Here is a 54,054-nt window from a genome sequence, read left to right as displayed (position 1 = left end):
GAAGGTTTGACTCTTTCTTCACTACTGGTCATTATGTAACTGGGCAGCCTGGGGTCCAGCTGCTTGCCACCATGTACAAGCATAACACAGAAGTTCGTGGGGAAAGAAGGAGGTTCTTATTAACAGGGTTCCCACTTTGAGGGGGCTGGAGCTTTCTACCTTTGAGCCAACCTCATCTGCAAAGCACAGAAAACCAGCCACCCCCCAGGACCAGAACAGTGTCTAAACACCTTGCCCCATATTATTTGTCATTTTGGAGCTCATGGCAGCTACACAAATGGGTCTCCAGCCTCAGGCTTTCTCTCTCCCTCTCTCTCTTTCTCTCTCTGGTGTGCACATTGAGTTCTAGAGTCATCATCATCATGCAGCTTCCCGTTTCTCCTGGGGCCTGGGACACACTGCCAGATCACTCTAGATGGCTGTGTAGAAGCTCCGTTAATCGGGCTCCAGTGCCCAAGGTTGCCTGCATTCTGGGGTTGAGGAGTATTCCCAGCTAATGCCTCCATGTGCTGTTCTCAGCCTCCATGCACTGAAGCAGTCCAGGCCCATGTGCCTGTATAGGGCCATAGCATCCCAAAGGCTGGCACCCATCAAGGCATGTCCGAGCAAGGGACTCTGCCTCTGCAAGCTGGCTCCCATCCATGTGAGGCCTAAGCCTCAAGTGGGACTGGTGTCTGCTTGTCCCATGAGTGCTCCCCAACTTGGGGTACGAGGCAAAAAAGAGAGAGGCTTCTGAACACATTCTGTTTTAAAGTCCATTCCCAAAATCCCATGTGCTGTGGGAATGTCCAGCTTTTCAACCACGTGAGCCAAGGTCAGCTATGTTTGTTCCAGTTGTCTTAGCTCTTCTTCTGACCACCATTTTGCATAATGTGGCAAGGTTTCCAGTTACATGTAAAGCACCAGGTATCAGCCCAGGGCAGGACAGCCGGCCCCTGCTGCAGCTTGCTAACCTCCACCATACATGTGTGTTTTGACCTTTTCAGCCCCGTGCAGCCTCAGTACAAGCTCCTTCTGGCTGGGTCATGAGCTGCTCAGCTTCTGGGGACACACACTGACTGTTTACTGTTGCCTTAGGCAGCAGCCTCCTGTTGTAGCTTTGAATCTGCTGCCACAGCATTTCTCCCCAACTTTTAGTGGGGATGGTGCAGGCTCTGGCAAGTCAGGGTTTCTTCCAGATTGAGATCTCACCAGTTCCCAGATATCTGACCTGACCACCTATTACAACTGTTTGTAACTCACAGGACAGAATAGCAGCTCTAAAACTCAATTTGGCTAGTGCATTCAGCCCACACACTTCTTTTTTTTCACTGGCACTGTCCTTGGTGTAAATTATATTTCTATAATAGTTAGAAATTAAACATCACCACTAACAGAAAAATGATTATGTGCTCTCCTTTCAACATCAAAACACTTTACCAATTGTAAATGTTGCATCCACTTCCAGTCAAGATGGCAGCATGAGTTAACATGGTTTGCCCCCTTGCACAACTACATGAAATTACAACTAAACTATAGAACAACCATCATTCAGAACCACCAGAGACAGAACTGAATGGAAGTCCTACAACTACAGAATTAAAGAAGCTACATCATGACTGGTAGTGAGGCAGAGACATAGAATAGGCTGGTCCTTCACCCACTTGTGGCAGATAAAAATAGAGAGGAATGTCTCAGGAGCAAAGGGTCCAAGCCACACACCAGGACCTCCAGCCAAAAGTTCCAGTTTCAGGAAGCAAAGTGCCCACACTCCTGGTTCTAAAAACCAGCAGGGATTTAGGCTGTGGAATAAAGAAACTATTAGACTCCCTGGAAGATCCTCTTAAAGGGCCCATGCACAAAGTTACCCACACTCACTCCCTCCGAACTAGAGCATGGAGGCAGCAGATTGAAAGGAATCAGGGACACAGAGGGTGGAACTGAATTGTCTGGCACCAGGGTGAGAGCTGGCATGCAGCTTTCTCCCAGACAGAAGTGCTGGCAGAGGTCATTGTTCTTTTCCTGAGTCCTCCCTGCACAGAGCCACAGAGCAGGCAGGTAGTTGCCATATCTGAGATTCCATCAATCTTGTTCACACTGTTTGCCCTACCTTGGTGATTCCTTGAGGCCCTACCCACCTAACTTGCTGGTCAACCTGAGCTGTTTCCACTGGATTTTCTGTATGAATGGCTTATCTTGGCTCATGCTTCAGATTGTCCTAAATTATCTCAAAGGCAGCATCAGGCTTCAGTGAGCCCTGTACCTCTTATATCTCTCATTAAGATGCCCCAGGCCTGACACTAGACATAACTAGCCTTGTTTAACAGTTTAGCCTCACCTGGCCACCTTTAAGCCCAGCACAAGTAGTAGCCATCTGCAAGTCACTTTGTTGCTTATGCTGCATGAGCCTGGACAAAACACAAGCAGTTACTGATCTTGGATGGGCCAACAGCAATCAAGGTACAACTACAACAGGAGGTGGCATACAGCCCACACAGTAGGCACAGCTCAACTACTCAGAATGGGTAATAGGAGAGGCTTTTCTACTGGATCCTACAGGACACCTCCTATATTATACCACTTTACCAAGCCTGGGAGACATAGCAGCTCTACCTAATACACAGAAACAAACACAGAGAGGCTGACAAAATGAAAAGACAAAGCATGACCCAAATGAAAGAACAGAACAAAACTCCAGAAAAAGAACTAAACAAAATGGAGACTTCCAGCCAAGATGGAGTTATAGGTAGATACACTGTGCCTCCTTGCACAACCAAAAGAAATCAAAAGCAAATTTAAAAACAAAAAACAACCAGAACTTCCAGAAAATCAAACTGTATGGAAGTCCAACAACCAATAAGTTAAACAAAAAACATTCATTCAGACTGGTAGAAGAGGCAGAGATGGGCAGCTGGCATGAAAAGGACTTGCAGCAAGGTGGCAGCTGGAGGACTAGGTGGGCAAAGCGGCAGCTGGTGAACCCAGGCAGACAAGGTGGCAGCTGGCAGACTGGATGGTTCCCCATTTGAGTGCATATAAACCAGAAGGAACAACTGTGGAGCGAGACAGACTGTGCAACCCAGGGTTCAAGTGTGGGAAAAGAAAGACTCAAAAACTCTGGGGGTAGAAATCTGCGGTGGTTATGGCAGTAGGAGAAACTCCCAGTCTCACAGGAGAGTTCACTGGAGAGACCCACAGGCTTCCAGAATTTACACGAACCATACATCCAAGAATCATCACCAGAAGGGCCTAGTTTGCTTGTGGGTAGCAGAGGACAGGACTGAAAGCCAGCTGAGAGCTGAACAAGTGGCATTGTTCCCCGTTCAACCCCTTCCCCACATACAGTGCCACAACCCAGCAAAGTGGGTTGCCCCACCCTGGCAAATACCTAAGGCTCTGCCCCTTATCACATAATAGGCACACCAAGACAAAAATATTTGGCCCAAATAAAAGAACAGATCAAAACTCCAGAAAAATGAGGAGATAGACAACTTATCAGATGCAGAATTCAAAACACTGGTAATCAGGATGTTCACAGAAATGGTTAAGTATGGTCACAAAATAGAGGAAAAAGAAGGCTATGCAAGGTAAAATAAAGGAAAATATACAGGGAACCAACAGTGAAGGGAAGGAAACCAGGACTTAAATCAATGATTTGGACCAGAAGGAATAAATAAATATTCAACCAGAACAGAATGAAGAAACAACAGTTAAAGAGAAAAAAATGAGAGGCTTAGGAACCTCTGGGACAACTTGAAACATTCCAACATCTGAATCATAGGGGTGCCAGAAGGAGAAAGGAAAAACAAGAAATTGTAAACTTACTTGAAAAAAATAATGAAGAACTTCCCCAGCCTGGCAAAAGAAATAGGCTTCCTTGAAATACAGGAAGTTCAGAGAGTCCCAAAGAAGTTGAACCCAAGGCAACACACACCCTGGCACATCATAATAACATTAACCAAGATTAAAGATAAGGAGAGAATCTTAAAAGCAGCAAGAGAAGAGGAGACATTTACCTACAAAAAAGTTCCCATAAGACTATCAGCTGATTTCTCAAAAGAAACCTTGTAGGCAAGAAGGGGCTGGAAAGAAGTATTCAAATTCACAAAAAGCAGGGACCTACATCCAAGATTACTCTATCCAGCAAAGCTATCATTTAAAATGGAAGGGCATATAAAATGCTTCCCAGAAAAGGTCAAATTAAAGGAGTTCATCATCACAAAGCCCTTATTATATAAAAGGTTATAGAACTTATCTGAGAAAAAGAAGATGATCAAAAATATGAACATTAAAATGACAACAAATTCACAACTAGCAACAATTGAACCTAAAAAAAAAACAACTAGAATAGGAACAGAATAACAGAAATGAAGATCACATGGAGGGTTATCAGTGAGAGGGGAAGGGGAGATAATGGGGGGAAAGGTACAGAGAATAAGAAGCATAACTGGTAGCTACAAAATAGTCAGGGGAGGTTAAGAATAGTCCAGGAAATGAAGAAACCAAAGAACTTACATGTACAATCCATGGACATGAACTAAGGCAAGGGAATGCTGATGGGTGGGGAATGCAGGGTGGAGTGGAATAACTGGGAAAAAAATTGGGACAACAGTAATAGCATAATAAACAAAATATACTTTAAAAATTTTTAAAAATGGAGACAAGCAAGCTACTAGAATCAGTTCAAAACAATGGTTATGAGGATACAGCGAATTTAGTGAGAACTTCAGCAGCATAAAAAAGGGCATGGAATCCATAAAAATGAATCAGTCAAGCCCTGGCTGGTGTGGCTCAGTGGATTGAGTGCCAGCCTGAGAATCAAAGGGTCACTGGTTCGATTCCCAGTCAGGGCACATACCTGGGTTGTAGGCCAGATCCCCAGTAGAGGTGCGTGAGAGGCAACCACACAGTGATGTTTCTCTCCCTCTCTTTCTCCCTCCCTCCCCCCAGTCTAAAAATAAATAAATAAAATTTTAAAAAGAAGAAAGGATCAGTCAGGAATGAAGGATACACTGATTAAAATAAAGAACAATTTGCAGGGAATCAACAGTAGAGTTGATGAAGCTGAGAATCAAATCAATGATTAGCAATATACAGAAGCAAAAAACACCCAAGCAAAACAGCAAGAAGAAAAAAGACTACAAACAAAGATGAGGATTTTGTAAGGATCCTCTGGTGCAACTTTAAGCATACCAACATTTGCATCATAAGGTTGACAGAAGAAGAGAGAGAGAAATTGAAAACCCATACAAAAAAAAATGACAGAAAACTTCCCTATCTTGGTAAAGGAAATAGATATTCAATTCCTAAAAGCACAGAGAATCAAGCAAGTTGAACTCAAAGAGGCCCACACGAAGACACATCACAATTAAAATGCCAAAGATTAAAGACAAAGAGAGAATCTTAAAAGCAGCAAGAGAAAAGCAGTTTATTGCCTACAAAGAAGCTCACATAACACTGTTAGGTGATTTCTCAAAATAAACTTTTAGAGGAGATCCAAGATGGCAGAGGAGTAAGTGGAAGCTACACTAACCTCCTCCCAGGATCAATCTGGAATTACAACTAAATTATAGAGAAATCATCCTGAATAACCAACTGAACACCAGCTGGAGAGAAGCCTTATAACTATGTACAGACATAAGAAACCACTTCACCACAACAAGACATGTAGGGAGTGCAGAAGATGCGCAAGAGGGCTCCCTGGGCTCCCAAGGGAGGCCGCTGAAGTTCTGAAGGGATATTTCAGTGGCTAGAGGTGTTCTCTCTCAGAAGTGTGTGGTCTAAACCCCAAACTAGGCTCCCCAGCCTACACAACCACAGCTGGAAAGAAACCCAGATAACATCCAGCTTTGAAAAGCAGCAGGGCTTCTGTCTACCAGAGAGTAATGGCTGGAGATTCAGAGAGCCCTTTAAGAGGCTCTTAAAGGGCCACCACCCAAAATTTTACTTGTAGCCACTTACCCTGGACTCTGGCAGAAGGAGGGCAGAGTGGACTAGAGATGCTTGAGGAGAATCTAGATTGGTGACTGTGGGGAGAGAACTGAAGGAACAGCCACCAGGACATCTGTGTTGTGTCATTTACCAGACTACAGAAGCTGTCTTTCTTAGGCAGAGCACTCCTCTCCAAGTGGATCAGCTTGAGGTGAAGCAACAGCCCCACCTGCAGGAATTACTATGTCCCATCCTGTATGTTAAGCCAGGCTGTTGATTACAGCTTGAGGGTATATCACTGATCAGTTTAACAACTATGGAGAAAATACAAAGAAGCAGCCAAAGTGGGAAGACAAACAGAGAATGAAATGAAAGAACAAGAGAATTCTCCAGAATTACTAGATGAAATGGAGACAAGGAATTTATCAGACAGAGAGTTTAGAGTAATGATCATAAGAATATTAAACTGCATGAAAAGAGACATAGAAACCATAAAAAAGGACCAGTCAGAAACAATGCAATGTCTGAAATAAATAATACACTGGAAGGAATAAACAGTAGGCTAGAAGAAGCAGAAGACTGAATCAGTGATTTGGAAGACAAGCTAAAAACAAAAGAACGTCCAAGAAAAGCAGCATAAAGAAAAAGGAATTTTAAAAATGAAGATAGCTTAAGAAATATTTTGGTCAACATGAAGCGAAAAACATCTGCATCATGGGAATACCAGGAGAAGACAGAGAGCAAGGTATCAAGAACCTATCTGATGAAAAACTTCCCTAATCTGGTGATGGAAAAAGACACTCAAGCCCAGGAAGCTCAGAGAATCCCAAACAAGTTGAACCCAAAGATGCCTACACTGAGACACATCACAGATAAAATGATAAGGCTTAAAGACAAGGAGAGTATTCTAAAAGCCCAAGAGAAAAGCAGGTAGTTACATCCAAGGGAGCACCAATTAGACTGTCATCTGATTTCTCAACAGAAATATTTCAGGCCAGAAGAGAGTGGTGTGAAATATTCAAGGTGATGAAAAGCAAGAACCTACAACTGAGGCTACTTTACCCAGCAAGACTATTATTTAAAATCAAAGGAGAAATAAGGAGCTTCAAAACAAGAAAAAAACTAAAGGAGTTTGTTAATACCAAACCAGTACTGCAACACATGTTAAAGGGCTTGCTTAAAACAGATGGAAGAGAAGGAAGAGGAGGAGGAGGAGGAAAAAGAGGAGAAGGAGGGGAAGGAGAAGAAGAAACACCAGAGAAAAATAGTCCAACAATAAAATAGCACTGAATTTGTATCTATCAATAATCACCTTACATGTAAAAAACTATAATGCTGGGGAGGAAGATGGCGACTTTACTCTAGGCAGCGTTTTTCTCGGCTTCTGTGAAGAGGGGGGAAACTTGCGGATCGGTGGAGAGACAGAGCAAGAGGGCTGAGTTGCCGAATCACTTTTGAAAGCAGGACATCAGAAATTACTGCACTCACTGGAAAACCAGACGGTAAGCAGTCTGATACAGGACAAAAGGGGCCCAGGGATCAGCACGGGGTCTGGGGGTGTGCAGACCCCAGGCCCACCAGTGCTCCGGGCTCTGCCCCAGGGCTCCCGGGAGAGGGAAGCCGCTGCTCCCTCCCTCCCCCAAATACAGGGGTGAGAAACTTCAGGGGAGAATGGGTTGCTAGAAGGAACAGATTGGCCAGTTGGACTGAGAAAAAATCGCCCAGGGAATATGAACAGCCACCCAGAGACTGAGGAGAAGTGAGAGCCTCTAGCCGACAGGACCAGGGGCATCTCTAGCCTGGCGGAAGTGCAGATCAGTGGAGAGCACAAGCCGGCCGCGCTCGGCTCGCGCCCCAGAGGGAGGCCAGAATCGCGCGCTGCGATCCCGGAATCTCGCCTTGCGATCCCGGGAGGGACTGTGCTGGGTGCACAAATGCAGTGGTGGCTCTGAGATTTCCAGCCAGCCCAACCAGGGGAGGCGGTAAAGGCGCCAACACCCAGTCGGAGTGAGGTACAGCGGGAACACGGAGCTGGAAACGGCTGGGCTCGTGGACCGTCGTTGGGAAGACTGACTCTCGCGAGCCAGTGTGTGCGGGGCACCCAGGGTACCTGACGGACTTGTTGAGATCGGGTTGTGAGATAGAGAAGCATTTCAAAGGCCCCTCAGCAGCTGAAGCCAGCAAGAGCAGAAATACTGGTCTGGCCAGTTAGAAACCAACAAGAGGTGTTTTTTTGTTTGTTTGTTTGTTTGGTTCCTTTTTTTGTTTGTTTTCTCTGGCTGTTGTTGGTTGATTGATATTATCTTGTGTTTTATGTGACTTTTTTTTTCAATTCTTATTATTTTTATCTCGCAATCCCTTGTTTCTCTTCCTTTCAACCTAATATTATTCCTTCCACTCCAAATTTATCTCTCCTGCACTACATCTTCTGCTTTTCTTTCCTTTTTGTTTTAATCTTGCAAGTTACTGTAAATTTGTATTATCTTTTTCTCACTTTTCCGACATTTTTTATTTTAATAATATTTTGGTATTCTTTTTCTTTCTGTATAATCTTCTTTGCTTGGCTGGTTATACTGTCATTTGATAGGTTCCCCCTGGTATCTCAGTCACAAGGTGTTGATAAGTTACTATCCTTCATCTGTGTTCCATTAACACACCTCTCAAGGTTCTACACTCTTTATTCTTGTTATCTAGACCTCATCGATTCTGCCACAAGACTGTCACTTTACTATTACTGCTAGTAAGACCTAGTCTATACAATTGTAAATGCTTCTCAATGCCCCTACCTGATCTCAGCCCACTTTGCAATTTTCTGAACTATACTATTGTGGGGGTTGTCTCTATTCTTGAACTCACTACTCCTATATACTAATCTTTACTCCAACCCTACCTTAGAAGCTGACCTCCCACAGCCTCACAGCTTTCTAGATCCAACTAACAATCCTCTAGGCCCCAATAAGAGTCTTACCTTCTTTCCATCCTTTCTAAAACGTGGGTAGTGGGGTGGAGGATCACAGTTAACACTATAAGGAGCCAAAGGATAACCCATCTCTTCTCTACTGGCTGCCAAAGTAAATATCATAGTATACTGTCTTGCTGTTTTAAACCATTTTGCCTTACTCCTCCAACTGATCCCAAAAAAGAGTAGGGGGAAGCTGTGAACACCAGGATACACAAAGGAGATTGCACCACTGAAACACACAAATATTCTACCACAGAAGTTCACACCATAATTACAGGGAATCAGAACAGTTCAAATTAACAATCAAGAAGAAAAAAGAAGAAACCCACGAACAATGAGAAAACAAAGAAACAACGCCCAATTGAAGGGAAACGAGGAAGCCTCAGAAAAAATGCTAAATGAAATAGAGGCAGCTAAACTATCAGATAGTGAGTTCAAAACAATGATTACCAGGAAGATCAATGAACGCACAATGAGCTTTCAGAAATTAGAGGGAAACTACATCAATTTCACTGCAAACTATATAAACATGAAAAAGGAAATAGAAACTCTCAACAAAGGTCAAGAGGAAATGAAGAATACAATTTCTGAACTGAAGAACACAGTAGAAGGAATGAAAAGCAGGATTGATGAAGCAGAAGATCAGATTAGCGAGCTGGAGGACAAAGTAGAAAACAGCATCCAGAAAGAGCAAGAAAAGGAAAAGAGGCTCAGAAAGAATGAGGAGGGATTAAGAGAAATGCAAGACAATATGAAACGTAATAATATCCGTATAATAGGGATACCAGAAGGAGAAGAAGAAGAGCAAGGGATCAAAAACCTAGTTGAACAAATAATGAAGGAGAACTTCCCTAATTTGACTAGAGAAAAAGTCACACAAATCCAGGAAATACAGAGAGTCCCAATCAAGAGGAACCCAAAGAGACCCACCCCAAGGCACATCATAATTAAAATGACAAAATTTCAAGACAAAGAGAGAATCTTAAAGGTAGCAAGGGAGAAGAAGGAAGTAACATACAAGGGAGCCCCAATAAGGCTAACAGCTGACTTCTCAATGGAAACACTTCAAGCCAGAAGAGAATGGCAAGAAATACTCCAGGTAATGAGAACCAGAGGTCTGCAACCAAGGCTACTATATCCAGCAAGGCTCTCGATCAAGATAGAAGGCCAAATAAGAAGCTTCCCAGACAAAAGAAGTCTAAAAAGAATACACCTCGACCAAACCAGCTCTGTAAGAGATTCTAAAAGGACTGCTTTAAGGAGGAGAGAAGAAAGAGGGGGGGGGGGGGACACACGTACATAAAAGACAATGAATAAGTACCTATCAATAATAACCTTAAACATAAATGGATTAAATGCTCCAATGAAAAGACATAGAATAGCTGAATGGATAAGAAAAAATGACCCACATATCTGCTGTCTACAAGAGACCCACCTCAGGATAAAAGACCTACACAGGCTGAAAGTGAAGGGCTAGAAACAAATCTTCCAAGCAAATGGACAGGAAAAAAAAGCCGGGATAGCAATACTCATATCAGACAAAATAGACTTCCAAAAAAGGTCCATAAAGAGAGACCCAGAAGGTCACTTCATAATACTTAAGGGAAGAATCCATCAAGAAGACGTAAATATTGTAAATATATATGCACCCAACATAGGAGCACCGAAATACATAAAGAAAATCTTAGAGGACTTCAAGAAAGATATGGACAACAACACAATTATAGTGGGAGATTTTAACACCCCACTGTCAAAAATGGACAGATCTTCTAAAAAATATATCAACAAAGATATTGTGGCATTGAACAATACCCTTGATAAAATGGACTTTACTGATATATACAGAACCCTCCATCCAAAAGAAGCTAAATATACATTCTTTTCAAATGTACACGGAACATTCTCAAACATAGGCCACATGATAGGACACAAAACAAGCCTCAAGAATTTAAAGAAAATTGAAATCATACCAAGCATTTTCTCAGATCACAAGGGACTGAAGCTAGAAACCAACCCGAAGGAAAAAAAACAAAAACACTCAAAATCATGGAGATTAAATAGCATGCTATTAAACAATGAATGGGTCAAGAATGATATTAGGGAAGAAATCAAAAAGTTTCTGGAAACAAATGAAAACGAACTCACAACAACCCAAAACTTATGGGACACAGCCAAGGCAGTCCTGAGAGGGAAGTTCATAGCGATACAGGCGCACCTAAAAAGGTTAGAAACATTCCAAACAAACAACCTAACCCTACGTCTACAAGAACTCGAGGAACAACAACAAGGGCAGCCCAGAGCAAGCAGAAGGAAGGAAATAACCAAGATCAGAGCAGAATTAAATGACATAGAGAATAAAAGCACAATTCTAAGGATCAATGAATCCAAGAGCTGGTTCTTTGAAAAGATAAACAAAATCACAAGCCTTTAAGCAGACTCATCAAGAAAAAAAGAGAGAAGACCCAAATAAACAATCAGAAATGAAAGAGGAAAGACTACAACAGATACCACAGAAATACAAAGGATTGTAAGAAATTACTACAAAGAGCTGTATGCCAAGAAATATGAAAACCTAGATGAAATGGACAACTTTCTAGAAAAATATAATCTTCCAAAACTCAATGAAAAAGCAGAAAGTCTGAACAGACCAATAACAACAAAAGAAATTGAAGCAGTAATCAAAAAACTCCAAACACACAAAAGCCCTGGACCAGATGGTTTCACAGGAGAATTCTACAAAGCATTTAAGGAAGAGCTAACCCACTATCCTTCACAGACTATTCCAAAAAATCCAAAAAGATGGGAATCTCCCAAACTCTTTTTATGAGGCCAGCATCATCCTAATTCCAAAACCAAATAAAGACACAACACAGAAAGAAAACTTCAGGCCAATATCACTGATGAACACTGACGCTAAAATCCTCAACAAAATACTGGCAAACCGCATCCAACAATACATTAAAAAGATTATACACCATGACCAAGTGGGATTCATTCCAGGGATGCAAGGATGGTTCAATATTCGCAAGTCAGTAAATGTAATACATCACATAAACAAAAGCAAAGACAAAAACCACATGATCATATCAATTGATGCAGAAAAAAGCATTTGATAAGGTACAGCACCCATTCATGATAAAAACACTCGGCAAAGTGGGAATAGAGGGAGCATTCCTCAACATAATAAAGGCCATATATGAGAGACCTTCAGCCAACATCATTCTCAATGGACAAAAAATTAAAACCTTTTCCATTAAGATCAGGAACAAGACAAGGCTGTCCACTTTCACCACTTCTATTCAATATAGTACTGGAAGTTTTAGCCACAGCAATCAGACAAGAAAAAAGAAATAAAAGGCATTCAAATCGGAAAGGAGGAAACAAAACTGTCACTGTTTGCAGATGACATGATAGTATACATAGAAAATCCTATAGACTCTACCAAAAAAACTGCTTGACCTAATAAATGAATTTGGCAAAACAGTGGGATACAAAGTCAATATCCAGAAATCAAAGGCATCTCTGTACACCAACAATGAAACAGCAGAAGCAGAGATCAACGAAAAAATCCCATTTGAAATAGCAAAAAGAAAAATAAAATATCTAGGAATAAACCTAACCAAAGAGGTAAAAAGCCTGTATTCAGAAAACTACATAACACTGAGGAAAGAAATCAAGGAAGACACAAACAAATGGAAACATATACTGTGTTCATGGATTGGAAGAATTAATATCATCAAAATGTCCATACTACCCAAAGCAATTTACACATTCAATGCAATTCCTATTAAAGTACCAATGGCATATTTCACAGACATAGAACAAACACTTCAAAAATTTATATGGAATTATAAATGACCCCGAATAGCTGCTGCAATTTTGAGAAAGAAGAGTGAAGTAGGAGGGATCACAATACCCGACACTAAACTATATTACAAGGCTACTGTAATCAAAACAGCCTGGTACTGGCATAAAAACAGGCACATAGACCAATGGAACAGAACAGAGCGCCCAGAAATAAGCCCAAGTCTCTATGGTCAATTAATATTTGACAAAGGAGGCAGCAACATAAAATGGAATAAAAATAGCCTCTTCAACAAACAGTGTTGGGAGAACTGGACAGCCACGTGCAAAAAAATGAAACTTGAGCACCAACTTACACCACATACAAAAATAAATTCAAGGTGGATAAAAGACTTAAATATAAAAGGTGACACCATTAAAGTCCTAGAGGAGAACGTAGGTAGGAAAATCTGAGATATTTCACGAAGAAACTTTTTTATTGACGTGTCCCCTAGAGCAAGAGACATAAAGGAAAGAATAAACAAATGGGACCTCATCAAAATTAAAAGCTTCTGCACAGCTAAAGAAAACAGTATCAAAATTAAAAGAGAACCAACTGTATGGGAAAACATATTTGCCCATGATACCTCACACAAGGGTCTAATCTCCAAAATATATAGAGAACTTACACGACTGCACTCTAAGAAGACAAGGAATCCAATTAAAAAGTGGGCAAAGGACTTGAACAGACACTTCTCCAAGGACGACATACAGAAAATCCAAAGACACATGAAACGATGTTCAATATCGCTAGCTATCAGAGAGATGCAAATTAAAATCACAATGAGATACCACTTCACACCAGACAGAATGGCCATCATAAACAAAGCAACAAACAACAAGTGTTGGAGAGGTTGTGGAGAAAAGGGGACCCTAGTGCACTGCTGGTGGGACTGCAGACTGGTACAACCACTATGGAAAGCAGTATGGAACTTCCTCAGAAAACTGAAAATGGATCTACCTTTTGACCCTGCAATTCCACTGCTGGGACTCTATCCTAAGAATACTAAAACACCAATTCAAAAGAACCTATGCATCCCAATGTTCATAGCAGCACAATTTACAATAGCTAGATGCTGGAAGCAACCAAGATGCCCATCAGTAAATGAATGGATCAAAAAACTATGGTACATTTACACAATGGAATTCTATGCAGCAGAAAGAAAGAAGGAGCTCCTACCCTTTGCAACAGCGTGGATGGAGCTGGAAAACATTATGCTAAGCGAAACAAGCCAGGCAGTGAAAGACAAATACCATATGATCTCACCTTTAACAGGAACCTAAATAACAAAACAAAAAAACAAGCAAAATATAACCAAAGACACTGAAATAGAGGACAGGCTGATGGTGACCGGAGGGGAGAGAAGAAGGAATTTAAGGGGACAGTGGGAAGGGTTCACAGGAACGAACTTAAAGGACACATGGTCATAGACTAAGGGGAGGGTGGTAATGGGAGGGAAGTGGGGAGGGTGGGAGGGGGGGACTGGATTGGGAGTAAAAAGGAGAAAACTGTATTTGAACAATGATTAAAAAATAATAATAAAAAAACAGCTCTGACAAAAAGCTGTAAATTTTCACAGCAAAAAACAAAACAAAACAAAACTATAATGCTCCAATCAAAGACATAGGGTAGCTGAATGGATAAGAAAACAGGACACATTATATGCTCCCTCCAAGAGATTCATTTTAGATCAAAGATAACACACTGACTAAAAATAAAGGGAATAAAAGATATTTCATGTAAATGGAAAGGCAAAAGAAGCTGGGGCAGCATTACTTACATCTGACAAAATAGATTTTAAAACCGAGGATCTAGTAAGAGACATAGAAGAACACTACATAACGATAAAGGGAACAATCCAACCAGAGTTTCTAACCCTAGTAAACATTTACACACCCAACATAGGAGCATCTAAATATGTGATGCAAATTTTGATGGACATAAAGGGAGAGATCAACAGAAATACAATCATAGTCAGGAATTTTAACATCCCACTGACTTCAATGAATAGATCTTCCAGACAAATAATCAACAAGGAGACAGCAGGCTTAAATGACAAACTTCATCAAGTGGATTTAATTGATATCTTCAGAGCATTTAATCCCAAAGAAGCATAATATACATTTCAAGTGCAGTTGGAAGGTTTTCTAGGATGGACCACATGTTATCATGCAAAACAAATCTTAATAAATTTAAAAAGATTGCAATCATGTCAAGCATCTCCTCTGACCACAGAAAAGCGCTATGAAACTAGAAATCAATCACAGGGAGAAATACTAAAACACATGCAAAGACATGGAATCTAAATAACAAGTTATTAAACAATAAATGGATTAACAACCAGATCAAGAAGGAAATCAACAGATACATTGTAACAAATAAAAATGAGGACACAACAATCCAAAATCTGGGAGACACACAGAAAGCAACCCTAAGGGAAATTCATAACCATACAAGCCTACCCCAAGAACCAAAAAAAGCTCAAATAAACAATCTAACTTCATACTTAAAGAAACTTGAAAAAGAACAACAAACAAAGCCCAAAGTGAGCAGAAAGAAGGAAATAATAAAGATTATAGCAGAAATAAACAAAATAGAGTCTTAAGAAAGTGATACGAAATATCAATGAATTCAAGAGCTGGTTCTTTGAAACGATAGGAAGATTTGGGGAGTTCTGGCCAAGATGGAGGCATAGGTAGACACACTGTGCCTCTTCACACAACCAAAATAAGGACAACAGCAATTTAGAAACAAAATAACAACCAGAACTGACAGAAAATTGAATTGTATGGAAGTCGGACAACCAAGAAATTAAAAGACACATTCGTCCAGACCGGTAGGAAAGATGGAGCTGGGCAGCTGGGCAGAGAGGGGTCTCAGAACAAAAATCAGTGGCACCAGGTGCATAAGGCACCCCAGGCATGCAAGACTGCAGTGGGCAGACCCTGGGCACGCAGGCAGTGGCTGGCAGACCCCAGGAGCACGGTGGCAATGGGCAGACCCAGCAAGGGGGCAATTGTAAAGCGAGGTACTGTATGCAAGGAGGCTGGCTGACCTGGTGGTCCAACATTCAAGTGCAGATAAACCAGGAGAAATTGGGGAGCGAGACAGACAAAGCAACCCAGGGGCAAAGGATACAGAGCCTCAGAGCACTGATTGAAAACACCTGTGGGGGTTAAGGTGCTGGAAGAGACTCCCAGCCTCACAGGAGAGTTCGTTGGAGAGACCCATGGAGTCCTAGAACATGCACAAGCCCACCCACATGGGAATTAGCACCAGAAAGGCCCAATTTGCTTGGGGGAAGCAGCAAAAGGGACTGAAATCCAACAGAGAGCGGAGTAAGTGCCATTGTTCCCTCTTGGACCCTGCCCCCACATAAACGTCACAACCCAGCAACTGGGTTGCCCCACCCTGGTGAACACCTAAGGCTCCCTCCTCATACGTAACAGGTGCGACAAGACAAAAAAATATATATGGCTGAAACAGATAAACATCTCAAAGCTCCACAGCAAATACAACTAAGCAACCAAGAGATAGCCAACCTATCAGATATACAGTTCAAAGGATGCTCACAGAATTGGTTGAACTTGGTTGCAAATTAGATGAAAAAATAAAGGCTACACTAAGTGAAATGAAGGAAAATGCACAGGGAACCAATAGTAATGGGAAGAAAACTAGGACTCAAATCAATAGAGTGGACCAGAAGGAAGAAACAACCAACCAAACAGAAAAGAATGAAGAAATAAGAATTCAAAAAAATTGAGGAGAGGCTTAAGAACCTCCAGGACATCTTTAAATGTTCCAACATCCAAATTATAGGGGTACCATAAGGGGAAGAGGAAGAGGAAGAGCAACAAGTGGAAAACTTATTTGAACAAATAATAGAGGAAAACTTCCCCAATCTGGCAAAGGAAATAGACTTCCAGGAAGTCCAGGAAGCTCAGAGAGTCCCAAAGAAGTTGGACCCAAGAAGGAACACACCAAGGCACATCATAATTACATTAGCCAAGGTAAAAATGAAGGAGAGAATCCTAGAAGCAGCAAGAGAGAAGTGGACAGTCACCTACAAAGGAGTTCCCATCAGACTGTCAGCTGATTTCTCAAAAGAGACCTTACAGGCAAGAATGGGCTGGAAAGAACTATTCAAAATCATGAAAGGCAAGGACCTACATCCAAGAATACTCTATCCAGCCAAGCTTTCATTTAGAATGAAAGGGCAGATAAAGTGCTTCTCAGATAAGGTCAAGTTAAAGGAGTTCATCATCACCAAGCCCTTATTATATGAAATGCTAAAGGGACTTATCTAAGAAAAATAAGATAAAAACATGTATAGTCAAATGACAGCAAACTCACAATTATTAACAACCACACCTAAAACAAAAACAAAAGCAAACTAAGCAAACAACTAGAACAGGAACAGAACCACAGAAATAGAGATCACATGGAGGGTTAGCAACAGGGGAGTGGGAGGAGAAGAGAGGGGGAAAAGGTACAGAGAATAAGTAGCATAGATGGTAGGTAGAAATAGACAGGGGGAGGGTACGAATAGTATGAGAAATGTAGAAGCTAAAGAACTTATGACACATGGACATGAACTAAAGGGGGGGAATGTGAGTGGGAGAGGGTGTGCAGGGTGGAGGGGAATGAAGGGGGAAAAATGAGGGGGGAAAATACCTAAAAAAGAAAAGGTATTTTTTAAAATATACTTTTTAAAATAATATAGTTCAGATTGATAAACTTTTTATTTTTTAAAATATACTTTTGAAAAGTATATTTTAAGAAAAGTTCAGATTGATAAATTTTTAAACAGACTCATCAAGATAAAAGAGAAAGGACTCATCAAGAAAAAAGAGAGAAGATCCAAATGAATAAAATCAGAAATGAAAGAAGAGAAATAACAACTTATACCAAAGAAATACAAAGGATTGTAAGAAAATATTATGAACTATATGCCAACAACTGGACAACCTGGACAAAATAAAGTCCTAGAAACATACAATCTTCCAAAATTAAATCAGAATGAATCAGAAAATCTGAAATTTAACTTATAATTTTAAAAAACTCCTAACACAAAAGCCCTGAACTGGATGTCTTCACAGGTGAATTTTACCAAATATTCTGAGACTAACACCCATCCTTCTCAAACTATTTTATAAATTTCAAGAGGAAGGAAGGTTCTCAAATTCATTTTACAAGGCCAGCATTATCCTAATTCTAAAACTATATAAAGACACTACAAAGAAAGAAAATTATAGGCCAATATCCCTAATCAACACAGATGCTAAAATCCTCAACAAAATATTAGCAAACCAATGCAGCAATGCATCCAAAAGATCATACACCATGATCAAGTAGGATTTATTCCGGAAATGCAAGGTTGGTGCAACATTTTCAAATCAATAACTGTGATTCACCACATAAACAAAATAAAGGGGAAAAAAAAAACACATGATCCTATCAGTAGATACAGAAAAAGCACTCAATAAAATCCGTCACGGATTTATGATAAAAACTCTCAGCAAAGTGGGATTAGAGGGAACATACCTAAACACAATAAAGACCATATATGACAAACCACTACCAGCATCATATTCTACTAGCAAAAACTGTAAGTGTTACCTTTAAGATCTGGAAAAAGACAGGGATGTCCTCTTTCACCTCTCTTATTCAACACAGAACTGGATGTCCTAGCCATAGCAATCAGACAAGAAGAAATAAAAGGCATCCAAGTTGGAAAGGAAGTGGTAATACTGTCATTATTTCCAGATGACATGATACTATACGTAGAGAACCTCAAAGATTCTACAAAAAAAAAAAACTACTAGAACTATCAATGAACTCAGCAAATTAGCAGGATACAAAATTAATATCCAGAAATCAGTTGCATTTTTATATGCCAACAATGAACTAACAGAACAGGATATTAAGAAAACAATCCCGTTCACAAATGCTGCAAAAATAATAAAATACCTAGGAATAAAACTAACCAAAGATGTAAAAGATCTGTACTCGGAAAATTATAAGACAGTGAAGAAAGAAACTGAAGATACAAATAAGTGGAAGCACATATCATGTTCATGGATATGAAGAATTAACATCATTAAAAAGCCCCTATTACCCAAAGCAATCTATAGACGCAACACTATTCCTAACAAGATTCCAATGAAGTATTTTGTAAAACTAGAAAAAATATTTCTAAATTTTATATGGAACCACAAAAGGTCCTATACAGCAACAGTGATCCTGGGGAAAAAAGAACAAAGTTGGAAGAATCCTACTACCTGATATCGAACTATATCATAAGGCCATAGTAATCAAAACAGCATGGTACTGGAATAAAAAGACACATAGATCAATGGAGCAGAATAGAAAGCCCAGAAATAAACCTACATTTCATAGTCAATTAATATTCAACACAGGAAGCAAGCATATACAATGGGCTAAAGATAGTTTATTCAATAAATGGTGTTGAGAAAATTGGACAGAAACATGCAGAAAAATGAAATGTAGACCACCTTCTTACACCACACAGAAGAATAAATTCAAATGGACCTAAGACTGAAATGTTAGACCTGAAACAATAAAAATCATAGAAGAAAACATAGGCAGCAGAATTTTGGACACTGCTCATAACAATATTTGATTGCATATATCTCCCCTGGCAAAGGAAACAAGAGAAAAAAATAAACAAATGGAATTACATCAAACTAAAAATGTTTTGCACAGCAAAGGAGACCATCAATAAAATATAAAGACAACCCACAGAATGGGAGAACATATTCGCCAGTACATCTGATAAGGTGTTAATATCTAAAATTTATAAAGAACTTACAAAACTCAATCCCCAAAAAACAAGCAATCCAATTAAGAAAGGGCAAAGGGCCTAATAGATACTTCTCCAAAGAGGACATACAGATGGCCAACAGACATATGAAAAGATGCTCAATGTCACTAATCATCATATAAATTTTATATAGAAATGTAAATTAAAACCACAATGAGATATCATCACACATGTCAGAATGCCTATCATCAGTAAATCATCAAACAAATGCTGGCAAGGATGTGGAGAAAGGTGGGAATGCAGATTGGTGTAGCCACTGTGGAAAACAGTGGAGATACCTCAAAATATTAAAAATGGATCTGCCTCTTGACCCAGCAATCCCACTTCTGGGAATATATCCAAAGGAATCCAAAACACTAATTTGAAAGAACATAAGCACCTCTATGTTCATTGCAGCATTATTTACAGATGCTGAGATATGAACGCAGCCCAAGTTTCCATCAGTAGATGAGTGGATAAAAAAAATGATGGGACATTTACACAATGGAATTCTACTTGGCCATAAAAAAGAAGAAAATGTTACCCTTTGCTACAATATGGATCGAACTGGAGAACATTATGCTAAGTGAAATAAGTGAGTCAAAGAAAGACAAATACCATATGATTTCACTCATATGTGGAATCTAATAACAAAGTGAACTAACAAGCAAAATAGAGATAGACTCATAGATAGAGAGCAGGATGAGAGCTATTTCAGGGGTAGGTGAGGGGGTGGAGGGATTGAGCAAAAAGGAAAAAGGACTCACAGACATGGACAGCAGTGTAGTGATTGCTGGGACTGGGGGGTTTAAGGGGACATTTAGAATCAAAGGACAGATAAAGAGCTTCCCAGACAAGATAAAGCCAAATGAATACATCACCACCAAACCAGCATTATGTGAATGATAAAGGATCCTCTTTAAGAAGATAAAGAATATGAACAATAAAATGGCAACTAATACATATCTATCACCAACTGAATCTGAAAAACAAAATAAGCAAGCATAACAGAAACAGAATCATATATACAGAGAAAATTTTAATGGTTGCCAGATGGGAGGTGGGTTGAGGGGGGATGAGCCAAAAAGGTGAAGGGGTTAAGAAGTACATATTGGTAGCTACAGAATAGTCATGGGGATGTAAAATATAGCATAGGAAATAGAATAGCCAGAGAACATATATGCAGGACCCATTAACATGGACAACAGTGTGAAAATTGCATGGGGACTTGGTGGAGGGAGGCAAAGGGGAAAAAATTCAGACAACTATAACAGCATAATCAATAAAATATAATTTTTAAAAAATTACTTATCCTTCAAAGAGGATAGATAATTCGTCTAAGTTAGTTGCAAGTATCAAAGCCAGAATTCAGTGTACAGTCTGACTCCAGAGCTCAAGCTATTAACCATTAGGAAATATTATATCCCCTGCAAAATTAAGATCTGTCTAAAACTGACCTAGTACTAGACAGGACTAAACTCAGAAACAATATTGGTGCATTATACAGATTTGTTCCAAAGTAACTAATTTAGCATTGTACAAGTAAATATATACAGTAAAGCTATTAGGAAATATATATTAATGTCCAGAATTAAATAAACTTAATATTTTCCTTTCATTATAGTTGTATGTGTATATTTTGGTAATCTATTTTAAAAATATATTCTTCCTGGCCATTATACTTTGAAAAAGAATGTAAGAAATTTTTCAAGGAAATTCAGGGATTACTACCACAATCAATTCCTAGATAAGTTAGAATGTACACTCCTAAAAAATCAAGGACCATACCTATTTTGTTCATCATTATATATTCATGTCTAGCATACAAGTGCTTAATTTAGATATAAAATGTATAATTAGTATTTTCTTACATATTTACATAACTCTTACGTATATATTATACATGTATATATATACATCCTTCCACCAGTCATCCCCTTCTTGATAACCCATAATGCTAATCTTGTGTAAATTATTAAAGCAACCTTCTAATTGGTGTTATCTTTGTCTCCCTTATCTTTTCTCAGCTGCCAGAATAATCCTTTTTTAAAGAGCCAGATATTTCACTGCTTTGCTCAGAATCCCACAAGGTCTTCCCATGTCAGAGGAGTCTTACTGTGGCTTAGAAAGCCTGTGTCCTCCCCATTCCCTGCTATACCTCTGACCTCCCACCATTCCACTCTCCTTACCATTCCTCAAATATTCCAGGTACAACCCCCCTTTTAAGGCCTTTACATTCTGTATCCTCTGGAAAGTTCTGCCCCATGTTATCTGCATGGCTCTCATCTACTTACACCTTTGCCCAATGTCTTCTCAATGAGTTCTACACAAACCACTTTAATATATAAAGTTGCAAATCTACCACCACTGTATTACCCCAGCTTTTCTTATTCCATAGGATTTTATCATACATAATTTAATAAGGCTTGTTAATCATGTCTTTAAAGACTTGGGCATCCCAAGTGTAGAACGGTGTCTAGCATAGAAATACCTGAATGAATGAATCTTTTTATATCCCAAACAGCAGGTGCTCAGCATATATTTATTGAGTATAGATCATGAAATTACATTTATCATGGATTAGGATGCTTAACCAGAGCATGGAGCCTATTTAGATATCAGCTTTGTAACTACAATTATTAGATATACACAACAAAATTGTAGCAGTAGTTAGTTACCTCTGGAAAGATAATGTTCATTGCATCAGTGGTCAAGGGGAACTTCAGCTTTATTTGCAATACTACATTTTTCCCTAAAAGATGTATCACTCATGTCATTAAAATGAGTGCAGATTTAAAAACAAAAGTAAGAGGTTTTGAAAAGAAGCAAGCGACAAGAAAAGGGAGTAGGCTTTTTCAATCTGAAGAAAGGCAAAGGGAGGACAATTCTAAAGGTAGATTAAGAAATGGGTTTAAATACAGTATGAAACTGCTTACTACTAAAATAAAAATGGAATACTCTGAGGTAATAAATTAACATTTCAAAATGCTGGATTTTTTAAATGACATGATCCTGTCCAAGTGTGAGAGCTAAACCCAAGATCTATCATTGTTCATTTCAATCTTTTTTGATTCTGCAATGCCTAAAAATTCTTAAAGATAGGGAGATGGGACAATGAAACTTTAACACTGAAATGTTCGTTTAAGCCCTGATCGGTGTAGCTCAGTGGATTGAGTGCTGGCCTGCAAACCAAAGGGTTAGACTGATTTCATTCCTGGTCAGGGAACATGCCTACGTTGCAGGGCACTTGAGAGGGAACCACACATTAATGTTTCTCTCCCTCTTTTTCTCCCTTCCTTCCTGTCTCAAAATTAATAAAAAGCATCTTTAATAAAAAAGAATTCTACTATAACACCTTTTCCCTCAATGATGGGAAATTGAAGGGGCATGAATCAAAACAAAAATGTTTGAAAATCCCAATGTTTTTATTAGTATCACTACTACTATTTTAACTGGCTTGCTGCCTTCTCAAGTCTAAGATATCCACTATTGCTTTATTAGATTGTGCATAAATTGCAATAATTCTGCTTGTTTTCAAGGCCACAATTTAAAAAATTAGTTTCAGTGAAAAATATTCACTTCAGAAAATGTATAAATATGGTTGTTAAGCTTCAATTAACATAAATATACCAATTTGATGACTAATCTGTTAACTAGAAAAGTATTTGTTTTAGATATTTGTGAGTTTTTTTCCATGTACTGATAGGACTTTTCACAATTTTTTTTTTAGATAGGGCTACAGGGCTTTTCCAAAAAGGTGTATGAAAGGTACTTTTCCAGTATGTTAGAACAAAGCCTAGAGCATCTCTGCAGACTTCACACAGCAAGTTCATTATGTGAGTTTAAAAATATGTTCAAGTATTTTCTCCATTTAATGTTCAGTGGTATCTAGTTAGCATTTACAAAATAATCGAGCCAGTGGTTTTCAAAGGGCAAAATGGATATATGATCTTTGCAACTATTTCTCCAAATACTATATAACACTTTGAACAAACATGCCACTGAAGAAATTTAACATTCAACTTGCTCATTTAATCTCCAGAAGTGAGTCTAATTGTACTGTAAAAGTTCTATCAACAGAAACATGGAAAATTCTGCATTCTCCCAAACATGTCATCATTAGGTAAAAACTCATGTAGGCAAAATAGTATTTATGCTTCCATTTTATTGTTTTTAAGAATTAAACTGCCACCTCAGTAGTCTTAAGAGCAATATAATGAAACATACATACATTTAATTTAGACTGTGTCCATTATAGTTTCAAAGGCTTCCCTGAAATACGGCTGGAATTCACATCTTTTTTCTTCAAAAAAAGAAACACTAACAGTAATTTTGTTATCCTTATACCCACCCACCCTCGTTCAAATAACTGGATGAATTCAAGTCTAACACATTTAAAAATTGTGTCTGCTACAACACATTCATCTGATTTGCCTCCTTGCATAACTTGTATTTCTTAAACCTAACTGAAAATAAATCTTTTTTTTAAAAGCCTACAAGAATTCTCTTAATACGTGGAATTTTATCATGATACTAGTTGTTATGTCCAATACATAGGCTAAGTGGTTTCATAACCACATTCAACTCAAGCAAATTTCAATAAAAACAGGAGAGTTCTTCATAAATAGTTGAGCTCTAAAATGAATTTGGCTATTCTCTTATTACATGAAACAAAGTATGGTATTGGATTTCCAATACCACTTTGTAACAGTTCCTATATATTTGCATGAAAGGGAATCAAGTTTGCACCAGTCTGAGTACCTACAGTAATATGTATGATAGAAGCACTCACCACCAACTTTTCACACTATTTCACTTTCATGCTTCTAATAACAAAAATTTCTTACCGGAAATATTACATTAACACTGGACTCTCAAATTGATAGCTGTGAAAAATCATTTTTAAAAGTGTATTAGTTATTTTTGACTGGTCAAGGTTGAAATGGCCATTTATATTATTTCTAACTTCAGCTCTAGGTTCATAGATGACTTTGCATCCGATTATTCAAGATGAGAAACTGTTTTGCCTGTACCTGACATAATTAAATGGTAAATTAGCAATCAGTTCACCCTTTGTCAAAAAGAAATGTTCTAAATTTATACACTACAAACTATTCAAGAAAGGATATCTGCATACTACACATTTCATGTTTATATTATGCACCATTTTAGGGGGGAGGAAATACTTCACAGGGGTTTATTCAGAGGATATATAGTAACATCCTATGAATAATGAATTGTACATGAATCCTGTAGAAACTGAGTGGTCATCTTAGGTGGACTATAACAAGCCCCTATAATGCAAAAGCTGACTCTAAAGGCACCTTATAAAGCACTGAAATTCACAATTTAGTCATTACTTTTCTCTTCTCCAATACAAAATCATCTGGTAATCTTCACTGCTGACTCCATGTTAAAATATCCCAAGTTTTAGACTGCTTAACCAACAAAAGAAAAAGGAAATCATTAATAGTTTTAAAATTTCAAGTTAAAGAACCCTTATCACACAGTAATGAAACCTGAGCAATGCAAGTTTGTGACTACAAGAATGTCCTTCATTAATACAGTATTCAGATTCCTCCATGGCATTCAAATTGTAACTTAACACCCAACAAACAAGACCCCACTTAAGCACAGGATCAAACTGTCATGAAATGAGGAATACATAAAGCCTATTAAGCTCTAAATATTTAGTTTAAGACAATGAGCAGAATAGAACTCACTTTATCTAAAGAACACCATTTAAACAGTTCTATGAAACGTTACTAAGATTACTAAGTGTGGTGAATCACGTGATTCCAACCATTCATTAAAAAGCATTAATGAGTAACAGCATCCCTCAAGAACCTGAAGTCTGTAGAGCCTATTATTTTTGGCCTTATCTTCCCAAATAATTAGTAATGCCTTATATATTACAAACGTAAATATATCTCAGTACTGGAATTTCATTGTATTTTTGGTGCTCCTGAGGCTGCCTACAAATGAAAAGGCATCCAAGTGAAGTGCATTATATACTTTATACCTCAAAATTTCAGTGCCTAAAATGTGTAAATTTTCTACCATTTAACAGTCTGCCTTACAGTAAATTCTAGTAGATTTTTACTTTTAGGATTTTATTGTAACTTCGGGAAATTAGTGGTAAAACATATGGTTTTAAAAAACAGTATGTGGCTGCACTTAAATTCACATAAAAATAGCATTTTTACAACCATATTGAAATTTAATCCTTTTACACAGGTTAACAAAATGTATCACAAGAAAAATGAAACTGGGTTTAACAAAAGCAGTGTTCTTGAAAATGGAACAATAAAAATTTTTTTCTAATTTTTTACAAATGATCACCTCAATTTACCACACTAGGGGAACAAAGTTGTTAAAATATAGCTGTGCTCTCCTGAGCCACTTATCTGCACTACAGTATAGCACTTGAAATCAATCCTAAAGTGGAGATTTAAAACATTTTAAGAGACAAGACCCTAAGTGTTTTAGAGCCACCTCAATAAGAGGTGTTTTTCCTTCCCAAAACAGTCAGCGCTTAATTAAAAGATGAACTATACATAATTTTTCCCACGTCTTCAGTTGAAAATACTATTATCATTGGTAATATGGTCTATATCTTGTCTGATCGGGATGATGTGGTCCAGGAAGTGGGGTCTGAGAAGGCGGACCCTGCATTCGTGGAGGAGGCGGTGGCCCTCTTGGTGCAGGCCATATACCAGGACTCATTCCCCCTGGTTGTGTAAATGGAGGGCTCAGAGTTCCTTGATCTTCAGTGAACTGGGGTAAAGAGTTAGGATTATAATGGTGAGGAGGGGGTGCAGTTACAGGTGGACCACCATGTTGAGGTGGTGGAGGTCCTGGAGGAGGATGATTCATATAAGGTGGCATCTGGGCAATAATATGTCCAGGGGGTGGGGTTATTGGTGGTGGAGCAGAGGTCATTGGTGGAGGTGGAGCTTGGCTATAAACCAAGTGAGGAGTACCTGCAGCCTGGGGAGGATGTGGCATTGGATGGCTTATTGGTGGTGGTGGAGGAGGGGGTGGTGCATAATGTTGCTGTGGAGGCATAATATGATGAGGGTGCGATACCACTGGTTGACCCTGATATTCAGGATGATGGTGAGCAGGTGCTGGGGCAGGAGGTGGTGGTTCTCTAGCACCTGAATTTGAGTCATCCTGAATAGGGACAGTTATTAAATTGCTGTGTTTTCTTGTTGAAATACGAAAGGTTTCCTGACTGACCGATCGAGGTGGAGGTGGAGCCATGGGCAATTCTGCTGGAGGAGCACGAATATCCTCATGTGGCTGATTATAGTGCTCATGTGACACATGTTGCAAAGGAGGTGGTGGCATCATGATGTGCTGCTTTGGCGGAATATGGCTCATATGGTGCTTGTCTGGCGGCATTATAAAACGATCAGGGATTTCAGTTGGTGGTGGGGCAATAGGAGGATGAACATTTTCAAGTGAAGCACGGGTAACAGGTTTTCCAGCTCTCATATGGCGGTGGTTGATGTGAGCCTGTAAGTCTCTCTGAGACAAATATGTTCTCTTGCACCCTTGAACAATGCTACACATGAAGAGAGAACCCCGTGTACACTGCTCAATTCGCTGCACAGGATCACTACAGCTAAATTAGAAAAAGAAAAAATGAATTTACTAAAACAGACTTTAAAAATAATGCACTTAATTTCAAAGATATGCTTATTTTTAAAACTTGTTATGCAAAATACTGTAAAAGTTCACAGTTAAAAATTATACTGTAAGTGAACCTTTAATCTTTCCCATTTTGTTCACTATTAAGCATCAGTATTTCTAACAACTTCAGAACTCTTAATACAAGAAAAAACTGAAAGTGTATGAAACAATGTTTTAAGACCTTATTCTTCCCCAGACCTAGAATTTATCGGATTTTCTCAAACAATTCTATGCTTTGAGTCCATTTGCAAAAACAACAAACACCAGGAAGTGCAAACCAAATGTCACAATCATACCATTCAAACTGGTATGGTATTTGAGCAACAAGCATTTGCTGAGCAAATACTAAGTGAAAGAACACTAAGTGGAAGATGTTGCAAGGACTACTAAAACAAGATCATCCTAATGTCAGGGTTCTCAATATTAAAAAATACAAAATTTAAATTCAAACCCTGGCTACCAAGAGTCTTTTAAGGAAGGGATCTTTCTGGATGGTCAAATTTACTACTATAAAGTATTATACACTCCAGCCTTTCTAAATTGTAAGCACTAATTTTAACTCAGTATTTTAATGACTCAGGGTCAAAATTACTATTCTTCATTCTCTATATTTAGTCTTCTCTTGCCTTTATAATAGTCTTCTAAAACAGTGGATAGAGAACTAAACTAGGAATCAAAGAACTGGGACTTAGTAGTAGCTATGTAATTTTGGAGAGGCCATTTAATCTGTTTCTTCATCTATAGAATGGGTTAAAAAATGTACTCTACCTAACTGTTTTTATCTCTACTTCACTTGAAGAGTATCCTTAAATCAATGGAACAACAAAAATAACACTATTTAATCACTAAACACTATATATGTATAACTACAAGCTGCTATCATTGAATATGTATGTCAAGTCATTCAACACTATATTAAATGGCTCTATATTCTTTTTTTTAAATTTTTATTTTTTAATCCTCACCCAAGGATAGGCTCATTGATTTTACGGAGCAGGAAAAGGAGGGAGAGAAAAATCAATGTAAGAAACATCCATCGGTTGCTCCTCGCGTGCATCCCAAGCTGGGGCAATCAGGGCATGTGCCCTGACCTGGAATGGAACCCACAACCTTTTGGTTACGGGATAATGCTCCGACCAACTGAGCCACTCTGGCCAGTGTGGCTCTATATTCTTGACTCTTGAGTTGTGTCTGTATTTCCATCCTTGCTGTAAGGCTAGCACTCCTTCTTGAAACTAATAGGCTTCTCTTTAATAGCCATTTGACACACTTCTCATTTTTAGCTTCTTTTCACTATAAGCTCAAGAGTATCTCCACAGTAACAGGAAGTGAGGCGCTTGCTGTGAGATAATACTTAAAAGCAGTAGTATATAACAGTTACATTAACTTGGATTGCCATTTCTTCACTTTCTGATATGGGTCTGATAATGCTGATAGGCCTACGCTCTAAGTAGCACTGATGTGCTTATGGAGTTACATTTACTACCTTGAAAATTAAATTCCCTTTTAAATATTAACACCAGAACATTTACATCAAAAGGAAAAGCTTTTAATATACTCTACCAGTGTTTCACAACATCTAAACATCCTTTACCTCAATGAAGCTATCAATTTACTACGTAATTTTACGTGAATGTAACCATGTTGAAAAATTAGGCATTACAGAAAATTAGGCAAAAGAGAATATGCACTTATAATTTCATAATTCTTCTAAATTGTAACTGTAGAAAAGAAATATTCTTTATACTCATACTACAGATTTTTCAATCTGTGACTTTAAAGAGCTAATAAAAGTATGCCTAGACAATCAGTTTGTACTGGTTTGTCAACGAATCATCCTTTCTCTCTCAGTGATGCCAATCTTCCTACACCATAAAAGGAAATCATCCCTTACAATTGTCCAAGGCTTTGCTATCAACCAAAAGAACAATTCTTGGGATAGCTTCTGACACATGTTAGAAGGAACCTAGGACAAGGAAGCTTTTCTCAAAGCTTTCCTCCAGCCTTCTACCAAGGGCTCTACATTGACATAAAAATTCCTAATTTAATCTGGATCCTTCAAGACCATTCCAATATAAATGAATATGAACCAATGTGTCTAGATCTTCATAACTTGCCTGAGTCTATGCCACCATGGTGTTCTAAGATATGCTCAAGATATAATAATCGGATTTGGAGGTAATAAGTAAAAGCTTACACTTACATAGACTACTTACTATATACTATGTAATATATATATATGTGTATATATATATATATATATATACACACACACATTCTATATATAATAATATAGTATTAATTCAAATAATAACCCAATGAGGTAGATGCTATTAGTTCCATTTTACAGATGAAGGAACAGCCTACAGGATCTGGCAGAAGTAATGCCTGCTTGAGTGTGGTTGGAGGGCAATAATACGGGTGTACTAATTTACAGTTTTAATTTAAACATTTTACCTAAAATGTCATATGGTATGCTTGAGTGTGATAGTTATGTTACAGAATTATATGCTTATGATTTTGTAATAAAAAGTGGGCATTATTTGTGCCAGACCCTATATATCAACACAGCTAATACATGGCAGAAAAGGGATTTGAAACCCTAATTCCAAAGTCTTTGCCCTCAATTACTATCCAAACTACCTCTCTAGTATCCCATCAAAACAAGAAAATAACCATTTCTGGCTTTTAACAAATTTTGTGATGACAAATATATTTTGTCAATTTGGCTGATCTGAATCAACTGATAACAGCTACCTAGCCCTATCCTGAGAAGGTTACGGCCAACTCTGGGCTCACACAGAAAGAGTAGTCATGCCTACACATTTGATATGCTGCCACTGGTATACATCACCTCCGACCTTTAACCAAGATTATAAATCTATAACACAGACTTTATTATTCAAAACTTTAATGATGATCTTACCCTGGACACATCTTGTCTCCCTTTTTTTCATGTAAAATAGCACAGTCATAGCAAAACACGTGCTTGCATGGAATCTGTGAACAGACATATTATAATTATGCATATTAGAACAAATTAAAGCATTTCCAAAACACTAACAGTAAAGATAGTAACCTAGACATAGAAGGCACAAGAAAACTGTTTTTTAAAATGAACATTTAGTAAGTACTAATTGTATAAAAGTAACAGCCTTTTTCAGACTTTGGCCCTTTACCTAATAAATGTATATATGCACATTCACTTATACTTTCTGAAGGTATTAACCCTATGAATTTCATCCATGGTCCCCACTGGTTAAAAGCTCCTGAAAAAGAATTCTGTAACCATGTTTTATCTCTTATTCTGTCCCTCCTGAAACTATGCCAAAGCAGTAAGATAACAAATGTCTCCTCCATTCAACGTAAGTAGTATTTTCCCCTGGTAGCCTTATGGTAATAAACTTATAAAAATCTAAAAATAAATCAGGATACAGGAAAGTGATGTTAGGCCATTTTATAGTTCACAGTCCATTACTGTTATTTAGCTATGTAATACAGCAAAGCAACAGTCACAGTCAATGCCCTCTATCATACAAACATATTACTGAATTTAATTTTCTTCACACACAAATGTAAAAATACCTTTTTAAAATGGAGGATATGTCAAAAATACTATAAAATTACAGTTAGGGTTGTAATTTTTTTAATGATTACAATTCTCAAAAATAAAAATGTTATTAATTCAGTTTTACATTAAAAATTATAGCCTTCAAAAATGAATAACTGATTTTATTTTATTAATCAAGAAAAAAAAGTTTTTCCTTAATAAACAGAATAAATATAAACAAACAGGTATTCAACAGTCCAAAGAAATTTAGTTTCAAAAGTTAGTTTCCATAATACTTTACAAGCAATTCAAGTTTGTCAAGCCAATTATATTAAATGTGTATCATCCCAAAATTTCCCTTAGCTATTTCACATTTATTTTAAATGTCATGAACTTAGACATTAAACAATGATAAACCTATCTACTCAAATTTCAGAATCCTACTTCTACAAAAATGTTTACATTTACAGAAATAGAATTTAATTTAATTATACTTACCATTCGCCCGTAAATCTTAATAGGCAATCCGCATTTGTCACAGAAATGAACTGGTGTATCATCCTTTTCACCAAGGATATTTATCTGTTAAAATGATATCATTAAAGTTTCCTTTTCAAGCATTTCTAAAATTCCTACCTATAATTTACACAATTAATCTATATTTTATAAAAGTTGTTAAAAACAATTAGAAATAAAAGTTTCTTGGTATACTCACATATTTCACACCATTGGCTGTGCTGACAGTTTTTGTTTCTTTGTTCTTAAACAGTATCAATGGTTATTGATTTTACTGAACTTTATTAAAAACTGCTTCAAATTATTTTTGGAAGTGGCAAAAATAGGGCATGAGCTGTATGTGCTGAAAGACAGCTATAATAAAAGTTCATGCCGCTCTTTATGTATCCTGCATTTTTCTAATAAAATATTTAAAATATCTTATTGTTCTAATAAAAGCTTTTATTTTATTTATACCTGAAAGTCCCAAAAAAGGTGTCCAGGAAATCTTCGCTGACTTCCAAACAGTTCACCCCCCTTACAGTCATACCGTTCTTCTTCATTATAATCAAATCCTTCTGAGAAAAGAAAGGGTTATCTATTAACTTCCCATATCTCACATTTCACTTTGGAAGTACATGTACATGGTAAAATAGGCCTGTTGCCTGATGTTTTTTCAAAATTCTTGTATGAACAAGATAACCGAGACAAGTTTAAATTTCAGCTAGATATTATCCTGGTGATTGTGTAGTCCAACTCTCTTACTTCATAACTGAGAACACTGCAGTAAGGAGACCAGCACTCAATGCAGCGAAGGTAAATGGAAGAGCTAGTAACAGACCTCAGATCTCACTTCCATTCAAGGCTCTCATTACTGACCCAACTATCTCTAGTATAAAACTTTACTAATTACCCTCATCGTGCTTACTACACAAATTTTAAAGGTACCGACCATCATTTAATTTATCTACAAAAGTGGTAAGCCAAAAGAATGTAATGAAACAAAAAATTCTGCAAATCTTCTTTTTGTAACTTAGTAAACTGTGTATCTTCTTTTTCAGCTTTAAACCAAGCCTCATTTTAGAAACATCAACACATTGATACTTCATCCCTCCAATTAAACCACTCCTTTGTTAATCATCCGAACAGATGAAGCCATATATATCTACTTCCATATCATATATATTTACAAGTGTCCTCCCCTTTTACTGCATATACCAGTATCAGTAAACTTAAAATATGAAGATTAAATGAGCTCTTTTCTCCGACCGAACAAAAAGGTTGATGGTAATCCTCTCATCCCATACAACAGAACCAATAAAACAATAAATAGTCTGATGGGGATTCTAGGTAGAATCCAATTAACTAAAGTAAAGCTAAAAAGGCAAATCTGTCCCTTCAAAGTACCAGGTTTCTCATGACTCTTTTGGTCCTGGAACTGGTAAAGGAGAGTAGCACACAAGTTTTAACGTTACCCACATGGCTAAGTTACAGCACCTGGGTACAACACACAAACACTAACCAGTACAAAACAGACAGATGGATGAACACAAGGACATATACACACACACACAAACACACACACACAGCAATGCGAGAATTTTTTAAAGCTTATAGTCACTCTAGTGTATTGCTATCTAATTATCTCCAATCAAATGTAGAGTTCAAAGAGTATTCTTGTGAGTTACACCTGAGTGACTGTAGGCTCTTTTATGACCCATTTACACCTTATAAAAGCTGGTATCGCCCTGGCTGGCATAGCTCAGTGGACTGAGTGCAGCCTGCGAACCAAAGTGTCGCAAGTTCGATTCCCAGTCAGGGTACATGCCTGGGTTGCAGGCCATGACCCCCAGCAACCGCACATTGATGTTTCTCTCACTCTCTATCTCCCTCCCTTCCCTCTCTAAAAAAAAATAAAATAAATAAAATCTTTAAAAAAAAAAGCTGGTATCATCTAAAATTCAAAATAAGAAAATCAATTTTTCTCATTTACCTAAAACTCAAAAAATTATTGAGCAGAGCAATAGCCAAGGAAATTAAGAGCTCATTATAATTTTTTGGAGTAGTTCAACCTGCACTGCCATCTTTCATTAAACCGTATATATGTAGGTATCTGTACAGGTACCTCATCGGCACCTAAAACCTGCTATTTTGAACAATGCCTAAGGGGAAAAAAATCAATAATTTTACCCCAAATAGGTAAATCTAATGTATTCAAATATTACCTTCAGCCTCAGTTTGCTCTATTAATAGAGAGGCTGGTAACAGAAGTTCCCCCTAGAAAGGACTGTGCGGTAGGGGTAGGGGGGAGATGAAAAGATGCCTGAAGGAAAAGGGTAGAAGGGGGATTTTAGCTTTTTTGCATTACTTGGATTATTACAATATATGTACATTACTGTGTAGTTTCAAAAAAATTATTTAGAAAACAAAAAGGCAAAAAGGCCCTCCTCACTGCTAGTGCAGCCACAGCCCTAAGCTGCAACTACAATTTATAACATTTGACTTTAAATACTTGTTTAGATGGGGAGAGAAATCCTATAATGAAGGAAACTGTAATTTAAGGTATAATTAAAAGTTTGATTCTTAAAAAGGAATACAGACAGATTACTAGGACAGATCAAAATACTCATAGAACTTTAATATATGATAACCGCGTGATTCCTATTCAACAAGGAAAGACAGATTATTCAATGGTTGAGACAAATAGCAAGCTGTTTTACAGAAAAAGTAGGTAAAGCCAGCTACACTTTTTTTTTAAATAACAGAATGTTCCAAAGCAGGGGTCAGCAAACTTTCTATAAAATGTCAGATAATTAAGTACTCATGCAATTACTCAACCATGCCTTCACAGTGTGAAAGCAGCCATAAATAATACTTAAATGAATGGGCATGGCTATGTTCAAATAAAACTTTATTGGGCCCACAGGCCAGTTTGTTGACCCTATATAAAGGTAAAAGAGGAAAACTTTTATACTCACGAAATATGGTAAAGGCCTTTCTAAGAATGTCATAAAACCTAGAAGTCATAACAGAAAAGACTGGCTGTCTGCTACTTAGACTCTTCCAGTTTCTCTACAACAAAAATTTTATACATAACATTTGTCTGTTTGAGACAAATGGGGAATATATACAATATAAGACAAAGGGCCAATTTTATTAATTTACAAAGAACTTATAAAAATCAAGATAAAGGCAACAGGAAAAAATGGGAAAAGTATAAAAACAGGTAGGTCATAGGCAAAAGAAATGGCCAATAATATGAAAAGACATACAACCTCACTCATAATTAAAGAAATGTATATGAAAAATTTTTTTGAAAGGTTAATAGTCTGTACCAATATTGGTGTGTGGGAGTATAATCTGATGTACTGTTTTTGAAGAGCCATTTGACAATATTCGTATAAGTCTAAACATGCACAGTATCCACTGAGTTCTAAAATGTCCAAACCATGCAAAGTTTAAATTCTACAAAGTATACATATTAAGGTGTATGTACAAGGATATTAATGCAACACTGTTGTTAACAGTAAAAAAATTGCACAAACTTGTTAAACAAGTTATGGTAATGTCAATACATGAAATACGTAAACCTAATTTCTTAAATGAGGTATATCTGTATGTGCTGAGAAGGCAAAATCTCAAATGCATTTTATAAGAAAAAAGGGAAGTTACACATGAAAAAACTAAGAAAGTCACACCCTCGCAGGTGGAGCTCAGTGGATTGAGTGCTGGCCTGCAAAACCTAAGGTCACAGGCTCAATTCCTAGTCAAGGCACTCAAGAGACAAACAAATAATGTATCTCTCACACACTGATGTTTCTTTCCCTCTCTTTCTCCCTCCCTTCCCAGCTCTCTAAAACAAAATTAAATTAAAATAAAATAAAATAAAATAAAATAATCATCACAGATCATCAATTGGAGGAGAAGAGTGGTACGGGAGAGAGGGGAAATTTTACTTTTAATATCGTGCTTTCTGTAATACTGTTTAGATTTAACAATAGACAGTGTTACTTTCAACAAAAGAAAACTGAACCAAAATACAGGGTGGGGCAAAAGCAGGTTTACAGTTTTGAGTATGCAAGACACAGAGTTTACTCTTGTATTATTATTTACTAATTATTGTATTATTTTCCATACAAAGAACTGTAAATCTACTTCCCCCCCACCCTGTACTTATAAAGGGACAGAAAAGTACAGCATACTACAACGAGACATCAATTAAGACTGAAGAATGAAGAGTGCGTAAGATTTTTAAAAGATAGCTGTAAGCAAGTAAAATCATGTGGATTATTTGGTGGAATCAGATACAACAAAAAGACTTCTGGACCTGTTAGTTTAGACAAATTACCTTCATCACCAGGTGGAGCCTTTGCAGGCATTCTGTTTATAGTCCTCTGAGTGCGCGGTGCAGCTTTGGCTTTGTTCCCTTGTTTAGAGATGAGCTTTATAGGAATTCTTCTTCGAACATCAAGACCACCCAATGATCCAGAACTATTAGTGCCTTGTAACTCATTGTCTATGTTAGGAAAAAAAAAGTTGTAATGTCTTTTAGTTTTTCTTTTGATCATAATTCTGCCACAGGTATTAAAACAATATACCCAACATTATCAAGGGTTGAATATCTGAGTTCTGATAATAAAAATGTACTATGTTACAAGTTTAAGTGCTAATTTTCTCTAAGAATAAAGCCTTAACGAAATGCTTTTTGAGACATGGAATCTTTCAAAAAGTTGACAAAAGCTATAGAACTCACCCTAAAAAAGTAGACAATAAAATTTTTCATATATCTGACATGGGTTTATATAAACACAAAACCTTTCATAAGCCAAAGACAAGGGAAATTCCATAAAGTAAGAAAGGCAAATAAATTAGTTTAAAAAAAACAGTAATATTTTAAAAATGCAGGTTATTGAACAGACTATGTAACTGCCACCGTAGGAGGCAGTACAACCAAAACTGATAGCCAAGCTGTCGACAGAAACTCAGTAAAGCCACATTTGGAAGCAGTAACTAGTGACCTACAAAGCTAGTAGGATTATAGACATATTAAATTCACAATGATAATCTGTACTCTTTCTGAACAATATGAAGAAAATTTAAAATGGGTCCTTAGTAATTAATGGAAGTTATCTTTCAGTCTACTTTATACTATTACTCTTATAATAGCTAACCCTCAAGACAAAATTCATAGAAAAGGAATTATACAGACAGCTAAAATCTTGACTTCAGATAAACCCAATTTTATCAACTTTCAACACTTGGCTAAATGTATTAACATGATTAATAATGTATTTCAACTGCTTTCAGTCTAGTTGCTTATTTAGGCATACCTTCAAGCACTGTTACAGCCAAACGGCAGATACAACAGAATGAAATTTTTTTGCTCAAAGTTGTTCCTGATTTCCTAATAACTAAAAAAATATCCAAATTGTAGACAGACAGCTAACAGTTCAACATTGTCCTTCATATACTAAAAGGACTTTCAATGGTTTTACCTTGGTGAATAATCAAAATACTAACATTTCATTACAAGTCCTTTTCACACCACCCTCAGCACTTGGAAGTCACTACTGTTGCTTGCTTAGTCTACCACGACTTTCAAGAGCCTACTCCCCTTAATGCCTTGCTGCCTGCCTCATTCTAGGTCTGTCTTGGGTTTTTTGGTTTATTAAGAAGCAGAACATACAGCACAGTTTCTTTTTGAATATGCCAACTAAAAACACCAAGCCCATGTCAAAAATCTTTGGATATTACAAAGAAGGTGAGAAGTATGTATACAACTGGCCATTTAGGTGAATCTACTTTTATATTATATAGTATTTTTAAGGCGTGTTTATTTTATCTTGAATTAAAGGAACCAAGAAATATTACAAAATTTAGGTTACAGTTACAACTAGGTGTTAATTCTTAGAATGAGCAAAGAATTAATCAAGTGTTAACTAGAAGTTTCTTGGAGCAATTTTCCCAGCAAAATTCTATTAGAACACTGCAGGATAGCCTTCATTGTATTATGTTTGACTTTTTCAACATGATCATAAAATTGGTCATTTCTTCATAACCTTCAAGGGTTTTAGCAATTTCCTCAAGGGTGGCTCTTAATCCTTTGATATTCAAATCATTCTTTTGAGATGCCTACCATGTCATAACATCTCTAAGTAACTGGCTAAGTGGCATTTCCTCATTTGTCAATGATTTTGTGATTCAAACAATTTATGAATTTCATGAAAACCTGAGTCCTTTGTAAGATCTGTAATCACAATATATATACAGCACTTGATACTGTTGCCTGATATGAAACATCAAGGATATAACAATGTTAACTGAAAGAATAGAAAAGAAACTAGTGTTAAAACAGCAGGGGATATCTGAGTAGGATATCCTACTGTGTTTTTTAGTGGTCAGCTTATTAGTAAATATTTTCATGTTAGGATGACTTTCACTTTCCTATGGCAACCTGTTGACTTAGGAGAATTAGGATACTAAATACTCAGGTACACACTTATCCATATTCTAACATAATATTCTCTAAACTGTGGTTGAGGCTTTTCCAGTAACAGACTCAAATGAGCAATATTTTGCTAACATTGGATGTTTGCTACTCTAACATTAAGGTCCCAGACTTTCAATTCTATAATATTTCCAACTAGTACTAGAGTTCCTTAAAGCCTGGTTCTAGGTCCTCTTCTGCATTCCCTTTCCTTAAATGATCTTGTCCATCCTCATGCCTTAAAGTATCAACTACGCAGTACTAAGGCCCAAATATGTGTTTTTCAGTCCACATCTTTCCAACATCTCCCCTTGCATGCCTCAATATATATCTCATACTTAGCAGTCCAAAATCTTGTTCCCAAATACCCATGAATCACCTCTACCCCTTAAAAAAGTTTTTTCTCCCAAGTTCTCCCCAACTCAGTAATGGGCACTACCTACCTGCTCAAACCAGAAACCCAGGCATCTCTCCTTTCTCTCAGGTATCTCCAAACCAATCCATCAGTATGTGTTTAAGTACTACCACGGAAATATTTGTTGGCTCTGCCCACTCCCATTTTCACTAAATGGAACGACCTTTACTAAGCCAAACCTTCCTTCTGCTTTATTGCAATTACCTCCTAAATTGTCTATTTTCTATACTCTTGCCTCCCTCTCTTACACCATTCTCCATAAAACTTATTATAGTTTTTAAAGAGACTGTGTTTCTTCTCTACTTCTGTTCAATGACTTCATGTTGCACTTGAAATAAAATCTAGATCTTTGCTATGGTCTTCAAAGTCTTGCACAACCTAACTCCTGCTCTCCTTTCCAAACTCATCTTAGAGCTCTCTCCCTCTTCCTAATAACTAAGCTGTATGTAGCAGACTGGTCTTATTTTTTCCTACTTGTCTTTGTACTTGCTTTCCTCCTGATTTATTCCACCCTTCAGATCTCAAACTATAAATGTAACATTTCCAGAAAGACCTTCCCTGACCCTGTCTGAACACTCTCCAATTTGTCTTTACCATAGTATCTATTTATTGTCTTCGAAGAACTTACGATCTGTAAACATTTAAGATTGTTTAAATGTTACTGTGTCTTCCCCTATAGAATGTAACATCCACAGCAGCAGTAACTCAGTCTGTCTTGTTTACCATTCCATTATTCCATCTCCAGGCATACAGGCATACCCACCAATACTCGATACAGGGAGAAGTCTTTTTTCCCTACTTGTGATATGTTTGGCATAACGGTATGGGGGACTTTCTAACTCCAAATGAACTCATTCACTATTGAAAAAACACAAGGAAACAAAAAATAAAAATAAAAAACAACTTCACATAACAAAGACTGGAACCATTCTTACTTGAAGAAAGGGATGTGGGTATCTTCACTTTAAGCTCTTCTTTGTAAACGTCCCCAAACAATGAATAAGGATCAGAGCCGAAACGTGGGGCATGCTTTGGGTTTAGATGGAAAAGCTTCTCCGAGTATCAGTCCGAACACAATATCTGATCCCCTTCTCCCACCTCTACCTAGTCCATGAAAAACCGGAGAGACAATAACGACAGGCGGTGATCACCGCAGCACCCTCCCAAAGCTGACTGAGATAGCAGGAAGTCTTCAACCCACTCTCGCGCATTGACTCCCAGCGTAATAAGGCTTCCCCACTCCGCGGTTGAAAGCTACCCGCCAGTCCCATAATGTAGGGCAGAACACCCGAGATGAGTTTTTTAGAAGATCCAGCCTTCTCTCCCTACAAGGCCCGCGCCGCCCACCGTCCGGGCTCGAAGCTCAGCAGAACCAGATAAGAAACGGCAAGCGCCGGCACCGAGGCTGTGGGTACCACACCGGAGAGTAGGCCGGGAAGTAGCAGGCGCTTGCCAGGCACAGGGAGGGGTCTGTGAGATTTCTTCCTCACCGCCACACCCCAGTGCTGTAGGACAAGCACAACTCCTCTATGCCCGCTAGGCAACCAGTCCCAGGCTAGCCTAGGGGGCTTGGTACTGGGACCCCCACTGCCTCCGCCTCCTTACCAGTGTGATCCATGATTCGGCTCGCAGAGCACAGTGGGAGCGGAAGTCAACTGCGCCGGAGTCGCAGGGGGCGCTTGCGCGCTACCTTCCGGAGCCCGGGAGTCGGAAGTAGGACCAGGTGGCCCCGGCTTTGGCCTGCAAGGGTTTTCTTCTCGCGTACACTACCCAACTCCTGTGAGGAAGTCAGGCATACTTCGGGCGGAGGGAGAAAGAGCGAGTTCGAGAAGAGCTTCTCACGTGCTTCGAGTGAGAGTAGCTTCTAACTGTTGAAAGGAGACCGACGGGAAGCGGGGAAGGAGAAAGCAGTAGTGCCCCTTGGAATAGGCTCCCGGCAGGTAAGACGGACGCCCGCCCCCGCAATGCATTGCCTTCTGGGACTTGTAGTACAGTGGAGCCCTTAAGCTTGTCGGGCCAACAGCGCAGGCTCCGCCATTGGGCTGGCCCCACCCTGCGGGCGGAGTGTTGGTTTGGGTCTCCTCCCCACACTCACCGCCACCCGCACCCCACCTGCCCCGCCGTAGCCTGAGGTCCACGAGCGACCGTCTCCTCCCCTAGGTCTAGGAAAAGTGTAAACACGCGCGTTCCGGAAACCGTTCTAGGCTGGGAGGTCGCCCAAGGGATGGATGAGCTGTGTGAAGCTTTCAGTGCTCGTCTAAATATCGCTGTGTCGTGACGAGCTACATAGACCCAACGCAAAGCGGACTTGGTGTATGTCCCAGTTCCTACCTCTTTAGTTTCTAACCATTGCAACACATTTAAATTGTTTGGTATTCATTCTCCAGCAAAAACGCTTGTGCCTCTAGGAACCCCTAGAACACACCTCAAGGGTTGGACGCAGGGTCAGGTGGAAACTGCGTGCAGCGCAGCCGCCTGTTACTAGGGGACACCCGGCAATAAAGTGCAGAGTGGAGCTGAAGGAGCAGATAGACGTGGGAAGAGATGAAGAGAGCGGTTAGGGCTGGCGGGAAGGGTGAGCTTAAAAAGGAAAGGACTGAAAATGAGGAAGAGAGAGTTACCACAACTAGCAGTACCTAGTTCCAGTTCTTGGTCCCAGGGGTTTGTGGTCGCTGCTGCTTTCATCTTCCCTGTCCAAAACAAAGGAAAGTGCCAAAGAGTGATTCCTGAGGGCCTTCAATGCAGTCTCCACCTCGTGGACTTGGCTTATTTGTGTCCACTCCTTTCCCCAGCCTTTTACACTTGATGCCTTTGAATAAGTAGAAAGGAGTACAATTAGTGGAAAACACAAGCTGAGGAGTCAAGGGATTTGGGTTCTATTCTTGTCCTCCCTTGGTGACGACATCATTACCAGGTTATTCACACTTTCAATGCCAGAGTTCCTAGATCAATAACAGATTATGTTGAACTCTTTACAGAAATGTTTTCATGGTACTGAATTCATCATAAAATATGTGTAGCAATGTGCTCTATCTGTGTAGTTATACAGTAACAACTTTGAATAATAACATGATCAATACTATAAGTGTTGTGTCATTCAGTGAGTGTTTCACTGAGGATTTTTTAAAAGACATGCCCGCTATATTTGCAGCTTTATAAACAAGTTTTTAAGTACATTCATAACTAAGGTCAATTGTGAATCAAAGTTACCACTGCTTTTGTTAAAATGTAAATTCCTTGTTTTGGGGGTTGGAGGAAGCTTAACCTTTTCTCAAATCTCCCTATTTCTGTAAATATATTACTGACATGATTGGACATTCTACCAGTCTGGGGTATAAAAGCAGGTAGTTTTCACCTAGAAAGAGCTCTTTTTATTTTCTGTCCTCATATTTAGCCTATCAGCCATACTTCAGATTGATGGAAATCCAGCTTCTGAATAATATTAGTATCTGCTAATGCTAATATTTAAAAAAATTAGAATAAAAAGAAACTTCAAACTGTATTTTACATAATTTAATCAGTAAATAGGGAGTTTTGTCAGCGTTTTATTGTCTACCAAGTTATGAAAATTTACTGCCCTGGCTGGTGTGGTTCAGTGGATTGCTCACTGACCAGCAAACCAAAAGGTCAGTGGTTTGATTCCCAGTCAGGACACATGCCTGTGTTGTGGGCCAGGTCCCTAGTTAGGGGTGTGAGAGGCAACTAAATGATGTTTCCCTCCCTCTCTTTCTTCTACCCTTCCTCTCTTTTTAAAATAAAAAATAAAAAAATCATCTTAAAATCTTGTAACTCAGCACCACATGTAAAAAACAATGGAAAGACCTTTTTTTACAACATTTACTGAGGGAAGACTCACTCATTTTAGACTTATTGATAAAATGTTAGAAAAAATTTATTGAATTATTTGATTTGACATGTTTTTATGCATTGCATTAGCATCTGTGGTCTATGTTCATTTCTCCCCTAACTCTAGTTGCTTCATTTTACCAGTGCAGTAACAGTGTGACAAATTACTTTCTTTACCTAAATCAATAAGTGAAACTATACATACACAGGCTTATTTTTTATTATTGTGCTGTGGTATCTATTGTTGGTGACCTGTATGCTGCAATCAGCCACAGTTTCTTTATTGGAAATTGACATTCACATTTATAGCATGGTACTGTCCTAAGCTTTATAAAAATGAAACATTATCATAATAGACCATCTGAAGCACTGAGGTGCATATTTTCATCTTGGTGACAGACCATCTGCTGGCCTATGAATTACAAGCTAACGTTCTTCAAGATGTTTCAATAGCTTTCCATTTACATAGCACTATTTATACGCTGTAAGAAAAATAGGATGGTATCAGAGAGCTTGTTTTCCCAAGACCTTGTTTGAGACTCCTCAATACAAGAGCAGGACATTAACCTTCCTCTCCTTAAAGCTCTTTCAGTTGTGTCACTCATGGTGCCTAAGATTGCAGAAGGTAAGAACTATATAAATAATGGTCCCTAACTCAAGTACCACACAGGCTACCATTTGTAGAAATAATTAAGAAGACACATGATTCTGTGTATTTTGAGGGAATGCAGTGCTACCTACATTGAGAGAAAATAATAAGCAGTGGGATTGAGGATGGTTAGGTAAGCTTTACAAAGGGATTTAGGCTGAGCCTTGATTAACAGATAGGATTGGAGAAGAGGAGAACAATGAAAGGCATATCAAGCAGGAAATAGTAACAACACAGATGAGAATTGTTATAGCTTCTGAAGAGGACAGTGACCAGCTTGAGTTGTACTGTTTATCCGTGCTTCAAAGTACTGAAAAATTATTGCAAAGATGCTTGAAAAGATTTTAGAGTACCAGTTGAGAACATATGAACAAAACCTAGCAAGATATATTTATATAAACAAAATGATTCAGAGGGATATATTGAAAAGTAATGAGCAAATCTTAAATTTATGGGGGGAGGAATTAAATAATTGTGTAACTGGTAAGAGAAGATCAATTGACCAAAAAGCCAGAGACCCGTGTGATGGCCAAAATGCCAGCAAGTATGAGTGAACTGTTAATAAGAGAAGAACTGATCAGGATAGTGACCATCTACATTAACAAGTTTGATTAAGTGGAAATGGATAGAAAAAGCAGTAGAAAATAGTAATTATATATATAGACTTGGGAATTACAGATGGGGGTTCTCAAGCCTAGCACTGCCATTTATCACTTTAGGCAGATTACCTAACCTTTGTGGTTGACTGCCTTCATTTGTAAAATGGAGATAATAATAGTACCTGTCTCGGGATTGTTGTGAGAATTGAATATTATCTAAAGCACTGAGGACCCTGAGGCACACAGTAAATCCTCATTAAAGGGTAGTTATTAGGACTAGGGTAGTTATTATATCCATTGCTTCTGGAGGTAAGAGAAGAGTAAATGAAATAACAATAGAACAGCTGGTACATATTAAATGTTAGCTACAATTTCATTATTATTGTAACAGGGAAGGTTGAGCAAGATCGCTGGGGAGCACAGGAGGAAAACCCAGAAGTGGCACCAGAGCCAGCACCCCTCCCCTGAAGAAGGGCATGGAGAAATGCCTGGTGGCAGATTGAAAGAGCTGCTGAAGAAGAGGGGCCACCTCTGAGGAGGCTGCAGGAGGCAACTCTAAACATGGCTGGAGGCTGGCATGTGACTAAAGACTCTGCCCCCTTCCAGAACACGGTGGCCGGAAATAGGTCGAAGACACAGTGACAAATGTGTCACACATTAGCACACACTGGTTGAAAAGCCAGATGGTCCACTGCACATGGGTTTCTGGGCCGAGGCTTTAAAACAAAACACATGGGAAAGCGCACTGTCTAGCCCTTGCCTTGCCACCCCCCCACCCCGTTGGGGTGGGGCACAGGAGCACTGTCAGGACTGGCAGATGCCGGGTGCTTGAGGGTTTTCCCCGCCTGGTGCAGTTGGGAGCCAGCTTGCAGAGGCGGAGTTCCATGCAGGGACACATCTCACAGGGCACAGGCCCTGGAAAATGCAGTGACCCTGCACCACACAGCAAGGGTCTGAGGCTGTACCCCCGCTCTTGTGCTCAGGGTAGCACAATGAGGCGTGGGCTTGGAATACTCACCAGCCAGGGGGATGAGAATAACCGTGCAGTGCTGGGCCACACGGGTGGAGCTTCCCCTGCACAACTGATGGAAGTGATCTTGCAGCAGCATGATGGGGAACTTCTGGACATGGGTTTAGATTCCCATCTTTCTAGGAACTGGGGAACTTCTGTGTTTTGTGGAAGAGGTTGGCTTAGAGTAGGGATGCTCCCCTCCCCAATTTGGGTACCCCATTGGTAAAAACCTTTCTCCTTCTCCACCAATCCTCATGTTATGTATGCACATGGCAGCAGGCAACAAGACCCCAGGCTGCTTGCTTACCTTATGTATAAAAATGTACTGGAAATAGGTTTTGAAGATAAGGTCAATAAGGCTGCTTTGGACCTGTTAGCACACTGAGGCTCACATAAAGCAAGCCTGGTATTTAACCAAGACTTTGACTTCTGTATACTGGAGTCAGTTGAAGTGATCTGCTCTCAAACTGGGTCAGCAGGCTTAACTCCAGCCTTACAAAGTCCCAGCTTCCTCCTCCCCCTCCCAGCTCTTGAAACTGAGTCCCAATGTTTTACCACAGCCAAACCTTATCAATTATGGCAGCTGGTTTTCCAAGTATCAAAAACTGAACTGGGCAAGAGATATTTTCAGGGAATGGGAAGGAAGACGGCAAGGATTGAAAGTTGCCAATTGAAGGCATTTCTCCATTCTTATCCTTTGAAGCCTGGCAGTATGCATACCCATTCAGATAGGAGTCCTTTTTAAACCTTTTTTTTTCTTTTATTGGTTTCAGAGAGAGGGGAAGGGAGGGAGAAAAAGAGGGAGGAGAACATCGATGTGAGAGAAACATCGATTGGTGGCCTGGTGCATGTGCACCAGGATGAAACAGTGGATGAAAGCCACAGCCCAGGCATGTGCCTTCACTGGGAATTGAACCTGTAACCTTTCAGTCTGCAGAATGACACCTAATCAACTAAGCCACACCAGCCAGGGCAGGAGTTCTTTGATCTAGAGGCCCTGCGGCCTTCCTTCTCATGTGAGAAGGACAGTTTGCTATGGGTATCCTTCAAACTGGATAGGCCTGCTTTTTTCCCTGACCCTTCTGCTAAGAGAGAATTGCCTATTTTTTACCCCTATATTTCTATTCAGCTCACTCCTAAAAGAATGTTTAGGATATTAAACTGCTCTGTAGCTATGCCATGTTTGTAAGCAAGCAGTCTGTGATACTATTTTCTAGATTTTAGAAACCTTTTGTACAAGTGCTCATTGACCCTAACCCCAGCTGCTACTCCATGCCAGTTAGAAGGAGTTTTCAGTCTTTCTTGGGATACTTGGTGTGTAAATAGGCCCTGTTACTGTTTAAATACCTCTCACTAACAGGAATACATTTTATACCACAACAGGTTTTCAATAAATGTTCATTTCCTTTATTCCCAGTACTTTAAACACAAACTCACCCACATACTGTTGTGAAATTATGTTTACCTTTACCAAATACAATGTTGTCTGCTATTTCTGTTGTATTCTGTCCCTTTTTTTAAAGTGCTGGTTATAACTCACTAAAATATCCAAGTATACTAATGGCTTGAAATTTAAGTTTGAAAACCACTGCTTTATATTTCTCATGGTGTTTCCAAGAGCTTATGCTATTCTAGAAATGTCTGCAAGGGAGGATAAATCTTAGCATCAGGAGGACTAAATCCTTGTGTGGCTCTGCAGTAGGGTGACAGGGAGGAAGACAGATAGATATCCAAGACCAAAGAATGCCAGGAAACTGAAGAACAAGGGTACTTGGAGTTTCTTTCCTATAATCTATAATGGTTACCTCCTGAGAACTGGGTGTCCAAATGAACAAAAACAATTTCTTGACAGTAGACTTAATACCTACCAGTCCATTAGATGAGGAAAATATTAGGCATGAATTTGTGATTCTTACTCCCATTTTAAACCTACCTCTCTATCAAGACACTTGCTCATATGCTACTTTCTCCATTAAGCCTTCTCTGACTCATTCTTACATCAGGTAATATATGTAGTAGAGAAAGAGCATGAGCTTTGGAATCAGGCAGACTGGGTTCAAATGTCAACTCTTTATGTGTGATAATTTGTCAATTATGCTTAATTTATGTATCAGTAAAATGGAGATAATGATAACTTTCCTTGTGGAGTTGTCCTGATGATCAAAGGCCATAATGTCTGTGAAGGTTCTTTGTTGCTTCCCAAATAACAGGCTTTCAATAAATGTTCATTTCCTTCATTCCATTTGATAATTACAGCTCCTTTAGAACATCCAGGCACTGTGCTTTCTTTAAGAAATCACACTCTGCTTCATATTGTAGCAACATGCTTATTTTATCCACCCTTGAGGATAGGGTTCATTGGCTGTTCATAGTTATTTAATACACAGAATTTAGTAGAAGGTGCTCATAAAATACTTGTTGGCTTACTGAAAAATTTCATCAGAGATAATATGGCCCTGTCAAAAATTTAAAAAAGAAATTTGCACTGGCCAAGTGGCTCAGTTAATTGGAGCATAGCCCCAGACACCAAAAATATTGTGGGTCTGATTCCCAGGCCAGGCACATAACTAGGTTGTGGGTTCCATCCTTGGCCAGGGCAGGTGAAGGAGGCAACTGATGAATATGTCTTTCTCCCCCTTTCTCTCTTGGCCACCCTCCCCCCCACCCCCTTCCTCTTCCTCTCTCAAATCAAACATATAGAAAATGTGCCCTTGCTGGTGTGGATCAGTGGGTTGAGCGCTGGCCTGCAAATCCAAAGGTCACTGGTTCAATACCTAGTCAGGGCACATGTCTGGGTTGAGGGCCAAGTCCCCAGTTGCAGGCCTTGGAGAAGCAACCAATCAAGGTTTCTCCCCATCTTTTTCCCTCCATTCTTTCTCTATAAATAAATGAAATCTTTAAAAAATATATTGAAAATATACCCTCAGGTGAGGGTTTTTTTTTTTAATATATAAAACTTTTGCATAAAATGAATGTGGCAAACAACTGGATTAAAAACTCACAATAAAAAATAAGTAATTATAAAAACTTCTGGTCACAATGAAGGCGTAGGTAGATACACTGTGCCTCCTCGTATAACCAAAAGAAGGACAACAAATTTAAAAACAAAAACAATCAAAACTGGAAGAAAATCAAACTGTAAGTCCCACAATCAAGAAGTTGAAGAAGAAACATCCATCCAGACTGGTAGGAGGGGCCGAGATGGGCAGCTGGGGTGGAGAGGATTTATGGCAAGGCAGTGGCTGGAGCACCTGGGTGGGTGAGGCGGTGGCTGGCAGACCCACTGGTCCCACATTTGCATGCAGATAAACCAGGAGAAACAATAGGAGAGTGAGACAAACCGCAACCTAGGGTTTCCAGCATGGGGAAATAAAGCCTCAAAGCCTCTGACTGTAAAAACCTGTGGGGGTTGCAGCTGTGGGAGAAACTCCCAGCCTCACAGGAGAGTTTATAGGAGAGACCCACAGGGTCCTAGAATATACACAAACCCACCAACCCAGGAATCAGCACCAGAAGCGCCCAATTTGCTTGTGGGTAGTGCAGAAAATTACTGAAAGCCAGCCAAGCACTGAGCAAGTGGCATTGTTTCCTCTCTGACTCCCCCACATAGAGCACCACACTGCAGCCACATCGATTGACCCGCCCTGGTGATAACCTAAGGCTGTGCCCCTCACTATATAACGGGTGCTGAGATTTTTTTTTTTTTTAAAAAGGCCCAAATGAAAGAACAGATCCAAGCTCCAGAAGAAATACAACTAAGCGATGAAGAGATAGCCAACCTATCAAATGCACAGTTCAAAACACTGGTAATCAGGATGCTCACAGAAATGGTTGAGTATGGTCACAAAATGGAGGAAGAAGTGAAGGCTATGCAGAGTGAAATAAAGAAAAATGTACAGGGAACCAACAGTGAAGGGAAGCAAACTGGGATGCATATCAATGGTGTGGACCAGAAGGAAGAAATAAACATTCAACCAGAAAAGAATGAAGAAATAAGAATTCAAAAAAATGAAGAGAAGCTTAGGAACCTCCAGGACATCTTTAAATATTCCAGCATCCATATTATAGGGGTACCAGAAGGAGAAGAGGAAGAGCAACAAGTGGAAAACTTATTTGAACAAATAATAAAGGAGAACTTCCCTATTCTGGCAAAGGAAATAGACTCCCAGGAAGTCCAGGAAGCTCAGAGAGTCCCAAAGAAGTTGGACCCAAGAAGGAACACACCAAGGCACATCATAATTACATTAGCCAAGGTAAAAATGAAGGAGAGAATCCTAGAAGTAGCAAGAGAGAAGGGGACAGTCACCTACAAAGGAGTTCCCCTCAGACTGTCAGCTGATTTCTCAAAAGAGACCTTGCAGGCAAGAACGGGCTGGAAAGAAGTATTCAAAGTCATGAAAGGCAAGGACCTACATCCAAGAATACTCTACTACATCCAGGAATACTCTATCCAGCAAAGCTATTAATTAGAATGGAAGGGCAGAAAAAGTGCTTCTCAGGTAAGGTCAAGTGGAAGGACTTTGTCATCAATAAGCCCTTATTATATGAAATGTTCAAGGGGCTTATCTGAGAAAAAGATGATCAAAAACTACGAACAGTAAAATGACAACAAACTCAACAACTATCAACAACCAAACCTAAAAAAAAAAAACAACAAAAAACTAAGCAAACAACTAGAATAGGAACAGAATCACAGAAATGGAGATCTCATGGAAGGTTATCAGCAGGGAGGTGGAGGGAGGAGAATGGGGGAAAACTACATGGAATAAGAATAAATGGTAGGTACAAAATAGACAGGGGGATAGTATAGGAAATGGAGAAGCCAAAGAACTGTAATGTATGACCCATGGACATGAACTAAAGGGAGTTGGGGGTGGAATGTGGGTGGGAGGGGGAATGCAGGGTAGAGGGGAATAAAAGGGGGGATGGGAGTACTGTAATAGCATAATCAATAAAAATATTTTTTAAAAAAATAAAAATAATATAGTAGTCTTTATTCAACGCAAGGCCTATGTGCCCATTTCTTGCCCAGTCTCTGCTCTGTCAGATCCCTGTAAGCCGCATTGCCCTGACTCCTGTTTTAGCTAACGTCTGGCTGGGGTCAACTGATGAGAGCCTGGTGTGAATGAGAGAATCCGGGGATATATTCTTCACAGCAGTTGTGTTCTTTTTGGTCCTGTTTTTCAGATAGCACTGCTTTCTCCTTTTGTCCCTTCAGCCTAAGGGCTTAGTGGCTTTGGGCTTTAACACTAATCTCTGGGTTACCTCATTGTCACATTTGGCTTCTTAGCTCTTCCATTATCTACACAACCAGTTCCCTGGATTAAGTTCCCTTACTGAAAATATTCAAAGTAGTTTCCAGTTAGACCCTGACTGCTCTGTGATAGGTGCTGTTTTAATTAAAATACTCTAATTTTAATTAATTTGATACAACAAAAGCACATGAGGTAGAACTTTTTTTCTTTAATGTGAGGGGTATTACTTTTTAAAACAGTTCTTTCTAGGTTAGGAAAAGAAATTATGAAAACCTGTCAGGGGTTAGAGTTGTTATTAATATTTTAAACTACTTTTCAGTTTTAGACAGTAAACAATTCATGAAAGATTAGTATGTATGTGCTTTCTGTTACCTCTTTATAATTTTTTATTACATATTTATTTTGTTGAGGCTTATAACATTCACATTCTATTCTGTAACCATAATTCCAATAATTGTTTAGAATTAGTAAAGTTACATATTTAAACCAGTTATATTTCACTAGAATGTAAGTTTCACACAGGCAAGGTGGGTTATTTGCTTTGTTCACTGGTGTAGTAAAATGATAAGAAGAATGTCTAGCACTAATAAATACTTGTTGAAAAGTGATTTACAGTTATTACTCTTAGTTTAAAATTTTAATTTCTCCCCTAATTGGCTGGGTTTCATTGTAGTATATGTGCATATGTATAAACACACAAACATAGAGCGTTTTTCTCACTCAAGAAAAGACCCTGGCTGATGTGGCTCAGTGGATTGAGTGCAGGCCTGCAAACCAAAGGGTCACCTGTTTGATTCCCAGTCAGGGCACATGCCTGGGTTGTGGGCCAGATCCCCAGTAGCAGGTATGTGAGAGGCAACCACACATTGGTGTTCCTCTCCCTCTCTTTCTCCTTCCCTTCCCCTCTCTCTAAAAATAAATAAAATCTTTTTTTTTAATCTTAAAAAATCTTTTTTTTAAGATTTTATTTATTTAGTTTTTAGAGAGGGAAGGGAGGGGGAGAGAGAGAGAGAGAGACATCAATGTGCAGTTGCTGGGGGTTATGGCCTGTAACCCAGGCATGTACCCTGGCTGGGAATCGAACCTGCAACACTTTGGTTCGCAGCCCGCGCTCAATCCACTGAGCTATGCCAGCCAGGGCAAATAAAATCTTTTAAAACAAGAAAAGCTCAGACATGCTATGTTGCTTGAGTTCCTTCATGTTTGAAGACATATTATCTTCTGGCATTAGATATTCTTTGTTTATTTTATTCAGTAAACTCTAAATATTGGTCTAATAAATTGCCACTAATTCTTTACAATCCTAGTGGTCAGTGCCCTCCTATCGTAATTACTTTTTGTAATTTTTTATTGATTATGCTATTACGGTTGTCCCATTTCCTCCCCTTCATTCCCCTCTACCTTGCGCTCCCCCTTCCACCCACATTTTCCCCCAACTCCCTTTAGTTCATGTCCATGAGTTGTACATATAAGTTCTTTGGCTTCTCCATTTCCTATACTATTCTTAACATCCCCCTGCCTATTTTCTACCTACCATTTATTCTTATTTCCTGTACCTTTTCCCCCTCTCTGCCTCCTCCCACTCCCTGCCTGCTCTGCCAGCCACCGCCTTGCTGTGAATCCTCTCCACCCTTGCTGCCCACTCCACCAATCCAGATGAATGTTTCTTCTTTAACTCCTTGGTTGTTGGATCCATACAGTTCAATTTTCTGGCAGTTCTGGTTGTTCTTTGTTTTTAAATTTGTTGTTGTCCTTCTTTTGGCTGTGCAAGGAGGCACAATGTGTCTACCTATGCTTCTGTCTTGCCCAGAAGTCCAAAACTATCATTTTTTTACTTTTAATATATTTTATTGATTGTTGAAACTACTATATTATTTTTATTAAAATATTGACTCTCGCTGGTGTGGCTCAGTACATTGAACACCAGCCTGCAAACCACAGTGTTGCTGGTTCAAATCCCAGTCGGGGCACATGCCTCGGTTGCAGGCCAGGTCCCTGGTTGGGGGTGTGTGAGAGGCAACCAGTCAATGTATCTCTCACACATCATTGTTTCTCTCCCTTTCTTTCTCTCTCCCTTCCCATCTCTCTAAACATAAATAAATAACAGCTTTAAAAAAGTATTGCTACCTATTTACCCATGGAGATGTGTAGAGAGATAGTTGGACCTGCTGTTGTGGGAGGAAAAGTAATTTTCCTCCTACCATTCTAAGTTCTGGAGTGACTGATAATCAAATTAACAGGAGACAGATCAACAGGAGATAAATGACCAAAGGTATTATGGATATACATAGAGGGATTTCATAAGAATATGAGGCTTGAGGACAGATGGTATAAGTAAAGCTTGTATGCCATCTTGAGCTAAGGAGAGTGGGGAGGGGTTTGTAGTTTAGAACTTCAATGGGGAGGAAGGCAGTTTCCACAGCTGGCCATCTTTAACACTGGGACACAGAGAGGACTTGGATCAAATGAGCTTGATAGGTTTCTCACTGTGTATCACACACTAGTTCATATTAAACTGCAGTTATCTATGATGATATCTCCCTGGAACAAGCCCTCTAAATTCTTTTAAGCAGTTAGGGGGAAAGGTCTGTGGTTTTTCCTGAGTCTTTCATTTCTTAAAAATTACCAGCTTAAAATAGTATCCCAAAAGCCATATTTTGGGGTGGCAAACTGTTTCACCTCACTGGTCTTAATAATAGTTATCTCTGGCTAGACTTATTTTGAGTGAGTCTTGCGATTTTATCCTTGTATTTTTCTGCATTATATGAGAATTTTTTTAGTTAGATTTTTAAAATGTTTCATCCACATATTTTGATGAGCTGAGCCATTAATGAACAGAAGTTTAAAACTATGGTTAACTGCCCTGGCTGGTGTGGCTCAGTGAATTGAGTGCTGGCCTGCAAACCAAAGGGTCACCAGTTCGATTCTCAATCAGGGCACACACCTGGGTTGTGGGCCAGGATGGGGGCATGCTAGATGCAACCACGCATGGATGCTTCTCTCCCTCTCTTTCTCCTTCCCTTACCCTCTCCCTAAAAATAAATTAAATCTTAAAAAAAAAGCTGGTAAATTTAGGCAGAATTCTAGAATTATGAACATGCAGTGTTTTTTCTGTGTTATTACCATATAGCAATATGTTAACATCTGCAATTGATAAGCTTTCTGATTCCACTTAGGTAGAAGTTTAAATTAAATCTGAGGACAGTTATGCATTGTGTTTTTGTAACAGCATTTCTCCCATTTCCTCAGTAAATACTTATGTATAAATCTCTATGAGATAATAAAGTCACTGTGCTACTATCACACCTTAGTCTCTTCAAAAAATCAATGTTTTTGGTAGGGGAATGGTGGATAGAAGGACTTTTATGAGACTAAAGAGCTATAATAACTAAATGCAGTGCTTGAAGCTTTATTGGATCCAAATTCAAGAGAAAACAGCTCTTGAAGATATTGGGAAAATTTTAATATGGATTGGTTAGAAGATGATATAATTGAATTGTTACCTTAAGTTTTATAATGGTCTTTTGATTAGGGAATGCATGCTAGCATAGTTATTGGAAGAATATCTTGATTTTAGCAATATACTTTGAACAAAAATATATAGCTAAATAGGCCTATAGATAAGGCAAACATGGCAATTAATGAATACAGGTGGTGTCATACTATTGTTCCCTTCTTTCAATTTTCCCGGTATTTAAAATTACTATGTAATAAAAAGTTGGAAAAATTCTAGACAGACTCATTTGCAAAAATAAATAAATAAAAGTAAACAAAAGAAACAATAGCTGGTGTTATAGACTGAATGTCTTTCCACAAACTTCCTGTGTTGAATCCCTAATCCCCAATGTAATGGTATTTGGAGATGGAGCCTTTGGAAGGTAACTAGGGTTAAATGAGGTCGTGAAGGTGAGGTCCTCACAATGGGTTCAGTACCCTTACAAGAAGAGACACCAGAGAACTTGCCTGTTCTATCCTCCTGAACATGCATGCAGTTCAGCTCTGGTTAGTGGTCTCTTCCTAGCTGCCTTCTTGTAGGGAGCTCTCATGACAACTTGACCCCCAAATCTCAGACCTCTAGCTTCCAGAAAGGTGAGGAAATAAAATTCTGCTGTTTAAACCACCCAGTTCATGGTATTTGTTATGGCAGTCTGGAATGACTTCATTTTCCTTGGTTACACAGAAAATCTTTAACCTTAGTTGTAAGGTTTACTCGACAGAGAAAAACGGGCACTTGAGTGCATTGAGCTTCTCACTGAGAGGCTAGGAAATTATGCACACTGCCTTTATCAGGAATAAATACTTCAGATCGTCAGCATAGAGTCTGAGCTTTCTAATTCCATTTGGGGGGAAGGAGAGTGTCAGTCTTAACCCTACTTTAGTTAACCCATTTATTGCAAATATTTGCTTATATCTTGCAACTAAAAACAATAAGAACAATGGCCTAGTCCACCTTCATCCTTGTCTTGGGCATCAGAAGACTTCAGAATGAATCTTGTCTGCCTCATCTCG

At 38.8% G+C, this 54,054-nt stretch overlaps 1 protein-coding gene and 1 long non-coding RNA gene across 5 annotated transcripts; one reads left to right on the top strand and one right to left on the bottom strand.

Annotated features, from left to right (window-relative positions):
• Positions 1 to 22,045: 22,045 nt before the first annotated feature.
• Positions 22,046 to 39,927, bottom strand: CBLL1 (Cbl proto-oncogene like 1). Of its 4 annotated transcripts, XM_045827349.1 has the most exons (7): positions 39,790 to 39,892; positions 39,120 to 39,288; positions 35,631 to 35,798; positions 31,760 to 31,860; positions 31,286 to 31,369; positions 30,164 to 30,237; positions 22,046 to 27,169 (listed from the first exon to the last, which is right to left on the bottom strand). In XM_045827349.1, exons 3-7 carry the CDS (start codon positions 35,659 to 35,661, stop codon positions 26,134 to 26,136), a joined length of 1,326 nt encoding a protein of 441 aa, XP_045683305.1. In that variant the 5' UTR covers positions 35,662 to 35,798; positions 39,120 to 39,288; positions 39,790 to 39,892; the 3' UTR covers positions 22,046 to 26,133. The 4 variants fall into 4 exon arrangements, with proteins under 4 accessions (XP_045683305.1, XP_045683302.1, XP_045683303.1 ...); XM_045827346.1 differs by lacking the exon at positions 39,120 to 39,288 and having other exon boundaries at positions 39,790 to 39,927; XM_045827347.1 differs by lacking the exon at positions 39,120 to 39,288 and having other exon boundaries at positions 31,760 to 31,857; positions 39,790 to 39,927.
• Positions 39,928 to 39,990: 63 nt separating this feature from the next.
• On the top strand, positions 39,991 to 45,782 carry LOC123811369. Its single transcript, XR_006784376.1, has 2 exons — positions 39,991 to 40,124; positions 43,670 to 45,782. It is a non-coding gene; the product is annotated as an uncharacterized LOC123811369 (long non-coding RNA).
• The last annotated feature ends 8,272 nt before the right edge of the window (positions 45,783 to 54,054 follow it).

The sequence above is a fragment of the Phyllostomus hastatus genome, unplaced genomic scaffold, assembly GCF_019186645.2.
Source record: "Phyllostomus hastatus isolate PE091 unplaced genomic scaffold, TTU_PhHast_1.1 phas_scaffold_78, whole genome shotgun sequence".
NCBI lineage: Eukaryota > Metazoa > Chordata > Mammalia > Chiroptera > Phyllostomidae > Phyllostomus > Phyllostomus hastatus.
The sequence above is the reverse complement of the archived record's forward strand: the minus strand, read 5'-3'. Positions and strand labels throughout refer to the sequence as shown.

Bases quoted from the DNA above. Each gene is read 5' to 3' on its own strand.
- CBLL1 (XM_045827346.1), bottom strand. The intron at 31,861-35,630 runs GTAATTTGTCTA...TTCTTTTCTCAG, and splicing joins GGCTCCACCTGGTGATGAAG to AAGGATTTGATTATAATGAA. The intron at 31,370-31,759 runs GTATAAATAAAA...TCATTTTAACAG, and splicing joins ACCTTTTTTGGGACTTTCAG to ATAAATATCCTTGGTGAAAA.